Source organism: Musca autumnalis, unplaced genomic scaffold (assembly GCF_047663935.1).
Source record: "Musca autumnalis isolate F117 unplaced genomic scaffold, ASM4766393v1 scaffold_1, whole genome shotgun sequence".
NCBI classification, from domain to species: domain Eukaryota; kingdom Metazoa; phylum Arthropoda; class Insecta; order Diptera; family Muscidae; genus Musca; species Musca autumnalis.
Window position 1 is genome coordinate 191140232 of NW_027411644.1, and position 72089 is coordinate 191212320.

At 36.1% G+C, this 72089-nt stretch overlaps 2 protein-coding genes and 1 long non-coding RNA gene across 3 annotated transcripts; 1 reads left to right on the forward strand and 2 right to left on the reverse strand.

Moving 5' to 3' along the window:
• Positions 1 to 16930: 16930 nt before the first annotated feature.
• On the reverse strand, positions 16931 to 27942 carry LOC141388853 (uncharacterized). The gene is made up of 5 exons (XR_012408950.1): positions 27606 to 27942; positions 27134 to 27536; positions 26860 to 27060; positions 25427 to 25604; positions 16931 to 17404 (listed from the first exon to the last, which is right to left on the reverse strand). It is a non-coding gene; the product is annotated as an uncharacterized lncRNA (long non-coding RNA).
• Positions 27943 to 35219: 7277 nt separating this feature from the next.
• Positions 35220 to 43996, forward strand: Gp93 (heat shock protein 90 Gp93). Its single transcript, XM_073959329.1, has 8 exons — positions 35220 to 35406; positions 36211 to 36291; positions 36348 to 36467; positions 36639 to 36962; positions 37096 to 37191; positions 37474 to 37556; positions 39489 to 40768; positions 42706 to 43996. The coding sequence occupies exons 4-8, from the start codon at positions 36923 to 36925 to the stop codon at positions 43610 to 43612; spliced, it is 2406 nt and encodes an 801-aa protein (XP_073815430.1). The 5' UTR covers positions 35220 to 35406; positions 36211 to 36291; positions 36348 to 36467; positions 36639 to 36922; the 3' UTR covers positions 43613 to 43996.
• A 3375-nt stretch (positions 43997 to 47371) lies between these two features.
• Positions 47372 to 51448, reverse strand: LOC141388854 (uncharacterized). Its single transcript, XM_073959328.1, has 6 exons — positions 51352 to 51448; positions 51235 to 51293; positions 50770 to 51165; positions 48329 to 50286; positions 47969 to 48185; positions 47372 to 47896 (listed from the first exon to the last, which is right to left on the reverse strand). Exons 2-6 carry the CDS (start codon positions 51271 to 51273, stop codon positions 47729 to 47731), a joined length of 2778 nt encoding a protein of 925 aa, XP_073815429.1. The 5' UTR covers positions 51274 to 51293; positions 51352 to 51448; the 3' UTR covers positions 47372 to 47728.
• Between the last annotated feature and the right edge of the window lie 20641 nt (positions 51449 to 72089).

Genomic DNA, 72089 nt, shown 5'->3' on the forward strand with positions numbered 1-72089 from the left:
TTTGTGTCTTCGTTTACTTACAATTTGTACAAATTGTTACTGGATGTTGTTCGTTTACTCTACAGTACCATGCAAAAGACCTTAGTCGATTAAAAGAAGTTAGTGGACTTGTACAAATTTGTACAAATTATTTAATAAACGAACAGACCTATTAGAGCGAAACCAATAGCTCTGCGTGTTGCGTGTGCGTTCAAAAATACAAAAACAAAATACATGTATTTGTTGTTGTTTTCAATTTGAAATACGTGTTTTTTTTGTACTTTTGAAGGTTTCGCCCTTATAGCCCTGTTCCTTTACGTTCAAGAATCTTCAAGTTTTACAACTTTTTACTCGAAAAGCGTTCCTTTACTTCAGACACAATACAATTCATATGGGAGCAGTTTTCAACTTTTACTACTTTTGCCGGTTTTACCATTTTCAGAAGTAAAGGAACAGACCATATGTGTGTTCTCGTACTTTTTTTAATGGTAACCCTGCGTTTACAAATGCCAGGGGCTAGATTCTTGTTCTATGAAAATTTGAAATGAAAAATATTTCCTTTATAATTTTTTTCATTTGACAGTTTTCTCCTTTATAAAAGTTTTCATTTCACATTTTCATAGAAACAGAATTGAGCCCCAGGACAGTTGAGTTCATGTAATGATTGTCAAAATCCCAAAACTTGACTGTGTGACGTAGGCGTCCCGACAACTGCAAAACCAGTTGTAAAATTATGAATGAAAATAGTCGATTTCTTTTTGTTTTCCGTTCACATATTTTGTTTTTGTACTTATTCTTTTGTTTTCAACACATTTAAATTATCAACTCACTTATTTTTCACAAAAATGTCAAAAATTTGTTAACCCTGCTGTCTTTGAAAAAAATTATGGACAGCTCGGAGACAGCCGACAAATGTATTGGCCTGTTCCCGTACTTTATAAAGTGGTAAAAGTCGTAAAAGTTGTAAAAGTCGTAAACGATTTTCATACAAATTTTGTGTACGGGAACGAAAAATGTGTAAAAGTGGTAAAAATTGTAAAAACTTTTTAGTTCTGGAACAGAGCTTATGTATGTGTTAGTAAATCTGAGTTGTATTTGAAGACAAAGTCCGTGTTTAGACACACGGGAAAGTAAATTCAGTTTTTAGGCAATAGGGGGTAGGAAAGAGTATTGAGGAGCTCTTTCCTCTCCGCTCTCTCCCAAAAACTCAATTTACTTTCCCGAGAAATTTGTGTGTCTAAACACAGACAAACTGTCTGGTGTACACGACTAGTAAAAGTGGTAAAAGAGCGAATTGTGAAAAATGAGTTCCACCAACAACTTTGTTTAAAAAATACAGGAAAGGAAAAATTGAGGAAACACAAAAAAACTGGAAGAAATATCAAAGTCGACATACCAGCCAATTATATAAAGGAACAGAGCTATTCTCCAGCAAAATTTTGCATGCGTGGATGCAGTTTAATCAGTACAAGTACCGTTGGAGTACATCTTTACTTATGAATTTTACAAGAAAGAGCGCAGCTAGGATGCACTCCATTTTGCTTTCACAGCACACAGCTAGGTTGCACTTCATTTTCTATCCAAATCACGGCTTTTGATGCAGTACTTTGAATTGAATTCAGATTGCATTTTTAATCAGTCTAATGATTGGTTTATAATTACGAAATCCACTAGATTTCAACAGTCAATGCGTATACGTCAAATGAAAACTCATCCGAAATCCATTGGATTTCATTTGACGTTTAAGCAATGGAATTAACAGTTGAAATCGAGTGGATTTCGTAAATGTAAACCAAGCACAAAAATGCAATAAAAATGCATGCCATTACGAAATATCCCAGAATAAATAAATTTCATTTATTATTTGTGTAAAACAGGAATACAAAGAACTTTATTATATAAACGCAAATTAAAGTTTTCATTAAATTCAATCCATGGTGGAATAAGAAGTAACACTTTCTTTCATGTGAAACGTCAAATTTGCTCACAATAATGCATTACTGTGAATTGCTTGTTTACATTTTGTATGTGATTTTATTCACAATAACGCATTTTGACAACTGGTATGAAGATCAGCTGTTTTTGGCGTTACACCTTTTTATTCCACCATGATTTTATCACATTTGAGCTTACTTCCACCGTTCTTCATTCAATCCAAACGCATCTGATTTTGCTTCATCGCCCTAAAGCGCTCGGCACATACGGTGCGTTGTGCGTTGCGTTACAACAACCACATGAAAAAAGTGTAAGTGATGCCAAGTTTTTTGAAAAACAACAATATGGCTGACGCTTAAAGCCCTCGGCACATACGGCGCGTTGATCGTTACGCTACAACAACCACATGAAAAATTAGATAACAAACTTGGCATCACTTACACATTTTTCATGTGGTTGCTGTTTTCAACGCGCAACGTGTCACAAAACGGACCGTATGTGCCGGGGCCATAAGCGCTCGGCACATACGGTCCGTTTAGTGACACGTTGGGACACGCGTTGTCCCAAAACAGTTAAATTATATTTAACTTTAAAGCGCTCGGCACATACGGTCCGTTTAGTGACACGTTGGGACATGCGTTGTCCCAAAAAAGTTAAATGATGTTTAACTTTAATGCGTCCGCCATGTTGTTGTTTTTCAAAAAACTTGGCATCACTTACACATTTTTCATGTGGTTGTTGTAGCGCGACGCTCCACGCACCGTATGTGCCGAGCGCTTAATGCGCCAGCTATGTTGTCATGGTACAAATACACAGGTAGTCGCATCGGCAATTGTTGGTAACATAAGATGTCAAAATTTGACATCAATTCAATGCAATTGACACATTATGTTACCATCAGCTGGCTTGATAATGCTACCTGTATTATTGTACCATGGTTGTTGTTTTTCAAAAAACTTGGCATCACTTACACATTTTTCATGTGGTTGTTGCAGCGCGACGCTCAACGCACCGTATGTGCCGAGCGCTTTAAAGGGCCGAATACATACGGTCCGTTGTGCGACGCGTTGCGCGTTGAAAACAACAACCACGTGAAAAATGAGTAAGTAATGCCAAGTTTGTTCTTGAAGTTTTCATGTGGTTGTTGTTTTCAAATAACGGCTTTTGATGCAGTACTTTGAATTGAATTTAAAGACATTCTTTGGATTTCATTTTTATTCAGTCTAATGCTTGGTTTACATTTACGAAATCCACTCGATTTCAACTGTCAATTCCTTTTACGTCATATGAAAACTCATCCGAAACCCATTGGATTTCATTTGACGTTTAACACTATGTTTACATTTACGAAATCCACTTGATTTCAACTGTCAATTCCATTGCTCAAACGTCAAATGAAATCCAATCGGTTTCAGATGAGTTTTCATTTGACGTATACACAATGGAATTGACAGATGAAATCGAGTGGATTTCGTAAATGTAAACATAGTATAAGTCCCGGGCCACACAACAGTAATTTCACTGAACTTTTGATATGAAATTATGCGTCTCTAGATCATACCGACCAAGAAGAGCGAGCGCTTAAACTGTTTATGTGTGGGTAAAATTACACTGACAGAACAGAACAGGGTGATGATTTTCATATTGAGTATGAAATGAAAAACACAGGAAAAAAGTTGTCACGGCGTGTTAGCGTTCAGAGCCAAACATAGTGGTGGGTGTGTGGGTTCGAATCGTCGGTTTTCCTTTTTCATTTGCATTATAGATCATAAAAAAACTCGATTAATAAATGAAAAAAAAAAAATAATACTAAAGCGGAGTACACACCGACAGTCAAAACTGTCAGTCAACGTATTTTAAGGACAATTTTATGGCAATTAAAATCATTTGTTTACCTAAAAACATTTGAAATACAATATGTCATGTATTATTTAACGAATAGGAAAGTTATTATTCACCTTGACTTTGTTATTACCGAAAAAGACCTCGTTGACTGTCAGTTTTGTTGGTCAGTGTGTACTATGCTTTAAAATGATCTTCGCCTAAAAAGGCAAAATTTTCAAAAAGAAAAAATATAAGAATAATATACAGTGAATCCCTGTCAAAAGTATCCACTTCAGTTTCTTTTATTAAAACTGCGATTGCTAAGAGTTAATTAATGATAGCGATTTCGTTCTTTTTTATATTTTTACATTAGGTTCTTAACTTAAATATAATAAAATTAACGAAATTCGGGTAAATTTAGATAAAAAAATTAAAATTGTTAAACAACATCGATTTCTACCTCACAGTTGTTGCATTGCAGACGAGGCATTCTGCGTCATTAAAAATATTAATACAAAACAAAAAATCATTTTCAAATTCTTCCCTCCACATATTTGCTGTACAACTGCAAAATCTTTTCAGTGTACCCAAAAAAACAAATAAAGCGGCATCAACCCGCTTGCATGACATTCAGTACAAGACTGAAGTAAAAAAAATCAAAACATTTGCTCTCTTACTTTGCGTTCGGGTCGCGTGTGGGTGATTTGCCGAAAAACTTCGTAACCATATCAATACCACCGAACGGGTTTGCTCTAGATCACAGCCGACCAAGAAGAGGGCACAAAAAATTCTCAATATTTGCAACTTTTGACAGTGTGTTAGTAACGTTGTATGCACGCATGCTGCAAAACAAAAACAAATCAAAACATTTGTGTGTTCTTTCGTTGCGTTCGGGTCGTGTGTATGTAAATTGCCGAAAAACTTCGTAACTTAAACAATATCAAAGCACGACATTGCTCTAGATCACAGCCGACCAAGAAGAGGGCACACAAAATTCTCAATATATGTATGTGTTCGTTTACTCTACAGTACAATGCAAAAGACTTTAGTCGATTACAAGAAGTTACTGGACTTGTACAAATTTGTACAAATTGTTGAGTAAACGAACACACCTAATATTTGCAACTTTTGACAGTGTGTTAGTAACGTTGTATGCACGCATGCTGCAAAACAAAAACAAATCAAAACATTTGTGTGCTCTTTCGTTGCGTTCGGATCGTGTGTGTGTGAATTGCCGAAAAACTTCGTAACTTAAACAATATCAGAGCACGACATTGCTCTAGATCGACGTCCATAGCAGAGTAAAATCATAAAATTGCTGTAGTGGAGAATTCGATTTAAGAACACCTAATTTCATGAAATCTTTTAATGAAATTCAAGCTAGTGTGGACCGGGACCAACGGAATTGACAGTTGAAATCGAGTCGATTTCGTAAATGTAAACCAAACACAAAAATGCAAGCCATTACGAAATATCCCAGAATAAATAAATACAAAGAAGTTTTTTATATAAAAACAAATTAAAGAAGTTTTCATTAAATTCAATCACATTTGAGCTTACTTCCACCATTCTCCATTCAATCCAAGCGCATCTGATTTTGCTTCATCACCCTAAAGGTTTTTTATGTTGCCTTCCCATCACTAGTTCAGCCTTCGACAGGGACTCCAACACCACTCCATTAAAAATTTCCGTCTCGTGAATTATCGCAAAAATGTTCGCAACTTAATTTTTTTTCTTTATTTTATAACAAGTTAACAGAAATGTATACACTCTTTTTTATTTTTGGAGGAAATAAAGGCCTGGGTACATAAGCTGCCTCGCCTGCTTACCTTGCTTGCTTCTGATCAGGGTGCAATAAGAAGGTGTTACATAAAATCATAAGAAACGTCAAATTTGCTCAAAATAATAACAATTCTAAAATCAAAATTGAAAAAATTGTTGAAAAAACAAACATTTTTAGAAAGAAGGAAAAAGATGAATGGAAATTAATGAACTAAACATTTTATATAGATGCAGAAGGAAGATGGCTATGTTTCCTTCCTTCCTTCTTCTTCCACACACATTTCTTGTCTATTAGTTCAAAATCGCGTAAAAAATCAGAAACAAGAAGGAAACAAATAACAGAAAGTCTGTATACACAAACATTGTTTTGACATGTCTCTCTTTCTCTTTAATTTTGAAAATAGAAACATATAAAAATATATTGAAAATACAAAATTATTCAGAATTTATGGATGAAATGAATGAAATGTGTATAGTTAAATATAGAAGACACTTATTGTCCAACATATTTGAAAATATAATAATAATGAACAAGTTCGGCTTTTTGAGCAATTTTATGCATAGTTCTTGTTAAGTTTTAAGGTGTCGTTTAATCGGAATTTTAGGCTAACGGTGTTACTGAGTTCAGAACAATACGTATATTAGTGTTTATTGAACGTTTGTTTGCGATATTTCGTTTTTAAATTTTTTTTATAAGAGCAATTCAACAATAAAATGTAAAACTGTTACTTAATCTTTGTGGTTTTAAGTATTTGTATATTTTCTCTAACACGTTGTTATAATGAACTATTTTGAAATTCATAACAATTACTAATTCTTTATTATGTTTGAAATTTGCAATAAAAATACTATTTTTTTTATATTATTTCTGTCCCACCGCAGTGTCCTAAATGTCTATTCGACAAAAGGATTTTTATGCCGAATTTTCATGTTTTGTTTGACCTTTCGAATGTTAATAAAATCAAGATTATTGAGCTTGAGGTCATTGTTTATATTTTACTAGCAGAGCCCGGTGCGGTTCGCTACCCTGAATAAGGTAAAATATATTTTGACAAATTTATTTGTAGGCCAATTTTTCGTCACTCATTGCAACTTTCATTAAAATCGGGTATATAAAGCGTGTTTGTTGCATCAAATACATGAAATCGGAGGAAAAAATATATGGGAGCTATATCCAAATCTTAACCGATTTCAATATAATTTGAAAAATTTATTTCTAGACCCAATTCCGTCACACATTCCAAATTTCATTGAAAGTGGACCTACATAGCGTGTTTAATGCATAAAATACATGAAATCGGCCGAAAATATACACTCCACGTCAGTAGAATAGAACACCTAAATTTTTGTTAATGTTAGCTTATTTATCCCAAAACGAATGCATCTGCGTTTTTAATCTTGTGGGGATTTAAAGACTATGATGTTCCGTATCAAACACAGAAAAAATTATGTTTCTAGCTCTTCGCGAAATGATTTTCTGATCAATTTTCCGATAGTACTATGAAAAATAGACATTTATTTTTGGTCATCAGGATAGAACATTCACTTTATTTTCGCGAATTTTTTGAGATATTAACGCCGAATTTTCATTCAGTCGATAAAACGGGGCTTTCTAATCATTTTTCACCAATAAAACCATATAAATAATTCCGCGGACGCCGAAATAACAGCGTAAACGGGTTTAAATTGACAGATAATTGAAACATCTCGGAATATCAATTAGAGTCGCGCAGTTATGTCATAGTTCTTCACAATAAGATAGATTATGACACAGACAACCTCGACGGATACGTTCGAGTGCTTCGGATGCTGATAACATAGACTATTTTCAAAATAATTATGAAAAACGTAAAAATTTCTTATAAAAACCTTGATGTTTTGTTCAATAAAATGATTTTTCCGCGAACAAGTCTGCCGTTTAAAGGTTTGGAAATATGCTCCACATTTAGAGGAAGATCATCTGATATGAAAACAACCGCTATTTTAATACACTGAGCGAAATTTTAGTACTTTTTAAAAGCAACTTACGCAACCTAAAACCTCAATTTTCATGAACACAGTCATTCCCGCGAAAACGGGGCTTTTACAAGCGACTTCAGTTAAAAAAACGACTACTTCGTAAAATCTGGTATGGAGTGTATAACCTGGTCCATTATTAATGGAACATAACACTATTGAGAACAGTCGCGGACGCCGAAATAAGAACACATATAAAATGCAAAATCCCAAGGGTGTGTTCAATTTGAAAAATGTGCTAAAATTTCGCTCAGTGTATTAAAATAGCGGTTGTTTTCATATCAGATGATCTTCCTCTAAATGTGGAGCATATTTCCAAAACTTTAAACGGCAGACTTGTTCGCGGAAAAATAATTTTATTAAACAAAACATCAAGGTTTTTATAAGAAATTTTGACGTTTTTCATAATTATTTTGAAAATAGTCTATGTTATCAGCATCCGAAGCACTCGAACGTATCCGTCGAGGTTGTCTGTGTCATAATCTATCTTATTGTGAAGAACTATGACATAACTGCGCGACTCTTATTGATATTCCGAGATGTTTCAATTATCTGTCAATTTAAACCCGTTTACGCTGTTATTTCGGCGTCCGCGGAATTATTTATATGGTTTTATTGGTGAAAAATGATTAGAAAGCCCCGTTTTATCGACTGAAAGAAAATTCGGCTTTAATATCTCAAAAATTCGCGAAAATAAAGTGAATGTTCTATCCTGATGACCAAAAATAAATGTCTATTTTTCATAGTACTATCGGAAAATTGATCAGAAAATCATTTCGCGAAGAGCTAGAAACATAATTTTTTCTGTGTTTGATACGGAACATCATAGTCTTTAAATCCCCACAAGATTAAAAACGCAGATGCATTCGTTTTGGGATAAATAAGCTAACATTAACAAAAATTTAGGTGTTCTATTCTACTGACGTGGAGTGTATATAGGCGCTATATCCAAATCTGAGCCGATTTGAATTCTAGACCATTTTAGACCGATTTATTTCTAGACCAAATTCCTGCACACATCCAAAATTGGGAGACATTATCTGTTACCATTCTATAGATACTTGCATAAAAATCTAAATTTTTTGGAGGTACCTCCGATTCTGATGATATATCTCCGGATCAACGCGGAATTTCAGAAATTTTTATAGCCTCTGTTACCTTCAGGCCATGTAGTGATATACTCTGAAAATTTCAGGAAAATCGGTTTAGCGGTTTTTAGTCCAAAATTACAAAGAATTTCATCTTCAGAGATTTTTCTGTGGATTACTATTTGAATAAAACCAGAAGAAAACGTCATAGAAACCCACAGCAATTGTATTTTTGGGAAGTACTTTCAATGGATGCACATTTCTAAAAATGTTAATTTTTCCTGCTTCGGTAAAGGACCTTGTGACGACAAACGAAATCTAAAAACTGATCGGAAACAGGTTCTTCTTCGTCAAAATCTCAACAAGTACCACTCGACTTTGCAGACAGGAATATACCCTGAGTCTGTGTGAGTTGAAACTTTCATCTATAGACAGATCGAATAGCGGCTACACAGCCAAAATCCTTAAACCCACAAACTATGCATTGGGAGATTTTCAGAAATTTGAAGCCATTTTCGGACGTATGAACTTGCAAACAAAATATGGATTTGTATCATTGATCACAACTGTTGCGGAGAATGTATGGAGAAATGGACCGGACCGACATAGTTCATTTTTGGAGTAGATCTTATTTTGGGAGTCATTCTTTTAAAAGATATTGCGCCCACCAGTCATTTCAGTTCGCCACAGTATTTCACCTTTTGACTCTTATGTCAGGAAATATGGACTTGCCCACGATAAACATGATACCGCTCTAAACTGCACTTAAACAACTATTTTGAATGTTTGTGAGGGAGGTACCCCAGTATTGCTCATTTTCGAGCAAAAACTAAGTTTGGAAAAAATATTACTAAATCCAAAGTTTGGACCAAATCTGTTGCTTCGTTCAAGAAAACTCGCGCATACCACTTTAGCTAAAATTCTTGAAATTTGGGGGGAAAATACCAGAAGAATTAGACCGAAAAGCACCATCGAATTTTGTATACATATATAAGGCTCGCTGAAATATTGTGATAAACAAAGTTTGGACCAACGCAGTATCCGGTTCGAAAGTTGTCGTGTGCACTAGCCACTACACATTTTCTCTGGAAGTATAGACTTGCCTCTGAAAAACCTGTACGGTAGTAATAGGAGCCCCGAGAACATTTGTTGCAAAAAAGCAATGCGTTTCCAGAGAGTTTTTTTTTTATTTATTAATTTATTTATTTTATATTTTTACTTATAACTAATTATTAGCATAAAGGGAGTAAAGCCATGACCATTGGGGTCTTAAGCTTACACAGCTTATCCAGAGAGGTCTTAATCGGCACTTAGCTGAAAATTTTTGAAATACTCTGCGGAAGTTTGCCGAAAAAGTAGATAGATCAAAATATCACGAAGGCCAAATTTTGGACCGAATCGGTTGATCTGTTTGAGAATTTTCGTGCTCATCAGGCGACTACCCAGAAGAACGGACATAACTAAGTCGACTCCAAGTTTTCTGAAACAGATTTCTTCCAAACACACTTTTGCCCTAAAGCCATTATTTCGATGAGGCACATTTTAAACGAAGTTAAGACTGGATTCCAGAGATTCTTTTGTTCCTGGTAAATTTATGAGAAGATAAAGAATTTCTATAAGTGAAGTCCGACGATTGGGCGCCAAAATTATTCTTACATAACCTCGATTAGGTGCTAGAATTTCTTGATGGATAGACTAACTATTGCTCAGCATTAGTTCTCAGCCTTCAGAAATTCTTTGCGAAATGTAGACATCGGATTTTTGCATATTTTTGAAAATTATAATGTTAAGATATTTGAAAATTAAATGTTATGATATTTCTAGGGTTTTCCATTGTATTCGCTTTCTTTTGGCCTTACCGAAGTGATATCACTGAATTTCATAACATTCGCTGTAGTTTTGAATTATTTGATAAATGATACGCCCAAAAATATATGGCATTATAAATATATTCATTGTTTTGACCATATATTAACTGTGACATATTGTCAAAAAAGTTCTAAAAACAAGATAAAATTGGCCAAGAAGTCTTGCGCCATATGAACTAAAAAATAGTATTATTTCTTTAGTAGAATAAGTCTAAAATAAGGTTTGCATCTTTGCTAAACATGAACTTTCAAAATTTTGGTCAGTTTAATCACTACAAGTGTACAGTACATTTGCCGTTGGAGTACATCTTTTCCTATGAATTCACTTATGAATTTTACAAGGGAGCGCGCAGCAAGGATGCACTCTATTTTGCTTCCACAGCACACAGCTAGGATGCACTCCGTTTTCGATCCAAATCAAAGCTTTCGATATAGTCGTTTGGATTGAATTAAAAGGCACTCTTCGGATTGTGTTTTTGATCAATCTAAAGATGCAATGAAAATGCAAGCCATTGCGAAATATCCCAGAATAAATAAAATGCATTTATTATTTGTGTAAAACAAAAATACAAAAAACTTTATTATATAAACACTAATTGAAAAAGTTTGCATTAAATTCAATCACTTTTGAATTTACTTTCTCCGTTTTCCATTTAATCTACGCGCATCTGATTTTGCTTGATTATCCTAAAGTGGGGTACACACGATCAGTTTTGACTGTCAGTTTTGCTCAAATAATCGGTTGCTTGCCAGTATGGCCATTCATTTTTGTCAGTCATCAGGCAACCACAAAATATTTTGTGGTTGCTGGACGGTTTGACATTTATCTATATTTTTGAAAAATCGACAGCCAAAACTGATCGTGTGTACCCCGCTTTAAGATTTTTTATGTTGCCTTCCCATCACATTTGCAACATAAGCTTTTTTCTTTATTTTATTACAAATTCTTAGAAATGTATACACTCTCTCTTATTTTTAGAATAAATGATTTCGCAGAGGTGGGTAGGGATCAACCAACTGTGTTTGGTTTTTTTCTTTTTTTTTGTAGGGATCTCTAAAGCAACTGCTTATAAATTATATCCAACGGAGTGCATTATTCATAACTCCGTGTGGACTGCATCGAACGATGTTGTGAAATCATAACTCCAATTGCACAACTTCCAAATTTTTTTGCTGGGAATCATTAGAAGGTAGGTCTTGTGCCAGACTAAGAAAATTTTTGAGCTTATGGGTAAGAAGGGAGAAAATATTAAAATATTTTCATGTGTTATTTTCAGTGCCTGGCACAAGAGTAGGGCATAGCAACACGTGATTACAATTGGTCTGTTCCTTTACTTTTGAACATGGTAAAACTGGCAAAAGTAGCAAAAGTTGTAACCTACTTCCATATGAATTGTATAGTGTCTGAAGTAAAGGAACGCTTTTCGAGTAAAAAGTTGTAAAACATGAAGATTCTTGCACGTAAAGGAACAGAGCTAATATGTTTCTATTGGTTTGTTTAAGGTGCTATCAGATCATCTGCTTTTTTACCTATGTTATGTAGCTTGAAGCTGAGTCTGTTAAGAAAACTTGGCCTCCCATTCATTTTTCGCTTTTTTAGTTAATGATCCAAAATATCAAATAAACAGTACAAGCTGTTACATATTCAGTTATGGTAATTCTTACAGAATAAGCAATTACACCTTGGTTTTCACAATTTGTTTGAACCTGGGGCCTAATTATAGGTGTGTTCATTTACTCAACAATTTGTACAGATTTGTACAAGTCCAGCAACTTCTTGCAATCGACTAATGCTAAGTTTACATTTACGAAATCCACTCGATTTCATCTGTCAATTCCATAGCTCAAACGTCAAATGAAATCTCATCTGAAATCCATTGGATTTCATTTGACGTTTAACCTATGATTTGACAGATGAAATCGAGTGGATTTCGTAAACGTATACATAGCATAACATCTTTTGCATTGTACTGTAGAGTAAACGAACAACATCCAGTAACAATTTGTAAAAATTTTGAGTAAACGAACACACATTAGCATTGTTCCTTTACTTTTTTAATGGTAAGGGTGGTAAAAGAGAAAAGTGTCAAAATTACTCTCTCATGAACATTTTTACCAGAAAAGTGATGGTAGAACAAGAAAAGGTAGCAGCAATACCCAGCTGACTGAACTGGGTTGTAGTGTTAGTGTCAAATTCCATTCGACATTTTATGTATTTATTTCTATGTTCGATGTATATTAGGGATATATATTTTTGAAGAACAAATTTATTCATCAGAAAAAAAACTATTTCCCATAAAGACGGCTTCATATCATTGACATGTAACCTCCTCCAGGTCCGAACGACATGCCGCACACTAAAACACCGCTTATAGAGGCGGTACAATATTTGTTAATATGTGTGGTATTCTCTTAAACTTGAAAAGAATGAAGCCCTAATAAACATGTGCTTTTTTGTTTTCAAAAGCAAATGATTGAAACATCTTCTCTTTTTTCAATGAATTACCAGCGACCCGAAACATTTTTGCAAGTATTCTACTTTCTGCGAGAAATTATGCATTTAGTGGAATGATATGGAAACATTCAAATTGAAAATCTAACGAGTTTTCATTCATGTTTTCCAAAATATTCAATCAAATGTGAAAAATTATTAGTTTTTTAAATTCCAATAATTTATAGACATTTCCTTGTTTTGTTTACAATTACGTTCACACTAAGGTTTACAAACAAAAACAAATTCCTTTGTGGTTGTTGTTCGAGTTGTATTTGTTGTAGTATTAACTTTACCTTGTATTTGTTCTACCATGCAGAAAAGTAAAAGAACGGAAAAATGGTAGATCTGGCAGCAATGTCAAAAAGAAACATACAAAATCAATTTTCGTCTTTTATTTCACAGTTTTTAATTTAGTTTTGTCAGCGTTCGACTTTTTCTTCTGTTTTTCGTCCATTTTCTTTTTCATTGTGAAATAATCGTCAAACAAAAGTCGAAAAATCAGTTCTGCCATTTTTTACCTGCAGAAATTTTGCTGGTAGCCTGTGGTAGAAGAGAAAGCCATTTCAATCCCTCTCTCCACTCTCACTCTCTTAAAAATTGCTTCCAGTTTTGCCACTTTTTGGGATTAAGGAACGCTTTGCAGGTTAAAAATGGTAACAAATGGTAAAAATGGTAACCTCAGGTAAGTAAGGGAACACAGCTATTATGTGATTCGATATGAGCTTTGTTCCAGTACTTTTCTAATGGCAAAAGTAGTAAAAGAGCAAACTGTCAAAATTGCTCCCAGAGCAGATATATTTTCAAAAAGTATGGGAACGGAAAACTTGGAAAATGTTTAAATGGTTCATATAAAAAAATGACGTCTGCCAAAAACATAACAACAAATATAAATTTTTAAGAATTTGTTTTATTTTAATTGTTTAACATGAAAGGACACTTGCAAATTAACTACAGGAACCAACACCGATTTTACGCATTCCTCTGATCACTTATACAGCTGTATGTAGTACGAAATTTTAAGATTAAAATCTCTCCAGGCAAAATATCGAAATTTTGTGTTAAATCATCAATGACCTTAGTAACGACTAATCTGCAGCAAAACCCAATGTTTGCAAACGGCATTCTGCTGGTCAAGCTTTTCCTTTTTTATTTAAAATAAAAAACAATATTTTTATGAAAACCTGCGTTTCTTTGCTAAATGTATGATGATGTTCATCTGATTTATAAAATGCAATTACATTGTGAAACAAAATATAAAGTATTTAAAGAAAATTTAAAATACATTTAAATTGATAATGACACATTTGGCTCTATAGCGAACACCATCTTGCGTTTCCTTGCAAACAGACATTCCAGTCGGTACGTGATGGAACAACGATAGGTTCTTCTACAATTCCTGAATTTGCATCACCATCTTGCACACGTTAAAGATCTTACGAGATTTAAAAACTTCTTACAACATTGCTCTCTAGGAAGTGTCTATTCTACGCCATTAGAAGCGATATTTCTACTGAAAGTTAAGAATAAATCTGGACAACATGGCGGATCTTGCTGTTGCAAAGGCAAATGACAGTGGTATACACATTTTCCTAAAATGTCCAAACCTCGAACGGTTACGGTAATGATTACGTATTTTTGTATTTCACGTAACGGCTTGTGGATGCTGCACTTGTGGAAGATTTCGTATTACAAAGCATTCACCATAAACATGATTGAATTGATTCGTCAAACTTCAAAAAAACTGTTAATTAATGAAAAATTCCTGCGAATTTTAATACGTAACACCGCGGATTGTAGTTATCACTGCATCTGTAATTGCCTTGAAGTGTTATTTCGTTATTAAATATAGAATTTGATTATTTCGTAGTCAAATTATTTTTTAAATTATTATTTTTTCCTTTGAACAAATGTCAAATATATTGTTTGACGAATTTACAACTTTCTACACACCCAAATTTGTGTAGTAGAAAATAGTAGAAGAGAAAGCCATTCCGAGCCATTTTTGTTTAAAGAGAATAAAAAATTTTGCCAATTTTTGTAGTACGGGAACGCATTTTATCAAAAAATTTTAAAAATAGTACTAAATAGTACTATTTTGCAGGTTCTGGAACACAGCTATCGAGTTGATTCGAACCGAGTACTAGAGCTGGCAAACCATCGATATTCCCAACATTAGATATTTTCGATATAATGTTTTAAAATATCGATTGCTATCGATATTATCGATAAGTTGTCATCGCCATTAATTTGTAGATGAAAATGGCGGAAATGTCAATGATTTTTTTGAAATTATGCAAAAGTAGTTCACAGAAATGTAAAGGGGAATAAACAACTGCTTTTATTTTATAAAAAATGTAAAAAGTACATTTTATTTTAACAAAAAATGTGTACGTGAGACTACGGACTTACACACATATAACCGAAAAGCAGCCAAATTTATATATATTTCAATGGATTTCAGGTTATGGGTTTCTATTCCGATAATATCGATAGGCAAAACTATCTATCGATATTGAATTTTTAAATAATAATCGATATTATCGATAGTGCCATCGATTTTTTGCCAGCTCTACCGAGTACTCAAAGCTGGGATGACAATTTTCGTTATCGATTAAAATGATCGAGTTATTGAGCATAAATTTGCGAGAAATTTCTCGTAGCTAAATTGCCTATCGTAAACCAACAAAATGAAAGACCTCTTAATATCTTTTTGTATAAAATGTAAAAAAATTGTTGTTTGTTGCCGGTTTGTAGAAGAAAAATAAAATTAAGAAAAAAATCTCAGCATTTCTACATGGTAGAACAAATATAAGGTAAAGTAAATACTACAACAAATACAACTTAACAACAACCACAAAGGAATTTGTTTTTGTTTGTAACGTTATGCTTGGTTTACATTTACGAAATCCACTCGATTTCAACTGTCAAATCCATAGGTTAAACGTCAAATGAAATCCAGATGAGATTTCATTTGACGTTTGAGCTATGGAATTGACAGTTGAAATCGAGTGGATTTCGTAAATGTAAACTTAGCATTACTGTCACCGGTACATGTGAACAAAACAAGAAAATGTCTATAAATTATTGGAATATATAAAACTAATATTTTTCACATTTGATTGAATATTTTGGAAAACATGAATGAAAATTCGTTACATGTTCAATTTGAATGTTTCCACATCATTCCACTAAATGCATAATTTCTCACAGAAAGTAGAATTCTTGCAAAATTTCATTGAAAAAGGAGAAGGTGGTTCAATATTTTGTTTTTGAGATCAAAGAAGCATATGTTTATTATATGCTGTTTATATTAGAGCTTTTTGGAGGGTTAACCTTCATTATCAGGATTTGTTTGACGTATATGTAATGGAATTGACATTTAAAACCCAGTGGGTTTGTTGAATCCGTTTATATATAAACGTACTATTAAACGCCGTACACACTAGAGCCTTTTTGCCGGGTTAACCTTCTTTGTGAGGATTTATTTGACATATAACCTGTTGCGTGGTCTTTGCAGTTTTTTTAATAAAAAAAGAAACGAAAAACCCGACAAAATTTCTTCGCACGACCGATCAAACGAGACAACGTTTTAAAAATGAGGCGCGGAAACGGCAAGTAGATGCTGGTGAATAAAAAGTGGTGCCAATTGCAGGGCTGTGTTTGAGTAGGGTAATGGAGAATGATAACATATGACGAAATACAACCCTGAAGTATGACAGGTTTAGTAGTACCTGGGGGTAAAAGAAAATAAATAAACTGAAGGAAAATAAAAGAAAATTATTGGAAAGTAGGGGAAAATTGTAGCGTCATTTCCCAGGATATAAAAGGGCCTAGAACCTAAAAAGCGCGTGAGAATCAAGTGCCGTGTCTAACCCCTAAGTTGGGATATTAAACCTTAACGTTCACCCAGAAAACAAAAAAAAATTAAAACAAATAATTATAAATTATTTTTCAAAAAATCAATTCAAATATTTTATTTAAAATTGTGTCTTTTTTTTTTAATGTTGTGGGCAGATTACCAACTAAATTGCACCAACAATTTAAAAGAAGACATCAACTGTCCTCCTCGACGCTCCAAAAGGGAGGAGGGCAGCAATATTTTATTCAACTATTTGAAAATTATCCATAAAAATACATCGGGGAAGCAGAAATAACCTTATTATGATTTTTTGGTTTTTGCTGTGAACCACACATATGATTGCCTGGATCATTGAAGAATTGATGTAAACCGTGCGTTTCTGGTGCTTGCCAAGAAAACCCTTTCTTTGCTGAATTGAGTAAAAGATTGATGTAAGCCTTTGATGCCAGGTAAATTAAATAGTGAAATCCCCCGTTTACACTGCTTACGAAGAACGAATTTATTTAATTGACGGCCATTTCGCGCATGAGCGCCAATTATCAAAAGGAGAAAAAAAAACCTGAAATGAAAATAATGATAAAATTTTGAATTAATTCTTAATATAAAAAAATATCTTGATTCTAATTAAATTGATTTTTAACGTAAACTAGATATATTTTAAAATAAGTTGTGTTGTCCATACTCAATATTTTAATGTTAATTTTTTTTATGTGAGGGTTATTAATGCCGCCATTTAATATTAATCGAGTGTAGGATTACTTCTCAGCAAAATTATCATAAAAGGATTTAAACAAAAAAAAATATTAAGACTACCAATGAACAGTCTACTCACCGCTTAAGAGAGCTCTTTTAGGTAGGGAATTTGTTAGAATTTTATTGTGTGTGGCCGAATTGGCATTGTAATTGGAAAAGAGAGGTAATCTGAGTCAGTGACTCGCCATTTTGTCTCTAATTTCGGTATTAATAATTCATTTTTTTTTATGATTATGAATTTTTGTTAGTAGGTTAAGAGAAAAAATGACTAAGCCATCAATATATTTTTATGCTTGATTGTCAAGAAAAATCATGTGCTAGTTTTGTGTTATAAAGGGGGTAATATGATGTAAATTGCTAGGTAAGTGTGTGTGGAGCACGGGGCCCTTTTAATAATGACTGATGAAACGGACTAAAGGGTCAAGGTTGGGCGGGCTATGTGTGGGCGCAATTTTCCATCAAGCACCTTTGTCACTGGTATATGTAGGGTTGTATTTGTTGTTTGTGTTCTTGTCTTTGTATGTTCAAATTCAATTATTGTTTATCCCCTTGGGCTGATGGTGCCAGGGTTGGGACCGCCTTGAGTACAGCTCCCCTGAACTAGCTGGATACCCCACCACAGTGCCGCATAAGCCGGATTATAACAATATGGCGCCCAAAATAAAAAACGAATCATAAAATGATTTAATTTCAATACACAGTGCAATACCACCAGTGCGCTGTAAAATAGACCTACGATGCAATAAACCAAAAAGACAAATATCGCATTTTCTTATAATGCAAATTTTGCAACCACATTTTCCCTTTTGAAATTGTGTTAAATGTGCAATAATTAGCTATAAGTATGAGAAAATTAGGATATTTGTTTTAAAAATTCCAAAATGGTCAAGTGCAATAGCTCTTGTTCGTCTAATGTAACAAATGATGTATTGTTTATGACCTGTTCTGTTTATGTGTATATGTTTTGTGATAAGTAGTTTCAATAGTCGTTAGAGAAAACATAAGGGGAAATGTGCAATTGCTTCAGTGACGAAGGTATCACAGAGTGCATTGCGCAAAGTACTCGTGTACGTGATCTCTTTTCTTACTAATATAGGAAAACTGCCGTCGTGTTTGATCTAATTATGTGTTTGTTCAGTAACGTTAATTCCTAATTAGCAATATACCGTGACAACCAATAGGGACACATTGATTTAACATGATTAAAGAAAAAAGAAACAAATGTTCATAAAAAAATCCACACACTTTCATAACCAAGCAATTGAAAATACATCTTATGCCCTCTTATATGTATGTTGAAAATTAAAAGTAAAAAAAAAAAACTAACCTTTAATATTTTATGTTATTTGATTTTATGTATTGTTTGTTTAGTTCATTAACGTATTAATAACTAGTTCATCCAGTATTTTTTTTTATTTAGGTAAATCTGCTTTCATTTTTTCATAAATTATTTCTTACCACAACATTTTTTTTGTTTATATCATTGCCAAAACGTAAATTCAAATCACTGTTAAGATCCGAGTTCAACTGTTAATTATCATTATACAATCTAATGAGTGAACAGATAGGTGGGAAAAGACGTAGCAAAAGGAATCGTTTGTCAGCTTTTGATGTTAGTGTATTTTCACCTCAAACTCCTAGACCCAAAACGAAGAAGAAAAGAACAGAAGTAATCATGGCCAACAGAGAAGGTTCAATACAAGATTTATCAGGTACAATTAACAATCCTAATGCTAGTACGAGTGCTGGCGCTCGAGTACCAGAGAACGAAATGGATCATATGATTAGAGGTATGGTACAAGAGAGCGTAAACGACGCTAGAGCTAGTATTAGAAATTTAGTACAAGAAAGTGTCAGCCAGGAAATGGAAAAGTTTCAATCTGCAATTCAAAAATTGAATGAATCTATCGCCAGATTATCGGTAGGTCGTAACCATGATCCAAACCCTAACCCACAACCACCATTACCCCCTAGGCCTCAGGCTCCGCCTGGACCGCACAATAGTTATACAAACGCGAGCCGCCAAAGCTCGGATGTGCCGCCCATATTTAATTCCAATTACGTTCAACCCTTCAAAGTGGAACGGTTTCACTTAAATTTTTCAGGAAGACCGAACACATTATCTGTCGAAGACTTTATTTACAGAATCGAATATTTTCAAAAACATTATAGATTGTCCTGGGAGGAAATTCTAAATGAGTTCCACATCCTTGTGTCAGGACCCGCTTATGATTGGTACTGGCTTCAACAAAGGAACGAAGCCATCACTGATTGGATGTCCCTTAAGTATGGATTAACCGAAAGGTTTAAAACTAGAGAGATCTCATGGAACGAAAACAGCAACCTGGGGAAACCATAGACACATTTTTTCACGATATGAATCTCATGCGTTCTAAGTTGGAAAAACCCGTCTCTGATTATGAGATGATTACATTAATAAAGAAAAATCTTCGAAAGAATCTATCTAGCATTGTCTATGCAATGCCTGTGAGTTCCGTCGAACAACTGAGAGTCGAGTGTTTAGAGATTGAGAGGACGTTTTTTAGGCGTGAAAATGTGGCACCGCCACCACCCACACCCATAAATAGACCGATTCGGGTTAATGCTTTACAAGAAGAAGAAGAAGTCGATAATTTCCGTAGGTTTGAGGAAACAGATGAAGTCCCGGAAATAGCGGCTATAAATACCCAGACTGTCTGCTGGAATTGCCAAAACCCGGGGCATGTCTTCCGTGAATGCACTTCCACTCAAAGAAATTACTTTTGTTTTAAGTGTGGTAAACCCAACACAATAACACCAAAATGTGCGAATTGTGCGTCGGGAAACTCCCGAAAGAACATGGTTGCAGCGGGAAACCATCGTTCAACGGAACCGCACAAGGGAGCAAACCCGCTGACAAACAAGTGAATGAGAACCAATGTAATAATTATCCATCAATACGCCATTACCTACCACTAGAATCAAGGCAACAACACTATGACCTTGTAAAAACAAAAATTTTTGGCAACAGCGATGAAAATAAACCGATAGAAAATTCAGAGAAAAAAACATTTAAGAAACAGGAAAAGAATAAACAAAGGATCCTTAAGCTAAGACAATACCAAAAGGAGAATAGAAAGCGTAGAAAATCTTTATGTGAGACCATAGTACGATGCCAAGACATAAGTGATCCAAGACCATATGTGTTCATTAAAATCAGGGAGAAAGAGATACAAGGCCTATTAGATTCAGGAGCAACTGTAAGCCTTTTAGGTAAACCGTGTCGAGAAATCGTAGAGGAATTGGATTTGGAAATTCAACCTTACACTTCCGATATAAGTACGGCCTCTGGGAAAAGGCACAGAATTTTAGGCAGAATTCAAGTTAATGTTGAGTATGAAGGAAAAACTAGAAAAATGAATTTATATTTGTGTCCCGATCTACAGCAGGATTTGTACCTAGGAGCCGATTTCTGGCGTCTATTCGAAATAGCACCAGAAATATTTCCCTTGAATGAAATTAATTTAGACCTCCAAATAAAAATACATGGCGATTCAAAAAACGAAAATACAAAAATGCATACTTTAACAGAAGATCAAAAGAAAAGGTTAGACGAAGTCATTAAAAAGTTTCCAACATTTGAGGAGAAGGGTTTAGGATGTACAAGGATAGAAAAACACGCCATCAAGTTAGTGGAAGGAGCACAGCCTGTCTAGGATAAACACTATCCCTTATCCCCAGCTGTTCAAGACATTGTTTACAAGGAGATAGACAACATGCTCGCTCTGAATGTAATTGAGGAGAGTGATTCTCCTTGGAGTAATAGAACGACTGTTGTAAGAAAACCCGGGAAGAATAGATTTTGTCTGGATGCCCGGAAACTAAATGCGCTTACCGTAAAAGACGCATACCCTCTACAAAACATAGATGGAATACTTAGCAGAATTGATCAAACGCATTTTATAAGCAGCGTCGACCTGAAGTATGCGTTTTGGCAGATTGAGCTGGAAGATGAAGCCAAGCCATATACTGCCTTTACGGTACCAGGTCGACCGCTTTATCAGTTCCGCGTAATGCCGTTTGGACTTTGTAATGCGGCGCAGCGACTCTGTCGCTTAATGGATAAAGTTATCCCTGGCCGTCTCAAGTCCAACGTCTTCATCTACCTAGACGACCTTCTTATTATCTCAGAGGATTTCGATAACCATATAAAATTGCTTAACGAAGTGGCTGAATGCTTACTAAAAGCAAATCTCACAATTGGTCTAAAAAAATCGTTATTTTGTTTTACCGAATTGAAATACCTCGGTTTTATAATCGGGAACGGATGCCTTAAAACCGACCCAGAGAAGATACATGCTATTAAAGAAATACCAGTACCGAAAAATCCGAGAGAGGTTAGAAGTTTTTTGGGAACCGCAGGATGGTACCGGCGGTTCATCAAAAATTTCGCCTCCATATCTGCTGCCCTTACCGATACCCTCAAAAAAGGCCAAAAATTCTCTATTAGTTCAAAGGCAATGGAATCATTCAATACGCTGAAAAGGGCCCTGACCTCAGCCCCAGTCCTTCGTCACCCAGATTTCTCACGCGAATTCTTCATTCAATGTGACGCATCAGACTATGGAATTGGGGCTGTGTTGTTTCAGAAGGACGATAACGGAGGAGAAAATCCAATCGCCTTCTATTCCCAAAAATTAAATGCTCGCCAACGGAATTATTCAGTAACTGAAAAGGAATGTTTGGCAGCGGTACTAGCGGTAAAAAGATTTCGGCCTTATGTCGAATTAATGAAATTCACCATAATTACAGACCATGCTAGCCTTAAATGGCTGATGTCCTTAAAGGACTTAAGCGGCAGACTTGCGCGCTGGTCTTTGCAGCTCCAAGCATATGACTTCTCTATAGAACACCGGAAAGGCTCCGAAAATGTAGTGGCGGATACCTTATCTAGGATGCCCACCGACTCTGGGGTTATAATCGAAGAAATCCAGAATGAGGATATGTTGGGTTTTGAGACGACGGCGTTTGAGAGTGAAGAGTATTGTGAACTCAATGACACAATAATTTCGAATCAAGTAAATCTACCCGACCTTAAGGTAGAAGACGGAAAAGTGTACATAAGGGCCAAACATTTTGATGCAGACACCAATGAATTCGAATGGAAACTGTGGATACCCCAAGACATCACCTACGCGTTGATTGAAAAAGCCCATACATATACCGAAGTAGTGCATGAAGGCATAACCAAAACATTAAACAGACTAAAGACGTTTTATTATTGGCCGAAGATGGTATCTCAGGTCAGACAATACATAAAAGCCTGTCAAATGTGTAAAGAAACGAAGCCCTCCAATCAGAACATGAGACCACCTATGGGAGAAGAAGTTGTAACCGAAAGGCCATTCCAGAAGTTGTATATTGACTTCTTGGGAAAATATCCTCGTTCCAAAAAAGGAAATGCTTACATCTTTATTGTAGTGGATCATTTCACGAAATTTACTTTTCTACATGCCATGAAAGAGGCTACTGCCCAAAATGTCATACGGTTCTTGGAACACCATGTATTTCACGTATTCGGTGTGCCGGAAACAATACACAGCGACAACGGGAAGCAGTTTTTGTCGAAATCTTTCGAGGAAATGATAAACAACTATAAAATCAACCATATAACAACGGCCTATTACTCTCCTCAATCGAATGCATCAGAGCGAGTAAATCAGTCGGTACTAGCGGCGATAAGGTCATATGTTGAGAAAGATCACCGTGACTGGGATCTATACCTATCCGAAATTGAACAGGCTCTGAGGACTTCCGTGCACTCCGCAACCGGCGTCAATCCATTTTTTTCCTTATTCGGGTACAATCGGTTTTCAAGCGGAGCAGATTATAAATTAGCTAAGCGCCTCAGATCATTAACAGATCACCAAATCGTTCATTTTAACAGAAATGAGAAATTAGAATTGATGAGAGAGAAGATGAGGGATAGCATGCATCAGGCATACGAAAGCAGCTCAAAGCGTTACAATCAACGAGCAAGAATTGTCAAATTCTTGCCCGGGCAAGAAGTGTATAGAAGGAATCATGTGTTGTCTGATTTTAAGAACAATATAAATTCCAAATTCTGTAAGAAATTCCTTAAGTGTAGAGTAGTAAGACCAATTGGAAATAACATGTACGAATTGGAGACACTTCAGGGAAAACCCCTCGGGAATTATCATGCCAAAGACATTAGAATATAGAAAAAGTGCAATAAAGCTGTGATATAGTAATAATAGTGCAATATAGGTTAATAAATGTGTGTCGTGTGTGTCCACTTTTATCAATCTATTTGGCTTTTATTTAACTATATCAATAGATTATTGTGATATGATAATAATAGTGCAATATAGGTTATAAATTTGTGTCGTGAACGTCCAATTTTATCTACCTATTTTGGTTTTTTTTTTTTTTTAAATTATATCATAATATTCTTGCCTCTTTTTCTATAGTAGTCATTAGCATGATAGTACATAACTTAAATTGCCCGGCCAATAGATCTCAGGGTGTGGGAGTTCCCCACGTTGGGTCTGGAGACAAGTAAGCTCCAAATAAACTAGTACAAAAAGTCTAACCACCTTAATATAGCATGTCAACTATAAACGAGTAAACCATAAAAAAAACAGGGAATTGTTGTATGCCTTATAAATCTCTAAAAATCACAAATCAAACCAAAATCCCTTAATTCAAATTAAGAAGCTAACATTTTTACACCCACAGTGAATGCAATCTACCTGGAAAGGCTATTTGTTCTCAAAGACATATTGATTAAACCCAAACCCCATTGAAATAATAGGACATATTTTCTTTTCAAACTGAAAATCACAACCCAATAGGATAATTTTATTAATAATGTTTAGTACACTCGGGGTTCCCTATGAAAAGGAATTTTAAATATAGGAAAACAAACGATCTAATATATCATAAAATGTTTATACATCACAAAAAATAATAATAAGGAAGGTATACTAAAATATAAATATTATACAAATACGTCAAGTCCAATTCAATGGCGGCAAAAAAAGGTGTAATTTCTTTATTTGTTTTTCGTTTCACGTAGTCAACAATAATAAAACATATTCACGGGAGGTGATCATAGCCACTCCTTCCACAGGTAGTCGATGGTCAGACTAGCACGGTTTCAACATGGCGACGTCAAGTTTATAGGCGAGGGGTATGAAGTAGTGAAACCCATGTACATGGTTTTCTGTGTTTGTTGTGTTGCCTCTTCTCGTTCTTCGTTGCAAGATTATTTCTTCGATTTTCTTTCATTTTTATTTTCTCAAGCAAACGTTAACAACAAAACAAACATAAAAACATTTAATTAATGAAATAGTGAAAATTTAACTATTAATAATAATTTAATTATTAATGTTAATTATTTTATGTTGTTTTTTTGGTTTATTTATGTCTTTTTTTGTTTTTATTGGTATGAGAAACACAACAAATGCGAATGGTAAAATAAAGAGGACACGCAAAAATCTTAAATTTCACGTTAACGTGTGTGGACACTAACGAAACTTGAAAAGAAACTTTACCGAAATTGGTTTCAAGAAACCTTGCTAGTCTGACCATCGACGTAGAGACCAATTATCAAATAATTGCAAACAACATTCAAAGTAATAAATTGATATCACAAATTCAATTGTAATAAATTAAAAAATTCCGCAGACAATAGATATTTTGCACCATTAACATTTCATATTAATAATCACATTCATCACCTTTGGCTAATATTAATGCCACCAAGGCCTTGTCTCACTGTCAGTCAGCTGTCCCAGTATAATAGAAATAGAAATGCCAAACTCACCTAAAAACAATCAGCAGCAAACATTTAGCATTTGTGTAAACACGGGAGTTCTCGCCATTCATAATGATTAAATGAGCCTACTTGTCCATTGATGCAAAAAAAATTGATGTTGGGCAAAACACACACTGGTGGTTGAAAGGTACACAATTTCTGGTAACATTCCTTACACGAACAAGAACTGAAAATACACAACAACAACAAAAAACCAGAATTAATCAACGAAAGTAACATTTCTCTGTTTATAGTTATTCAACTGAACAAATGAATATGATTTGAATGCATTAAAATTATTTGTTCTTTCTTAAAATTTTTCTTCTTATTCTTATTATTATTTCTTCACATTGTTTGTTTTTTTTTTTTTGTTTACACACATTTAATTGCACGTTTTCATTTGGTTAATCATTTACTTGTAGCCACAAAAACACACACACGCACACAAACATATGTCATGAGGGCAATCAGCCTGTTTATTGTTTCTCTACTGCCATGGTACAATTAACAGGTAGATGCATCAGCAAACAACTACAACAAAAACGAGTTCAGTACTGTGAAATGTCAAAAATGTTTTCCAAAAATAAAGCGATTCACACAATTTTTTCAACAAAATTTTGTTAGGTAGTTATTAATAAACACATTATTACAAAAATCCGACAAAAACTCACAATTTTTCTTTTAAAATTTTGTTTTTTAATTTTGTGTTTTCAATTACAACAACTTTTTTGACAGCTCACAGTACATCAGCTGGGCTGATGCGGGTACCTGTATGATTGTGCCATGTCTACTGCATAACAAAAAAAGAAAACACTTTATTGTGAAGACCACATCATCACCATCATCCACCACCATTGTTCTTATATCAACATAACACAACAATAATTTTTCTTAGGAATTCTGGAACGTATGAGAACATTTTTGGCCTTGCCTCCTATTCAGTAAATCACATTTTTATTAGGAACTAAATCGCTCTTGGAATGTCATTCAAAGACCATCACTTTTCATAACAAATCCTTTTTATTCCTTCAAATTCACTTGTGGTCTTGTATGGGATCACTAATTTTAACCATGAATTCACTAAATATATTAAAAAAACACATTCATATCAATCCAGCAGCATTTTCATTATATCCACCTATTTCATTTTTTCTCACATATTTAACACACTGTTTTTAGGATTATAAAATACACCATTTCTGGCGAACATTGCTGGTTGATGATCATATTCATACATGTTTTTGTCATTACGCGATGAACACTTTTGGGATGAGTATGCACTGTAGGTCAGGTAGCAATTAACAGGAATCTGGAGCAAAACAATTTAGCTGATGAGGTAGTTTTTACACGAGATTTTTTTTGTGTGATTCTTAATGAAACCAAATTCTTTATGAGCACTTTAACACTAATGTCCATACACCATGCTTTGAGATAGAACTCACCTAACGATGACCGGCAGGCAACAGCAAATGTGGCTCAGACAATGTTGAATTTTCATGCAGTAAACTTTTCCATGAGTTGTTGTTATGAAACAACGCAAACGGCTATTCACAAAACGTAACAAGAGACATAGGTAAAGGAAATTGTTGATGTTGCTAGGTAAATCTTGTACACCCAAAGTATTAACAGCCACTAAGGTTTATCTGTAAGGAAAGGAAATAAAGTCATAATTAATATAAAATAGAAATGAACATTTGCAACAAAGAAATAAATTACCTGTGGAAATGTACGTTCAGCACAAAGTCCCGCGTTAACCGAACTCCATTGAACTTATCATGACGCAGTTACAAAAGGCAGCGACGCCAGCGTAATAGTAAAGGGCTGCTGTTGCGTCGTACAGTCATGATGGTGGAGACTTGATAACATGTACATACAAACATGTGTGTGACTGGCGTGGGTCGAACAATTGTGACTGTGTTGGCTCCATTAAAAAAGTCCATACTGTATGTGTGACTAGCGTACGTGACATGTACGCGAAATGCAAGTTTTTTTCGCATAGCGGCACCCTCCATGCACATACATATAAACATATTGTCAATGATGGATAGGAATAATTGTGTGTAAAGCAAGCGTATGTTAATACACGTAAAGACAATTATTTCAATGAATACACATTTTTCTGGAAATATAAGAAAAAAAAATGTTATTTCTATTTGAAATGCATGATAAATTATTATTCTGATCTTACCTGGGAGTTCTGTGTAGGAACATTCACACATGAAGAAAAAATGCACCATAACCTCGTGGTCATGAAAATTTCCATAGTTTTTGCTTGCGTTTTACTTTTTTTCATACTTATCCAATTTTGCGAAACAAAGACTACACGCACATCCCCATTCTTATTGCAAGGCACTAGAATGGTGAAGTTTTGTTGCGTGGTCTTTGCAGTTTTTTTTAATAAAAAAAGAAACGAAAAACCCGACAAAATTTCTTCGCACGACCGATCAAACGAGACAACGTTTTAAAAATGAGGCGCGGAAACGGCAAGTAGATGCTGGTGAATAAAAAGTGGTGCCAATTGCAGGGCTGTGTTTGAGTAGGGTAATGGAGAATGATAACATATGACGAAATACAACCCTGAAGTATGACAGGTTTAGTAGTACCTGGGGGTAAAAGTATAGCTCTGTTCCAGAACTAAAAAGTTTTTACAATTTTTACCACTTTTACACATTTTGCGTTCCCGTACACAAAATTTATATGAAAATCGTTTACGACTTTTACAACTTTTACGACTTTTACCACTTTATAAAGTACGGGAACAGGCCAAAAATAAATAAACTGAAGGAAAATAAAAGAAAATTATTGGAAAGTAGGGGAAAATTGTAGCGTCATTTCCCAGGATATAAAAGGGCCTAGAACCTAAAAAGCGCGTGAGAATCAAGTGCCGTGTCTAACCCCTAAGTTGGGATATTAAACCTTAACGTTCACCCAGAAAACAAAAAAAAAATTAAAACAAATAATTATAAATTATTTTTCAAAAAATCAATTCAAATATTTTATTTAAAATTGTGTCTTTTTTTTTTTAATGTTGTGGGCAGATTACCAACTAAATTGCACCAACAATTTAAAAGAAGACATCAACTGTCCTCCTCGACGCTCCAAAAGGGAGGAGGGCAGCAATATTTTATTCAACTATTTGAAAATTATCCATAAAAATACATCGGGGAAGCAGAAATAACCTTATTATGATTTTTTGGTTTTTGCTGTGAACCACACATATGATTGCCTGGATCATTGAAGAATTGATGTAAACCGTGCGTTTCTGGTGCTTGCCAAGAAAACCCTTTCTTTGCTGAATTGAGTAAAAGATTGATGTAAGCCTTTGATGCCAGGTAAATTAAATAGTGAAATCCCCCGTTTACACTGCTTACGAAGAACGAATTTATTTAATTGACGGCCATTTCGCGCATGAGCGCCAATTATCAAAAGGAGAAAAAAAAAACCTGAAATGAAAATAATGATAAAATTTTGAATTAATTCTTAATATAAAAAAAATATCTTGATTCTAATTAAATTGATTTTTAACGTAAACTAGATATATTTTAAAATAAGTTGTGTTGTCCATACTCAATATTTTAATGTTAATTTTTTTTATGTGAGGGTTATTAATATTAATCGAGTGTAGGATTACTTCTCAGCAAAATTATCATAAAAGGATTTAAACAAAAAAAAATATTAAGACTACCAATGAACAGTCTACTCACCGCTTAAGAGAGCTCTTTTAGGTAGGGAATTTGTTAGAATTTTATTGTGTGTGGCCGAATTGGCATTGTAATTGGAAAAGAGAGGTAATCTGAGTCAGTGACTCGCCATTTTGTCTCTAATTTCGGTATTAATAATTCATTTTTTTTTTATGATTATGAATTTTTGTTAGTAGGTTAAGAGAAAAAATGACTAAGCCATCAATATATTTTTATGCTTGATTGTCAAGAAAAATCATGTGCTAGTTTTGTGTTATAAAGGGGGTAATATGATGTAAATTGCTAGGTAAGTGTGTGTGGAGCACGGGGCCCTTTTAATAATGACTGATGAAACGGACTAAAGGGTCAAGGTTGGGCGGGCTATGTGTGGGTGCAATTTTCCATCAAGCACCTTTGTCACTGGTATATGTAGGGTTGTATTTGTTGTTTGTGTTCTTGTCTTTGTATGTTCAAATTCAATTATTGTTTATCCCCTTGGGCTGATGGTGCCAGGGTTGGGACCGCCTTGAGTACAGCTCCCCTGAACTAGCTGGATACCCCACCACAGTGCCGCATAAGCCGGATTATAACAAACCAATGGAATTGACATTTAAAACATAGTGGGTTTGTTAAATCCGGTTATATATAAACGTACTATTAGGCCCTAATTTTTTATTTAAATTTAACAAAATACCTCACATATTAGGGGTAGTTTACACTATATGTAAATGTCATATGACACGAAATAAAAATATTCCATATCTACCCACGGAGGCAATGTGGAGATGTAGTTTTTTTTTACATTTTTGCTGGTGTGGACGCACAGAGTAAATGGCGTAAGGAAAATCTCCAATATTGCACATATTAGCGAATATATAACTATGGGAAATTTCATGTCATATGACATTTACATATAGTGTAAACTACCCCTTAACAAACGTTGTACCGCCTCTATAAGCGGTGTTTTATTGTGCAGCTCGTCGTTTGGACTTTTTTATTTAATATATATATATTGTTAAGCGCTCGGCACATACGGTGCGTTGAGCGTCGCGCTACAACAACCACATGAAAAATGTGTAAGTGATGCCAAGTTTTTTTAAAAACAACAACATGGCTGACGCATTAAAGTTAAACATAATTTAACTGTTTTGGGACAACGCGTGTCCCAACGTGTCACTAAACGGACCGTATGTGCCGAACGCTTTACGAATGTAACTGATAGGTTTAAGTTAGTTTAGTTTAATTTCCGTTAATTTAAAAATTTGAATTGTAACGTAAAGTTTTTATTACGCAGTTACTTTATTTAAGCAACAACAACTACCATGTAGAACTCTCTTCATTATTCTGGATGTTACTTTACCTTTTATTAATGCGATTTTATTTGTCTTTCCATAATCGTGTAATTATCGTTTAGTTTCTACTTCTTGTATTTCGTGTTGTTGTAATTCGTCATTACTGTGCTGGTCTACTTGTATGTATGTGAGTATGGTTGTTCGCTTAGTGCGAATGTGCGTCTGTGTGTTCGCTGCACAGATTCGAGATGTTGCCAGATTACTGGATAATTCTAGACCAAGGAGATTTTGGGTATAAATAGCGTTAGGAACGGCAACATTGAGTAGTGGTGTTTTAAGCGTTGAACTGAACAGATCGGTTAAATAAGAGCTGCGTGCTAACTAGAGACTTGCTGTGTGCTTTGTAATTAAAGTCGGTTCTGAATAAGTGTAATAAAGTAAATAAAGCATTGTAGAAACGTAATCGAAAACGAACCCTGTTTTATTTGGTACAAATCGTATCGGGGAATAAAACAACGTCTACACGGAGATTAGTTAAATCTAATTCCGTAACAATATATATATATATATATATATATATATGGTAACATGGGGCGCCTTCGCCACGTTTTTTTCAAAATGTTCTCATACCGACACCGTTAAAGTTTTTTCAAATATTATTCTTGGTACAAATATTAGCGTACCTTGACTATAAGTTTTGATATATAAGTGGCTATAATTTTGTTTTTAAAATATTATTTTTGCGAATTTACAAAATGTCTAAAAAGTGGCGAAGCCTCCCCACCCATGGGGCAGCTTCGCCATCGAAATTAAACATTTTCCAACGGACTCTAAAACTGTAATTTACCATACTTTTTCCTTAAATATCAATATTATGCGAAAAAGGAACATGTTTTCTATAGAATAATCAAAAATGATTCTAAAATTCACAAATAGTAACCGATTCTAGCGGTTAATTGAAATAGGTTCCTTGAATTTAGATACAAAAATCATAATATAACCAAAACAAGATACGTTTATGATACTATTTGATTTTAACTTCACATTATAGTGTGGTATATCTATGGCATAAAGAATTGAAGTTAAACATGACAAAATTCTGACATTAACCCACCATACCCCTATCATGGCGTAGGCGCCCCACCCCCAACATATCTCATAATATGAATATATTGACATTTGTTATTGTTTTTTTCATGCAAATTATTGGGATTTCTATTCTTCTGTAGTTGTCTTCTAACGGTATAAAATATGTTTTTGATATCACAAAAGGTAAAGAAGATATCACAAAAAACATCTACCATAATTATTTTTCCCAATATCCTCAAAACACAAAACCGCGTGCTTCCGCTATCATACTTATGACACAACTGCCAACTTTTGGGAGATGATAGATCTTCATTAAACTCACAATTTTGCGTTTAACGGATTTTTTCTAGCACTTGTATTTTGCGAGAAAATCGGCGATGGCGTACCCGCCCCAGTGGCGAAGGCGCCCCATGTTACCATATATATATATATATATATACAGTCAGGGACAAAAGTTTACATACACCCCCTAAATCTCGGGTATTAGGGTTAGTAGTGATTTTTATAAAATTCCAAGTATGCAGTTTTGTTTCGTCTCACTAATAAACAATATTTAATAGAACAAAAGTATATTCCATAATACAAATAACGGTAAATTTAACAAAAACCTAAAAATGATGGGGACAAAAGTTTACATACACCCCAAGGAAATATGTGTATTACCGTCAAATTTATGGAATTAATAGCAAAATTTCTACATTTTATTGTTTTGGCGAATGTCTCTGGCTGTCTGAGATATATTTTAGAGAAAAGAAAATAATTTTTGGGGGTCAAATGCCGTTATTTAAGGTCAAACTTCTAGTATAGCTTGTTTAAGCTTACCCTTGCTCAATTCTTTGCGTTTTTAGGTATTGCACTTTAAAAATTAGAACAAAATTAGTGTCAGATTGCAAGTCTTGAGGCCCGAGAAAGCTTTAAAGTTGTTCTTGTGCACAATATACCTTCCTGAACGTCGATTAATACACTTTTTTTCCTCAGATTTCTCAGGAAGTGAATAGATTCCACGGAATTCTTGGCGCAAATTACAAACAGAAGGCCTTGAATTGCCTTCTAATATAGTCCGATACATTCCTTGGACCTCAATTGAATCAGAAATGTGAAATATTCTGTTACAAACCTGTTCCCGAAGCTTCTAAAGCATCAAAATGTAAGCACTACCAAAAAAGCATGAAATTTGTACTGTGAACAACGTCGTTTTCGTATTATGATCATTACCGTCACTATAGGGGCGACAAGTTTCGTATAATTGTACATTTCTGAGTTAATTGATGCCAGAGGATTGTATCAGACCATATTACAAGGCAATTCAAGGCCTTCTATATGTAATTTGCACCAAGAATTCCGCGGAATCTATTAACTTCCTGAGAAATCTGATGAAAAGCGGGCATTTATCGAAGTCCAAGAAGCAATATTTTGCACAAGAACAACTCCAAAGCTTTCTAGGTTCTCAAAATTTGTAATCTGACACTAATTTTGTGGTTTTTTTAAAGTGCATTACCTAAAAACGCAAAGAATTAAGCAAGGTTCAGCTTTAACAAGCTTACAAGAAGTTTGACCTTAAATAACGGAATTTGACCCACAAAAATTATTTTCTTCTCTCTAAAATATATCTCAGACACCCAGAGGCATTCGCCAAAACAATAAAATGTATACATTTTGCTGTTAATTCCATAAATTGCACGGCAATACGCATATGTCCTTGGGGTGTATGTAAACTTTTGTCCCCATCATTTTTAGGTTTTTGTAAAATGTACCGTTATTTGTATTATGGAATATACTTTTGTTCTATTAAATATTGTTTATTAGTGAGACGAAATAAAACTGCATACTTGGAATTTCATAAAAATCACTATTAACCCTAATACCCGGGATTTAGGGGGTGTATGTAAACTTTTGTCCCTGACTGTATATCCCTAATATACATCGAACATAGAAATAAATATATAAAATGTCGTATGGAATTTGACACTAACATTACAGCCCAGTTCAGTCAGCTGGGTATTGCTGTAACCTTTTTTTTTTTGTTCTACCACGCATGGGTGTTACCATGGTACAAAAAAGTAGAGGTAGGCCAGGTATGAAAATCACTGAGAAATGCCAACCTGCAGCCAAGGCTTAAAACTTCAAATGGCATGGTACAATAATAAAGGTAGATGTACCTGCATAGCTATCCCGTATTACAAAAACATATGGAAATTAGAGCTTCACTTTTTATATGTTAAAACATTTCTTTAGCTAGGCTCCAGAATATTCTTGTTGGAAAAGTGTTCCAAAAATAGCAAAAGTTCTTCCCAAACTTATGACAATGAAAAAATGTCATTCACTTATTTTCTACTTGACAAGTTTGCAGATAAATGTCAGCAGAATTTTTACAAAAATTGTAATTTTTACATTCCCGTACTTTTGGAACAAATTTAAATTAATATCAATATTTAATAAATTGTTCATTCGTATGTTTTGCTAAACAAATCAACTATTTTATTTTGCCACACGAATACACATTAGCTTTGTTCCTTTACTTTTTTAATGGTAAGAGTGGTAAAAGAGAAAAGTGTCAAAATTGTTCAAAATTGCTCTCTCATGAACATTTTTACCAGAAAAGTAAAGGAACGGATAAATGGTAGATCCGGCAGCAATGTCAGAAAAAAACATAAAAAATCAATTTTCGTCTTTTATTTCAATGTTTTTAATTTAGTGTTGTCAGTGTTCGACTTTTTCGTCCATTTTGTGAAATAATCGTCAAACAAAAGTCGAAAAATCAGTTCTGCCATTTTGTACCTGCAGAAATTTTGCTGGTAGCCTGTGGTAGAAGAGAAAGCCATTTTCGCTCTCTCTCCCCCCTCACTCTCTTAAAAATTGCTTCCAGTTTTGCCACTTTTCGGGGTTAAGGAACGCTTTGCAGGTTAAAAATGGTAACAAATGGTTAAAATGGTAACCTCAGGTAAGTAAAGGAACACAGCTATTATTTGTCATTGTTTTCATTTTAAGATATAGTGTTACAGCAGAAGTTTTTTGTTTTAACAATTCAGCGATACATCTACCTTTATGATTGCATAATGTCAAAAACAGTACAAAATGTCAACCATGGTACAATAATTCATAGGTAGGTCAGGTATGAGAATCGCCAAAATATACAACCCTGTCGCTATGGCGTAAAACGTCAAAATTGTTTTGATGAATGATAACGGATGAGTAGACAAAGAAGAAGAAGAAGAACGAAATGTTGAAATGAAAACAAAACAGAGTTTAATTTTTTGATCAATAATAAATATCAACTCTGCATGTCAACACGGTTTTGACCAAGATCTATTTATAAGGTCACGTAAGTAGCACAACAACAACTCTATTTTGGCCAAGAATTCTTCAATATGTCAAAATGTTTGTTTACGTTTTCATACAAATTATTCACAATAACAAAAAATTGACAGATTGAAACCAATCAGCTGGTCGTTTTACGCCACCTTATAATTTCATCATGGTTTTGACAGATTAAGCCATAACAAAAAAAATTGTAATCAGCTGTTAGCTGTGGCCTACCTAAGAATTATTGTACCATGATGTCAACCCTGCTCTTGACAGATTAGGCCATAAAAAGAAAAAAATTGTAATCAGCTGTTAGCTGTGGCCTACCTTTACTTTATTCTACCATGGGTGTTACCAAACGTGTTATGTGTGTTATCAAAGCCCAACGTAAATCGACGACGACGGAAGACACGAAACTTTGAAACAAAAGTTGGATGTGTTTAGGGCTTGAGACGTGTACGAATACTGTATGTAAAAGATACATTGATTGAACTACATTTTTGAATGCAAACTTATTGCAGAGTTGTCTGTTTAAAATTTTTTCTTCGAAGACTATCTTCTTTTAAATTCCCCATATCGATTATCTGTTGCGGATTATTATTTTGATGTTTGCAAACATAAAAAAGTATTTAATTAATTCTCTTTCGAGTTGAGATACATTGAAAAATTAGGAGTCTACCGAAGTCCCACGCATCCAACCATTACACTACGTTTCACGGGTGGTAAAGCCGATCTTCAGGTGTATTAGGATGTTGTTGTTGTGGCAGACGAAGGCAAAGCTTGGAAACTAGTATATATATCGCACTTCATTAGATAAATGTATATGCGAAATTATGTCAGTTAATTGAAACTCCAAACTTTTCCTATAGTCCTGCTTGGTAATCCCATTTTTCAATGTTCACAAATACTATGGTAAGTTTTATTCCTACATCATTAGTAATTCGCCTTAATAAGGCAAAAATAAAAAAATAATTTCAGCATGAGCCAGGCTGGGATTCGAACCTGGGTCTCCGACAACTAAGTGTCAAGGTTGCCGGCGTCTTAGCGTTCTAAGCCACCATCAACTTGTCAAAACTTTAGTAGACAATAATTGATGATCAAATCAAAAATAAAATCTTCTGATATAGAAGAGGAATTACTAATGATGTAGGAATAAAACTTACCGTAGTATTTGTGAACATTGAAAAATGGGATTACCAAGCAAGACTATAGGAAAAGTTTGGAGTTTCAATTAACTGACATAATTTCGCATATACATTTATCTAATGAAGTGCGATATATATACTAGTTTCCAAGCTTTGCCTTCGTCTGCCACAACAACAACATCCTAATACACCTGAAGATCGGCTTTACCACCCGTGAAACGTAGTGTAATGGTTGGATGCGTGGGACTTCGGTAGACGCCTAATTTTTCAATGTATCTCTAAAGGCCTTACAGCTCAACTCGAAAGAGAATTATTTAAAAATATCACTATAAATGGCCTTCGCCTTAATAAGGCAAAAATAAAAAGTATGAATTTTAATCACTGTGCATATCAACATAATTTACAATGAATTCGTTTCTAGAACACCCTAATATCTCATATAAAATGGCATTGAAGAGAGATTGAGAGTAATGACTGAGTTGGACCAATCAGAATCGTTTGCGTGTGTGAATCCAAACAAAACACATCGTTGCATTACACGGTATACCAAAACAAAGAAATTTATTGCAACAATTTTGGAAATAAAGAACAAATATTATTAAATAATAAAAATACTTTGTTAAATATTTGTTCTATTATTAGCATTATATACAATTTCATATAATATTTCTAAGAAAATCTCATAAGTAATCCTTTGTTGTTGATTATTTAGTTACTACCATTTAAAGCAACTCTGAGTACTAAGCCGTCAACAAAGAGAGCTGTCGAGTAAAGTTGAATGTCAACTCTCCATCATTAGTGGTTTGAACATTGGAGAGTAAACAGTAAAAGCGGAATTTGTGCAAAAATTTCTTTTGCTTTAGAAAAAAGGGTGGAAATACCAACCTGCATTTTCCAAGCAGACGTGGCCAAAATAGATAGACTATTTTTCGTGATAAATTAATTAAATAAAAGTGAACAATTTGTTGCAAATAGTTGGAATAGTGTTAAACAATAATGAAGTACTTACTTTTAGTTGGGTTGTTATTGATTGTGGGTAAGTGCATTAAAAGAAAAGTGAATAATTTTATGCCGGTCTCCCTTTTCGTTAATGGCAATATTGCATTTGTGTTTTTTCTTTGTCAATTTTGAACTGGTTTTTTTAATTGTATGTTTTTTGTCAATTCTAGGTTTTTCCCAAACAAAAGCCGACGATGGTAAAGAAGAAATTGCCACCGAAACTGTAGACTTGAACTTGGGATCATTCAAAGAAGGTTCTAGAACCGGTACGTAGTACTTTCCCCCCTTCCCTCCTCTGCTTTGATGTCTGCTACTTGTCAATGAATGCCAACAACAACTTTATTATCAAAGTGTTTTTTTAACACTTAATGGCATTGACTTTCTTTGGCTGGTGTTGAATGACCGGGTAATACCAACAATTACCACGTCAGTCTAATCACCAGTGCTTTGTAATCGATGGTTTTTGATCTTTGAGATAAAGTTGAAAAAAATGTTAAATTCGATTGCTTTATTTCTTATAACTAACTTTGATTTTTTATTATTTCCAGATACCGATGCCGTTCAACGTGAAGAGGAAGCCATTAAATTGGATGGTCTTAATGTTGCCCAATTGAAGGAAATACGCGAAAAGGTATGTGTTTGCTAAACATTGTTGGTGTTATTATACGCCCCCATTTGTCATGCATCTTTCACTTTTTTTTTTGCCTCCAGAGAAAAGTGAATGCCAAGCCAGCTTTTTTTAAATTTTTGTTAGCGTTGAAAATTAGGTCATGCTCTCATTATGAGTTCATGATATTGTGTTGTCGTAGTTCATGATCTTTTGAAGTTATAAGTTTATGGTGGTAGAAAGCGAGCATTTATGAAACTGTGCGATAAGTTTTGGTGAACTAAATTTTGTTTCTGCAAATTTTATTACATATGTATCTACATTACAAACGCTATCAAGGATTGATTACCTGTGGTGAAGCGATCTATGATCAGAACTTTAATTGAAAAAAACTCCTTAAAGTTTGACTAGTTTTGAGGATGTGCAGTGATTAGAGAATCACTCTATTCCGATACTTTTAGTCCCATTGTTCTTTATGCTGAGGCTCGGGGAATAATAGTATCTGAAAGGTAAAAGACAATTGATTCATTATTAAAGTTGTAGATAATAAGGATTAGCTGTAGAATAAGTTGTGAAACTGGGTAAAGAGTGTATGTATACGCCCATAATTCTTTGTCTTCGGCGAGTAAGCATAATACGTATAATACGTGTTCTATCCAGTCCGGGCCGCCCCAATGAGTTGTCGAAGTAGTGGCTACAACTGTCAGCTTCCAAGACAAAAGCGAATAGTTTTACCCAACTTAAAATCAAGACCGAGACTGCTGCTTTAATCCGTCGTATTAGGACGTATTGTCAATGTTTTATTCATTCTCCGAAATGCTGTCAATGGAAGAAGAAAAGTTCAAATTTGCATTCATGCAAAATAGGTTGGCTTAGGTGGTCCAAAAACCAGAGATTTCGCAATATTCGGTAATTCACCAAATTATTGTTTGTAATTGCGATACAGCCCGTAACGATATGTTGGTAATTATGTGGGGTCCCAGAGAGGAAGAAGCCTATTGAGTTAGGTGATGGTCGGATAATATTCAGGGGTCGGAATGGCAAAAAAACTAATGTGGAGAAAAAATTAAATTTTTGTTCTTATGCGAATATCTTCGCTTCTAGTAGGGGTATTCAAAAAAAAAAAAAAAATGATTGAAGAAGAAAATATCACTTTTGCAATGCTGTAAGGTAAGGTTGACGTATGTTATTGTAATAGTCGTTAATACATCCCATTTTCCATTTTCTGATTTGAATTGTAATGTCGAATATCCCAGCTTTGAACCGACGTAGCCAGGGGGCGGCCTTAGCTTTTTTATTATTTTGGTTCAGTTAGCCCTAAATCATTTGGTATAAAAGTGACAGGTAACTTTTGTATTGCCTTAAAAACGTTTACCAGTGTAAAGTTTATGCACAGGGTAGTGGTGTAGGGTATCTCATAGTCGGCCCGTCCGTAGCCCTAGCTCACTTGTTAGGATATGTATTAGTTACCAAATTCGTGGTTCACTCAGTTATATGAACATTACCAATTGTTCAGATGAAACAGCTGTAATAGAAAATCAGTTTGAATCTATTAAAAATGTCACTATTTCCAAATTACCTTTCCATTTAAGATGAAATTCCTCTGACTCTTTAATTTTACGTTTTTCATATGAAATCTTAGAAGATTTGGAAAGCATTCTTCATCTTTGTGTTTATTTTCTATTTCTCTTTGCATTTCTATGTTTGTGGTTATATTATATATGCTTGGCGCCACATAGTCATATCATGTTACATGAAATTGCCTGCTTTCTTCTTTTTGCACATATCAGTTACTTTATTTAAATGTTTAAAATGTACCCAAGAGAATGTCATTGTTCCGGTGTAATAAATACCGACTTTATGCAGCCAACAATTATCACTTACCATGTCTCCAAGAAACCTTTTAAAATAAACACACACACTTATCCTTCTTTCTTTGTCTTCTTCTCATTTCAGGCTGAGAAGTTTAACTTCCAGACCGAGGTTAATCGCATGATGAAGCTCATTATCAACTCCCTGTATCGCAACAAAGAAATTTTCTTGCGTGAATTAATTTCGAATGCCTCAGATGCCATTGATAAGATACGTCTCTTGGCCCTTACCAACAAGGAAGAATTGGAAACAAATCCTGAATTGAGTATACACATTAAGGCCGATAAGGAAAACAAGATCTTACACATTATGGATACCGGTATTGGTATGACTCATCAGGATTTGATCAATAATTTGGGTACAATTGCCAAATCTGGTACCGCGGATTTCTTGTCTAAGATGCAAGATCCCTCAAAGGCTGATGGTCAAGATATGAACGATATGATTGGTCAATTTGGTGTTGGTTTCTATTCGGCCTTTTTGGTTGCTGATCGTGTTGTTGTTACCACCAAACATAACAATGATAAACAATACATTTGGGAATCTGATGCCAATAGCTTTAGCATTACTGAAGATCCTCGTGGTGATACTTTGAAACGTGGTTCAGTTATCTCCTTGTATTTGAAGGATGAAGCTCAAGATTTCTTGGAACAAGACACTTTGCAAAATTTGATTCGTAAATATTCCCAATTCATTAACTTCCCCATTCGTTTGTGGACCAGCAAGACTGTAGAAGAAGAAGTTCCTGTAGAAGATGAGAAGCCAGTTAAGGAAGAGGAAGAAGAGAAGAAAGAAGATGCCACTACTGAAGATGATGTTCAAATCGAAGAAGACACCAATGAAGATGATGGCGATAAACCCAAGACCAAGAAAGTTTCGAAAACAGTTCACGACTGGACTTTGATCAATGATAGTAAACCAATTTGGACCCGCAAACCTAGCGATGTCACCGATGAAGAATACAATGAATTCTACAAAAGTTTGACCAAGGATACCAGTGAACCATTGACCTACACTCACTTCATTGCCGAAGGTGAAGTAACCTTTAAGAGTTTATTGTATATTCCCAAAATCCAACCATCGGAATCATTCAATCGTTATGGCACCAAATCGGATAACATTAAGCTGTTTGTACGCCGTGTCTTTATCACCGATGAATTCAACGATATGATGCCCAACTATTTGAACTTCATTCGTGGTATTGTCGATTCCGATGATTTGCCCTTGAATGTGTCACGTGAAACCTTGCAACAGCATAAATTGATTAAGGTCATTAAGAAGAAATTGGTACGCAAGGTCTTGGACATGATCAAGAAGATCAACAAGGAGGAATATGAGAAATTCTGGAAGGAATATTCAACCAAGTAAGTAATCATTTTTTATAGAGATTTTTATGGGATTTGAGGGGTTAGTGCTAGGAAAGTTAAGTGGTTGGGAAGCAGTAGACATTCCTGACTGGTCTTAACTCATTTGGTTGCATTTACATATCGCTCATTTACTCGAAGAGTGACACATTTCAAAAAATCGAGTTTCGTTTTAAGTTGGCGATTGAAATTTGAAACTTAAAAAGATTATTACGCAAAACACAAAATAACTACATGGACCATATTTTGCAAACACCTAGCCAGATATCAGTGTTAAATTTCTGTGCAAGATCAAGCATGATTTGATGTGATTTATTGCTTCATAAACTCCAAAAATTTTTGTGTTGAATTATGCGAAACTCGTAAAAAATCAGCTGTAACTCGTCGATTTTTACAGATATCAGCATGAAAATTTGACACAAGATAATGTTGAAGTCGTAGAAAAAATAGAAATTGCCAACTCAGAAAACGCATTTTTTGAGTTATGCCACTCTTTGAGTAAATGAGCGATATAATGATGCCTGGATAGTCGGAGACCCTATAAAGTAACGCTAAGTCGAAATAATTGATTATGTATATGTCCACGGTTTGATATAGTCAGTCCGCAAAGAACAGTACCACCCAATTTTATGTATTTTGGAAGTTTTAGTCTCATTATCTCACCGAAATGGCTGAAATTTGGAGTTTCTAAACTATCAATCAGAAATTGGTCAGTATAGGCACACATTTTAATTTAGGACGCATAGAACGCTACCTACCAATTTTTGGTGTTTTGAAGATTTCGTATTTGGTCTTCTTTGGGGCTATAAAACATTCCCACAGAAATTTGTCAGAATAGGTCCATGTTTTGATATAGCCCCCATAGAACGGTACCTCTCGATATTTTACATTTTGAGGGTTTTAACGACATTATTTACAGAAATGTCTGAAATATGACATTTTGTCATCTTTGAGGGGTTCCAAACTATCCCCCAGAAATTTGTCAGTGAGGTCCATGTTTTTGATAGTTCCTCCCGATTTTTAACATTTTTAGCCACTTTCACCAATCGAAATGGCTAAAAATGGCTAAATCAGCTGTAACTTGTCGATTTTTACAGATATCAGCATGAAAATTTGACACAAGATAATGTGGAAGTCGTAGAAAAAATAGAAATTGCCAACTCAGAAAACGCATTTTTTGAGTTATGCCACTCTTTGAGTAAATGAGCGATATAATGATGCCTGGATATTCGGAGACCCTACCGCTAAGTCGAAATAATTGATTATGTATATGTCCACGGTTTGATATAGTCAGTCCGCAAAGAACAGTACCACCCAATTTTATGTATTTTGGAAGTTTTAGTCTCATTATCTCACCGAAATGGCTGAAATTTGGAGTTTCTAAACTATCAATCAGAAATTGGTCAGTATAGGCACACATTTTAATTTAGGACGCATAGAACGCTACCTACCAATTTTTGGTGTTTTGAAGATTTCGTATTTGGTCTTCTTTGGGGCTATAAAACATTCCCACAGAAATTTGTCAGAATAGTTCCATGTTTTGATATAGCCCCCATAGAACGGTACCTCTCGATATTTTACATTTTGAGGGTTTTAACGACATTATTTACAGAAATGTCTGAAATATGACATTTTGTCATCTTTGAGGGGTTCCAAACTATCCCCCAGAAATTTGTCAGTGAGGTCCATGTTTTGATAGTTCCTCCCGATTTTTAACATTTTTAGCCACTTTCACCAATCGAAATGGCTAAAATGCGGTATTTTGTCTCCGTTGGAGCTATACAAAATTCCTGCACAGAATTGTCGGCATAGGTCCACGTTTTGACATAGCCCCTATCTATAGAAAGGTTTCGCCCGATTTTCGTAATTTCTTAATCCTTTACAACCTTACTTTCTCTGCAAATTCTAATCATTTTCCCCTTTAATTTTCCTTTCAGCATCAAACTTGGCATCATGGAAGATCCCAGCAATCGTTCCCGCCTTGCTAAACTCTTACGCTTCCAATCATCTCATGGTCAAGGTGTTACCTCGCTGGCCGAGTATGTTGAGCGAATGAAACCCAAGCAACAAAACATCTACTTCATTGCCGGTGCCAACCGTGCTGAAGTTGAAAAATCACCCTTCGTTGAACGTCTCTTGGCCAAGGGTTATGAAGTTTTGTTCCTTGTCGAAGCTGTTGATGAATATTGCATCTCGGCTTTGCCCGAATTCGATGGCAAGAAATTCCAAAATGTTGCCAAGGAAGGTTTCAAACTAAACGAATCGGAAAAGAGCAAAACTAAATTTGAAGAATTGAAGAACACTTTTGCCCCATTGGTTAAATGGTTGAATGAAGTTGCCCTCAAGGGACAAATCTTAAAGGCTGAGGTTTCTGAACGTTTGAGCAATTCACCATGTGCTTTGGTTGCTGGTATGTTCGGCTGGACCGGTAATATGGAACGTTTGGCCATGTCTAATGCCCATCAAAAGTCCGATGACCCACAACGTACCTACTATTTGAATCAAAAGAAAACTCTGGAAATCAATCCCAGACATCCTTTGATCCGTGAACTTTTGCGACGTGTAGAAGCCGATGAGGCTGATGATACCGCCAAGGATATGGCTGTTATGATGTTCCGCACCGCCACTTTACGTTCTGGTTTTATGTTGCAAGAAACTGCCGATTTTGCCGATTCCATTGAGAGAATGATGCGTCAAACATTGGGTGTATCACTCGATGAACAAATTGATCTTGATGATGATGAGGATGATGTTGAAGAAACTGAAGAAGCTAGTGATGAAAATGCCTCCAACACTGGCAATGACAATGAAGATGATGAGGATAACCACCATGACGAACTTTAAAGAAAGTTAGCTGGCTGACTTTGCTCAGTGTGCGAGTGAAAGCATTTCATTAACTATTAGTTTTTAGACTGAATTTATAGCTCAGAAGACATTAGAAACATTATCACCACATTATCATGGAAAGAAGGCCAAAGTCAAGCTCGGCCATTTTTTCCTTCATCTATTAAACTCAACATTCATTGTTTTGTTTCGTATTTATAACCTAAGTTACACACATATCTTGTATATTTTTTATAATTTATTTCAAAGAAATGTCGAGTAAATTCTTTAATTTTTTGTTTTAAAGAATAACTCGGCGGCTGCAAACATTCAATATTATTAAATAAAACGAAAAAAAGTAAACAAAAATATTTTCTATGATAAATATATATTTTTAAAACAAAATACTTTTGTATTTTATTGCAGTTGTTGTATAGAAGCCAAGTCCAGTAGTGGAATTCTGTAACTCATTTTTCGAGTTACCGACAAATATCGGTAAAATTAAAATGCTTATAATTTCGGTAATTAACTAAATTTTTTGGTAAGTTAACAACCAAAATAAAGCTGTTGCTAAATTCTACCGATAGCAATAGCGCAGTCAACTTTTATTGATACTTTTCATTCATAATTGTGCGTATTAATGATACCGATTTTTGTCGGTAACTCAAAAAATGAGATACAGAATTCCACTACAGGGCACAATTAAATTCCAAAATATTAGTAGATCTCAGCACGCTTACATCAACCGCAAGTCTGTACAAAGAGTCTTAGAAAAGAGGTGGTTCGGAATAGGGCGTACTCTTCTTTTTAAATACCATAGCGAATCTTATGGGCCGATTCCGTACAGCGAGGCGAGTCATGTCGCGTCGTCTATCGTCTCTGCGACAAAATTTAAAAAATGCACTACGTACAGCGATAGAAAATAATCGTCGATAACAAGTTATTTTTATTTTTTTTTTATTTTATTTTTATTCGTTAGTAAAAATGAACGGCGACAGCTAATTTGTTGTCGCCGGAAAATGAACATTACGGCGACAAAATTTGACGTCGTCGTGCGACTTTTGCCATACGTAATGGAAAAATTGCAACTGGCAACGCGACACGACTCGCCTCGCTGTACGGAATCGGCCCATTAGTCCCAAGAAATTCGCAAAAAGTAGGAGTAAACGGGGCGATTAGAATGCTTGAGGCGTGAAGTGAGAGGTAAAGTGTGTCTAAGAACATACCCGATCAATTCGCGCATAGTGGAGAGTTCCGTGAGGAAAACTATCAACAGAGGTACATCTCTGGGTGTAGTTTTCTCACCTCTACTCTAGCTTTTGGTGATAAATGAAATTCTCGTTTTTTTTTCGATCAGCTAAAATCTAGGCTGGTGGTTCATGCTTATGATGTATCAGTGCTAATAAGTGACAAATTTATATCAACCTTGTCTTACCTTATGCAAGATGCCAACTGTCAAGCTGGGCCCATGACGGAGAAGATGGAAATCGTACTACTAACCAAAAAATAAAAACTTTCCAGCCAACAGTTTGGAAACGTTGGTTCTGTCCTTCTTATCCTAAGGAGGGCATGACCGGTAGCATGAGATAGGGATATAAGGCACTACATTCAAGGGGCTGCGTCAATTCTGATAACCTGAGCTATGAAAAGCACCCCTCAGTCTGCCTTGAACTTAATCCTGGATCTTCAACCTAGCCACAAAGCTTTTCGAGTTAGTTGAGTAGGTTTGACAGGGCAGTGGAAAAGGTGTAGTGTGTCGTGCGGGTATGTGTTGCATGCTGGGCAGATGTTTTGCACGGTGTCATCGATCCTTGCCCTATAGGAGTTTAGACCATGCCGAGCGTAGTTGAGCCACAAACACTCTGGTACTCTACATCCCTCGGTGGAGGAATTCTACTCACCATATGGTGATTAAGATGGCTCTCACGGGAACACCCGAGCACGTTCTGCAAGGAAAGCATGCCATTGTGTAGCTGTACTGGAAGAATCTTTGTCTCCTCCTATAGATGGTCCACTAAAGACATGAGGAGGGAATCGCACTACTGAGGACCTTAATCCTACATCTCAGCTTGTCGCAGACGTGAACATGCTGTCGAATGTAACCCCTAGAATCTTAGGGTAGTTGGTGGTCGGAATTCCGCTACCATTTGGTACATTTCTCGCGTGGAAAAATGTGGTAAGATCAGCCTTTCACAAAAAAGATCAGAAATCTTTTGGTCCGTACCGAGATAAAGACCCGACGCCAAGATCGTACAATCATCCACATTCGTTACGATCTCGATGCCGTCTGGAGGGGGCGTTCCTGAGATATCACCCCACCTTGGGGAACTCCCTGTTTCACTCTACGGGGTTTGGACTTCTTGTTCAAACCTTTTTCTCAAACTGCGTGGAGTGACTGACAGTATCAAAGATTTTTTATAAGTCAAACGCAACCATCACTGTTCTATCACACGTCTTATCTAGAGTTGGGCAATCTCGTTCAATTGAAAACTCCGGATCACTGTCTCGTTCAAAGGACACCGGTAATTTCTTTAACAAAACTGCGTATACTTAATTTGACACGTTGGTTTTTATGATGTTACTCATTCGTTTTTGAACGAGGACAGTGATTCGGATCGTTCAATTGAACGAGATTGCCCAACTCTAGTCTTATCCTGTTTGAGTCATCGTCAAATGTGTTGAGGTGGCATGCAGCGCTGTTGCCGTGTGCTGCGTTGCTTACGGAATTCATGCTGATGATCGGCAACTTAATAGCTATTTCTGACGCTGGGGGGACTAAGGCCTCAAGGGTCTTTGCTACAGGTGACAAAAGCGAAATAGGCCTGTACAATTCACTTTTGCTGGAATCTTTGCCTGGCTTCAGTAGCGGGACCACCCTGGTCATTATTATTTTTTTGCAATTGAACCCAGTTTATAATATTATGACCAATTCAAAGATAATTAATAAATTACCTGTTTTTTTAGATTTCGGGAACGATGTGGTTTGCTAGTGACATGTTAGTTAGATACTCGACTACCGGCTCATACAGTTGTTTCAGCATTACCATGGAGATTTCATCAGGGTCCAACGCTTTGGATGATTTAGGGTTCCTGATGTCATTCGCAACATCATCCATTGTACATTGTGGAGGTTCATCCTCGGCAGGAAGAGAACTATTGCAACGTAGTACGCCGTCTACGCCCTGTCACTCTTCGGATCAGACAGCACACCGTCGCCAAACGTGACTGACATATATAGCCCATCTTCAAACTTGCTATAAGTTCAGACCAAAAACACATGTGTACAAAATTTCAGCCGTGTAGCTCAACACATTCGGAAGATTGCGTGATTACAACAGACGGACGGACAGTGCTAAATCGACTTAGAATTTAACGCTGATAAAGAATATATACTTTATAGGGTCGCAAATGTTTATTTCAATGAGTTACAAACGGAATGACAAACTTAATATACCCTCCATATTAAGGTAGAGGGTATCAAAATCGTCATTACATAAAACACAAAAGTTTTAGTCGGAAGGCAGATGTTGTTTTGGTCTTGTCTATTTAACTGCTAATTTCATTAATTGCAAGTTGTCAGTTAGTGGAATATAGATGTGTTATTAGTCATGGCCTATCGTGGATATTAATCTACATATATCCCTATTTTTTTTTTTTTTTTTGATAATAAGAAAATTGTATGCTATATGTTGTTTATTGTAGATTGTAATTTCTTATATGTGGTCTTCGGACTTTGAAATTACCAAGTATAATTAAATAAATAAAAATAAATAAAATCTCTTTGATAATTACAATTTGGTTTACATTTATTTTTTGAAATTGATAATTTTTCAGCCTTTAAATTTTACGTTTCATACATTTCGTTTTCTTTCGAAATTAATAATACACAAAGAAGTTGTAGAAAAATACAAAATTTGTGGAGAAAAAACAAAAAAAAAAGTTGTAATTACATATGTGTTGTGTGGTACTTCACAAAATAACCTAGGTTAAAAAAGTATAATATGTATATAAAAAGAAAGCACAGCTTTTACACTAAAATAATGAAACATTATAAAAAGTAACAAAATGAAGAAGACAACTTTGTTGGTATGATTTAAGCCACTTGAACATACGATCAAAAATACTCCCTAAACAATATCATAGATCATCTAAAAATGAACATTCATTTTCGGCATCAGTATATGATTTGTAGGCTTCCTGATCGACAATATGTTGTATGGCATCTGATCGATTTAAATTGTAGCGATTCATAAATACTCTCAAGATCCATTCCGGCAATAGGGCATTGGCATATAAGGTGGCTTGCTAAAATATTGAAATATGTTTTCTTGTTATTTGAAAAGTTATTTATAGATGTCTTATTGTTGTTTCTCTTACCGATGTACTATTATTACTGTTATATTTTTCCGATAATTTCTCCATCATTTTCAGTTGTATTTTATGATCTATAAGACCAATAACCAGACAATGATTGACCCCATCATGGCTTTTAACATAGTCTTTTTTGCGATATTTTTCATAGATTTCATCCATGTCGGATTTGTATGAAGAAAATGTTTCCATTAAGTCTTTGAGTGTCATATCCTTGAGTGAACTAGAAATATAGAGGGGATAAACCTACTGTCAAAACAAACCATTCGCTCAAATACATTCAATTTCAATCCAGTGAATGAACTTCTTATCACAACGTTTCTTTAATTTATATTTTGTTTATAATAAATTAATACAAATACTTACAGCTGTTCAACTTTTTTTGGCGCCACATTAACTTTTTCCAAGACGGCTTTAAGTTTTTCATTATCGGCCGATTGTTGTTTTGCCTTATTTCGTATCATTTCCATTTCCTGTTCCGAAGGCATTACAATTTCCATTGGTTTAGGGGATGGCGATTTCGGCCGTTTCCTTTTGTCTTCCTTTGATGCTGATTTAATCTTTTTGGATGATTTCAGCGATGTTTTGGGGGATTCGTCATCTTCGGAGTTTTTATTTTGTGGTTTCTTGCCGAGCCATTTACTCATACCGACCTTCTCTTGTTCACAATCATCACGTTTACGTTTCTTTTTCGCAGACGACGATGAAGATGATGATTGCAATAAAATAGATTTGATTTTCTTATTCGGTTTCGGAGTTTCATAGGCTGATGAAATTTTTGAGCTGGCATTATTGTTGTTATCGTTGGAGGAGCATAATTCGTTTTCATCATCATCATCGGTGCCAAAGAGTTCTTTATTTTTGGGTGAAGACTTTTGTTTCTTCTTGGGAGACGACAACATTTCTTCATGTTCTTCAATGAAACGTTTTGGTTTTGAGGGTGAACGTTCAGAACGCCTTAGTGGTGATTTGGAAGGTAAAGTTTTATCCTTCGATTTATGTCGTTTAGTTTCATCACTGTTTTCCTTTTCTTCGTTTGATTTGTTTAACTTATCGTTGGACGATGATTTTTCTTTTCGTTTGTCCTTTTTCTTTAGCTTTTTATCGGCAACTTCGCCAGTTGGCTCTTCTTCCAATGAAGTATTTTTATCTTTCTTTTTTTGCTTGCGTTTGGTTGAATTGTTTTCAAACTCATCTTCTGAGTTTAACTTTTCCCGGCTGGGTATAGTCTCCGTTTCTTTCGAAGATTGTTTGCCCTTTCTGTCTTTGGACGTGTCATTCTCCTCATTGTCAATATGTTTTTTAGCTGTTCGACTATCCTTTTTCTTTTCCTTTTGATTTGAAGCACTTTCTTCATTCTCTTCTTCGACCGATGACAAAGTTGTTGGCTTTGAATCAGTTTTGATTCCTTTTGTTGAACTATCCCTTGATTCTGATCTCTTTCTCATTGTCCTAGAGTGAGGCACTTGTTTGCTGTCACTATTCTTCTTATCCTTTTGTGAATTGTCTTTGTTATCATTCATTGCCTTATGTTTCTTGATAATTTCTTCAAAATCATCTTCGCTTGTCGAATTTGATTTAGTTGCCTTGGTATCTTCAGTTGCCTTAGACTTTGATTTTATATTATTATCCTTACTGAGTTCATCTTCACTGGATGACAACCCTTCAGCTGATTCCTTTTCTTGTGATATTTTCTTGGATGTTCCAAAATCTTCCTTACTTTTTTTGGATTCATCCTCACCTTTATGTGTCTTAACCTTTTCATCTTTTGACGATTTTCCTTTTTCCTTCTTAGTATCCTTTTTAGATTGGGCTTTTGATTCATTTGTGTCATCACTTTTATCAAGTGTTTCTTGCTTAACACAATCATTACTTTTTCCAATGGGTGTTGGTTTGTAGGCAGGTACATTAACAGGTTTCTCTTGAGTGTGGGGTACATACTTCTCCCTGACTCGAATAGATCTATGGGTCTTCGTTGGTACAAAATCACCATCATCATCCGACTCCAAAATAACTTCCTTAATATCTTCTGCAGGGCTCTTGTCAGTTATTGGAGCTGGTTTATAGACGGGAATCGCCACCTTACTTGCAGCTAAATGCCTTTCAATATTGGGTGAGTAAGTATCCTCGGAACTATCAAAAGCCAAAAAATCCAAACCTGGCGTTTTGATTTTATCGGCTGCACTGAATTTGCGGGTTTTCTTGGTTGGTGTGTATGGTGTATATGACACTGGACTAATGGACTCTTCATTTTTAGAAGGTGCATATGGATCATATTCAAGGGGATCATATTCTTCGGTGGGTATTGTTGGTGTGGGAGGAACCTGAAAGAAATAACATGTAAGTGTCAATACGTTTATATATAACTGGATTTAATAAACCCACGTTTTAAATGTCAATTCTATAGCCTGGCAAAAAGCTAGCCCTGCAATCCCACGGGAGCGGATTCTATCGTACCGGATTGACCCGAACCCCTAATGTTTTGGTCAGCCGCTGCCAACCCAGCATCAAACCTATGCTTCTACGTAGGTTTGTATGTTGCTACAACAACAAAAGCTATAATATAAACAGGCTATTAGCCAATATGATAAGATATTGGGAGAAAAGGTGAGAGGAGAAACGTTTCGTTTTAAAGTTCGATCCGATTTTATTTGGGGTTTATGGTGGTCGTTATGCTACACCTCAATTGAAATTAGGTCTTGGCACCGGACATATCACTAAAAATTTTGTTGCTTGTTAAGTTGGTGGGGTGGTGTATTCATTGCATCTAATCTAAAGGGTCCACCTTATACCCCTTCCACACTTACCTTGTTGTATTTATCATCGTGTTTATATTCGAGTAAACAATCTAAAACAGGCAAGCATGTATCTTTGTCCGCTACAACGTCATCATCATTATCATCCGACGCAGACAATTTTCCAATGCATTTAATAAAATACTTTGTAGATATCTTGGAACGTTTGACCCGAACTTCTATGTTTGGTTCTACGGTAAATTTATACAGATCTTCGACCAAATCAATATTTGACCAATCAGTTTTTGTATTCAACCATGATTGTAGTCCTTCGTCGAAATCATGCCACTGTTCGGCTGTTAAACATCTACAGGTGTTCTTTGTTGTTTCATTAGTTTTGTCTGATGATGACTTGTCACCTCCAGGCGATACCACATTCACACGGCATAGAATAGTGTTAGCATTATGCTGAATTGGAAGAAATGTACAATATGTTTAGTGTGAGGAGTTTTTAATCTGAATCGTTTTTCAACTTACTTGATACACGTTCAATGTAGTTTCACATTTTAAAAACATCTTTCAAAATGGATTACGTCCTATGTTAATGAATATTGAACAAATTATCCTTTTATGCGGAGATGGCGATATTTTTACCTTAAATACACATTACATGGAATTTGGAGTAGGTTTTGTTTGTTTGGACGACAAAAAACCAACACGTACCGCCGCTCCAAAACAGCTGTTTTAATGAGATTCTTCTTCTTATTTACTTGGCATTCACACCACATGGTAACATTGTGCAATAATTAAGTGGCCTTGTAATATTTCAACCACAATAATACAAACTCAAAACCAAGACCCCGTCCACACTAGAGCGATTTCAATGAAAAAAATTCATGAAATTATGAGTTCTTACAGCCATACCTAATTCTCAGCTCGACGTACAAACATTATTCACCAACCTACCACAACAACGCTCTCTGAGCGTCCGTATTACCCAAAAACGTTCAGTCCAAAATTACATTTGAAACACAAAATTCGCGACCGAAACTTACTTAAATGTTTTCATTCGTAAAACAAATAATTTTCCTTTGCAATGAATTGTATTTCATGTTTTGTTGGGCTTTTGTTTTTAAAATACAAAGCATACACATACAAACAATAACTTTCTGTCAAAGTTAAATTTTTTCAACTTACAAAAAGTATACGCTCAATGTATTTCGGTAGTTCTCATAAGAATCACATGTATTCTTATGAGAACTACTCTACTTTTTTCACCACACACGCCCTGGGTATACGGACGTATATAGGTATGGGCCTTAGATGGAGTTCCATTCAAAAAAAAAAAAAAAAAATACATTCGACAGGTGAGGCATACGGTAACACTTTCCTCTCAACTTCCTTTCTCACCAACAAACTGACAATTGCGGCAAGGAAAATTGGTGCATGTTTCAATCAAGGCACATTTATATAAGGTAGAAGTGACAATCAGCTGCATTTTTATTTTTTTGTAAATTTTGTTTTCAAAATGTAATAGGGTCTACTCAAGAAATTTGAAACTTTGAAATTTGCTACCATAAAATACTTCGTTTCATTTCAAACGTGTAATAAAATAGACCCACTAAAGTTGTGAATGCTTTAAATTTACATTTTGATTAAAATTTTTTCTATTTCAGAGGATTTTCAAAACGTATTTATGTTTTTCCTGAGAAAATTTTTAGAACGACACCATTATTCAATGTTTTCTTTGACATTACATTTTCAATAACAATGTTGTTTTTACAGTGTTTTTTTTATTACAGTGTTTTATTTAACTTGCTTTGGTTCGTTTAGTTCAAATCTGGTAACTCATTTTTAACACAGTTGCAGTTGACCAAGGTTAGGTTAGGTTAGGGGATGTGCAGCCACTAACTTGTGACTGCGTCACTCGGAGACCTTCCGGTCCATTGTGATCATCCAGTAAAAAAAGAGGAAAAAAGCTGCAAAGAAAAGAGGAGATGGAAAAGAGAGGATAGGGGGAAGAAATGAAAAGAGGAAGTTTTTAGAAAAGTAAAGAACGAATAAATTACAAGAAAGTTTAAGAGGGGAGGAATAGTTTTAGAGAAGGAAAGAAGATTTATTTTTATTTATTATGACCGTGTTGTTATTATTCTTGCTTTGATGTGTATATTTGTATACCGGGCTGTTTCGGTCAGATGTACATGAGATAAATAAAACTAATTTATTTCATTTTTACTCTACGTTTCGTTGGTTCGATTCCAACTTCATCAGGAGTCTTTATTGAAAATCCTAAGACAAAACATTCATTTTAGTTCCAAATCATATTTCGAATTTCTTAGTTTAAAGTTTTACTTACAATTAGTTTCTCTTACATAGTCGTGGTATTATTTTTAATTATAAAAAACTGGACTTCACAACACAAATTTTTGTATAAATAAAAATAATAATCACAAACTTCAATAAAAAATAAAAATATTGCAGCAAAACCTTAAACTAAATCACAGAACGTCCTCTTCAAAATATTGCAACCGAGTATTGATATTTAGTATTATCCTTGTCTTCTTTTGTATTCATACATTCACACATTCTCTCTTGGATTCTTAGACTCTCAAGAGTATATCTCTTATTTTCGTTTTTCTCTCTATCAAGTATTTTTACATTTTTAAAATCTGCTACATGGCCCCACTGTTTAGTATGTTGGGATAAAGCTGTATTTTCTTTGCATTTCTTTATGTCGTTCTCATGTTCACTAAGTCTAACACTCAGCCTTCTCTTCGTCGTACCGACGTACACCTTATTGCACTTCTCCCCTTCTCTGCCAATGCATGGTATTTCATATACGACATTGCATTGTTGTAATTTGTCTGTTTTCGTTTTTCGGGAGAATACAGTGTGGAGTGGGTGATTTGACTTATAGGCTACTGATGTGTTGTTGTCGTTTATCATGGTTGCTAATATGTTTTTGTCTGTCAATCTGGGAATATATGGAACACTGATAAAATTTCGTTCATCGTCCAGATGATTTTCTTCTGGTTTATTTTCTGGATTTGCAGTTCTCTGTTTTATTAGTTTGTTGATAATGTTTATTGGATAGTTGTTTTTTAATAGGATTTCTCTTATTTTGTTTGTGTTTTTAGTCATGTATTTTTCATCGCTTATATAAAAAACTTTCTTGATTAAGTTATTGGCTGTGTTTATTTTCATGTTCTTTGGTTGTGTAGAGTAATAATTTATCATTCGTCCGGATGCTGTGGGTTTTGTGTACCAATCAGTTATTATCTTCGTATCATCTCTTATTATTTTCATGTCCAAATACGGTATTTGGTTATTCTCTTCCATTTCTACCGTGAATTTTATTTTATTGTGGTATGAGTTTAATAGTCTCAAAGTTGTATCTAAATGCTTTTTGTCCAGGATGGCAAATATGTCATCAACATACTTGCAGATAAATTTGAATTCAATCCCCTTTTCTTTGAGTTCCGTGCTAATGTTATTTAGCAATGTGTCCAATACAATGTCGGCTATTGTTGGCGATAGGGGGTTGCCCATTGGCATACCATAAGTTTGATGGTAAATTTTTTCGTCATACTTGAAATAGTTATTATCTATTAAGCAGAATTGCAAAAGTCCAAGAAATCTTCGCTTCGGAATCGTCGTGTGTTGTTGTAATGTTTCCCATTTGTCCAGAATGTTCTTAATGGCTAAATGAATAGGTATATTGGTGAACAATGATACCACGTCAAATGAAACGAGAATGTCATCTTCATCCAAACTTATATCATTTAACTTTTCTTTCAATTGCATTGAGTTCTTTACATTTAAATGTGGCGAGATTATGTGTCTTAAAATTTTTCCAATGTATCTGGAGAGGTTATAGCATGGTACTTGTGTGGAGGATGAAATCGGCCTGAGTGGTAAATCTTTCTTGTGAATCTTCGGCAAACCATATAATTCAGGAGCTTCAGCGGCATTGCACATTAGTCTAAACTATTAAACTCATACCACAATAAAATAAAATTCACGGTAGAAATGGAAGAGAATAACCAAATACCGTATTTGGACATGAAAATAATAAGAGATGATACGAAGATAATAACTGATTGGTACACAAAACCCACAGCATCCGGACGAATGATAAATTATTACTCTACACAACCAAAGAACATGAAAATAAACACAGCCAATAACTTAATCAAGAAAGTTTTTTATATAAGCGATGAAAAATACATGACTAAAAACACAAACAAAATAAGAGAAATCCTATTAAAAAACAACTATCCAATAAACATTATCAACAAACTAATAAAACAGAGAACTGCAAATCCAGAAAATAAACCAGAAGAAAATCATCTGGACGATGAACGAAATTTTATCAGTGTTCCATATATTCCCAGATTGACAGACAAAAACATATTAGCAACCATGATAAACGACAACAACACATCAGTAGCCTATAAGTCAAATCACCCACTCCACACTGTATTCTCCCGAAAAACGAAAACAGACAAATTACAACAATGCAATGTCGTATATGAAATACCATGCATTGGCAGAGAAGGGGAGAAGTGCAATAAGGTGTACGTCGGTACGACGAAGAGAAGGCTGAGTGTTAGACTTAGTGAACATGAGAACGACATAAAGAAATGCAAAGAAAATACAGCTTTATCCCAACATACTAAACAGTGGGGCCATGTAGCAGATTTTAAAAATGTAAAAATACTTGATAGAGAGAAAAACGAAAATAAGAGATATACTCTTGAGAGTCTAAGAATCCAAGAGAGAATGTGTGAATGTATGAATACAAAAGAAGACAAGGATAATACTAAATATCAATACTCGGTTGCAATATTTTGAAGAGGACGTTCTGTGATTTAGTTTAAGGTTTTGCTGCAATATTTTTATTTTTTATTTAAGTTTGTGATTATTATTTTTATTTATACAAAAATTTGTGTTGTGAAGTCCAGTTTTTTATAATTAAGAATAATACCACGACTATGTAAGAGAAACTAATTGTAAGTAAAACTTTAAACTAAGAAATTCGAAATATGATTTGGAACTAAAATGAATGTTTTGTCTTAGGATTTTCAATAAAGACTCCTGATGAAGTTGGAATCGAACCAACGAAACGTAGAGTAAAAATGAAATAAATTAGTTTTATTTATCTCATGTACATCTGACCGAAACAGCCCGGTATACAAATATACATATGGATCTTGCCACAGTGCACCTAGGTTCATTATGCCACAATTCACTGGCTCTTTCGTCAGAGAACGTTTTAAAATTTTGAAAGAAATGACAAATGGGTGGTTTCATAGAGTCAGCGATAGCTAGGTCTGTGGACTGCGATCCTCGCCTAGCTAATTCGTCTGCTCTTTCATTACCCAGATAGTCGCGGTGTCCTGGTACCCAGCATAGCCGGAAGCCGTTAGTTAGCGCTCCAAAGGCTGATCTACACTTAAGGACGACATCGGATTTGATGTTGCAGGATTTGATGGCTTTAAGAGCCGCTTGAATATCCACAAAGATAGTCACCGGTTCAAAGATTTCTGCATCCAAACTTTTTATCAATTCCGCTGCCTTCCAAATCGCGAAGATTTCAGCCTGGAAGACACTACAGTTGCTGTCTAGCCTGTAGGTGTACTCAAGAGATAGCCTTTCACAGTAGACGCCAGCCCCGGTACCTTCCACCATCTTGGAGCCGTCTGTATAGAAAGCCAGACCGTCCAGAGGGGGCTTACTGCGGTTCCAGTCATCTCTACTAGGTATAACGACGTCTATATCGTCAAATCTCAGGACTGGTGATATATAGTCGCTCAGTTTTCCGTGTTGGTTCACATTTATGCCTGATTCATTCAGGATACAACCATGCCCATAGGCACAACTGCGCCAGAGATCCTGTTCATGCAGCCGTAGGGCACTGCGAGTTGCCTGACACTTAATGCTGAGACTCAACGGTTTTAAGTTCAGCATTGCGTTCAGAGCAGCCTGTGGTGTGCTTCTGGTGGCTCCAGTTATGAGAATCGAGGTAGCTCTTTGTACCTTGTCAAGCCTACCGGATGTCGATTTTTGGCGCAGTGAGTGCCGCCAAACAAGAGAACCATGGGATAAGATGGGTCTAACCACGGTGTTATACAACCAGTGTATAATCGATGGGTTTAGACCCCAACTTTTCCCAATAGAATTCTTACATGAATAAAGTGCAATCAATCCTCTCTTCGCCCTTTCCTCAGCATTCCTGTTCCATCGTAATTGACAGTCCAGGATTGTGCCAAGGTACTTTGCCTCGGGCGAGAGCTGAAGCTGCACTCCACCCATGTTGGTGGTACAAATACGCCGAGCTTACGCTTTCTTGTGAACATTACCAGTTCTGTCTCGGTTGGGTTTACTCCAAGGCCATTGGCCTTAGCCTTGATAATGCTCCTTGCATAAGCTCCGAAATGGTTGATGGAAACTTACCGGAAATCAGTAGTACAAAGTCGTCCGTATATGCAACAACTTTTATACCTTGATTGTCCAGATCAGTCAAAATATTGTTTATAACAAGTAGCCACAGTAACGGTGAGAGCACCCCTCCTTGGGTGGTGCCTCTAGTTACTGTTTTCCTAATTTTTGTCTCCCCAATGCTGGAGTTTATAATTCTGCTTTCTAGCATATTATTTATCCAGCAAGTTAGAGGTTCAGGTCTGTTAACTTTCTTAAGTGAGAGTTTTATGGACTCAAGTTCTACTTTGTTAATGGCTCCTTCTATGTCCAGAAAGGCAGCCAAGGTAAAGTTTGAGTTTTCCATATTCCTCTCAATGAAGCCAACCACCTCATGCAAGGCAGACTCCACAGATTTGCCTTTAATATAGGCGTGTTGTGAGTTGCTTATAGAGGCGGTGTCTACATGGCTCCTTATCTCCAGATCGATCAGTCTTTCGAGCAGTGTTCGAAAAGAAACAGTACACTAAAATAACGTACCGCTCCAGGTACGGTATCACTAAAAAATATTTTAGTGTACCGTACCGGACCACAACGAAAATCGTAGTGAACCGCAGTCGGTACACTAAAAAATCGTAGCGTACCGCAATCGGTACACTAAAATATCGTAGTGTACCACTGGTCGGTTCACTAAAAAAATAACGCACCGGTAATGTACCACACATGTGTTTTTTATTTATGAGGAAATATGAATTGCTATACGCAAGTATAATAAATAATTCATTATTATATAAATTAATAACATTTTAATCGTTTATAAATATTGAGAAAATGCAAAAAAGATTTTTCAAAAAAATGTAATATTTGCTATACAATCCACATTAATATTACCTGTACCAACAAATAATACCCATATATTTTGTTTGTAGTGAACAGTATCCCCTTTTTATACGCTCCACCATAATATGGATGGTATAATTAAATTTGTCATTCCGTTTGTAACACATCGAAATATTCATCGAAGACCCCACAAGTTATATATATTCTTGATCAGGGTAAAATTCTAAGTCGACATAACCATTTTCGTCTGTCCATCCGTCTGTTGAAATCAAGACACAGCTCGCAATTTTTAAGATAGAGCGTTGTAATTTTGTATAGAAGTTTCTATTACTCCTAGGATGTTTAGTGTTGCAAATTTGCTATGTCGGTCCACGTTTTGATATAGCCCCATAGAACGGTACCACCCGATTTTCGGTATTTTGAAGGTTTTAGCCACATTATCACACTGAAATGGCTGAAATTTTATATTTAGTCTTCGTTGGGGGTAAAAAACTTTCGCCCAGAAATTTGTGGGTATAGGTCCACGCCTTCATATAGCCCCCATAGAACGGTACCTCCGATTTTCAGTATTTTTAAGGTGGTGGCCACAGCAACCCACGGAAATGGCTGAAATTTGGTATTTAGTCTTTGTTGGAGGAAACGGTCTTTCTGACTGAAATTCGTCGGTATAGGTCCGATATAGGTCCATAGAACGGTTCCTCCCCATTTTCGTAATTCTGAAGGTTGTGACGTCATTATTCCACCGAAAGAGTGAAATTCGTTATTTAGTCTTCCGTGGGGTTATTTAATATTCCTGAAAAGAATATTTTGAAGGTTTTACCGGATTATTGGAAATTTGGTATTTAGTCTACTTTGAATCTAAAAACTTTCCGCCTGGAATTTAGATCGACTTTTTGATATAGGCCCAAAGAACGGTATCTCCCGAATTTCGGTATTTTCAAGGTTAGCCACGTTATTTTACCGAACTTGCTGAAATTTTGTATTTAGTCTTCTTCATAAACGAAAGGAAACTAATTGTTCCATTTTGCTTCAATACAACTCGTGGTGGAGAGCACAACAAGTTCGGCCTGGCCGAACTTAACGACGTTCTAACTTGTTACTTGTAAAAATTGTCTAATTATTTAACTAAGGAACAAACAATATTTTAAAAACAAGTAAGAGAGGGCTATAGTCGGATGGGGCCGAACATGCTATACCCTACACTACTTGCACTGGGCATTAGTTTTCCACGATTTTTTTTTATATTATTGCGACACGTTATATGTTATTTTAGAATGTGTATTAAGAAAAAATGTGATTTTTACCGAATTGACCAAAGAACAAGTAAGAAAGCACCAGATCGATGTGCCTCTGACCAAAAAATAAAAGAAGCAAACCCCATAATTATATATATTGATTTTGTATCACAAGTTTGCTTCAAAATTAGTGGAATAATGTGGGACTATACTAAATCACTGGCATATGCCAAAAATTTTAATCAGCAAACATCTGCTTCAAACTTCTGTTGAAAAAAATTCAAAACGATCCGAGAGGAGCTCTTAAACTTCACTTTTTCCAAATTAAGTGTAGAAGGTACGCGAAAGAGTGGATCGATAAAGTCCATATTCGAACCCGATGTATGTATATGTAGAAGGAATAACATAATGTACTGATTTTGGACCAAATAGGGTGCTCCCTTCGAAAGTTATCGTTCACACCATTTCTTGGAAATTTTTTGAACTTTTGTGGGGAAGGAGTGACCCGATATGGCACATCTTTGAACTTTAACGAAGTTTAGGAAAAATATTACGAAGTTCAACATTTTGTTCGAAGGCAGACGGACAGGGCTAAATCGAGTCCATATTTTCTAAACGAATCCCCTCCAAACATACTTGGTCTAAAACCGTCATTTCTATTAGGCACATATTTGGTCGAGATAAAATAAGACTAAACAATATATCGAGGTGTTGCATCGCTTTTTACTAAAAGTTATACACAAACTTCAGACCCCGTAGAGCATTGCAATTTGCATCAATTAAACAAGTAAGAAAAGCGTTAAGTTCGGTCGGGCCGAACTTTCCACCACCACAAATTTCAGCCATTTCGGTGGATTAATGTGGCCACAACCTTCAAAATACCGAAATTCGGAAGGTACCGTTCTATGGGGCTATATGATGGCGTGGACTTATACCTACAAATTTCTGGGGAAAAGTTTTATACGCCTAAAGAAGACTAAATACCAAATTTCAGCCATCTCGGTGTGATAATGAGGCTAAAACGTTCAAAATATCGAAAATCGGGAGATATTGTATTATGGGGGCTATATCAACACGTGGACCTATATAAACATTTTATGGTAGAAATGTTTCTTAGCCTCTGGAAACACAAAATACAAAGTTACAACCGATTCTTTGGTCAAATGGGTCTAATACATTCAAAATATATTAAAATGACGCGTACTTTATAAGGGGCCTTATGTGGGGCCTATACCAAAACGTGGACCTATATAACCCAACTTCGGTAGGAATGTTTTCTGGCCTCTGAAGATACAAAATACCAAATTACAACCAATTCTGTGGTCAAGTGGGTATAATACATTTAAAATATATTAAAATGACGCGTACTTTATATGGGGCCTTATATGGGGGCTATACCAAAACGTAGACCTATATAACCCAACTTTGGTAGGAATATTTTTTGGCCTCTGGAGACACAAAGTACCAAATTACAACCAATTCGGTGGTAAAATGGGCCAAATATCTTAAAAATTCCTTAAAACGACGACGCGTCACGCGTCATTTTGTATGGGGGCTATACGAAAGCGTGGAGCTACATAGCCAGCTTTCAATACCAAAAGTCCTACGTAAATATAACATATTTTCCCAAAATTTCATCAACCTACGTCAATCCGTTCGGACGCTAGAGTGATTTTCACAGACGGACGGACATGGCTATATCGATGTAGAATTGCACGCTGATCAAGAATATATATAGTTTGTGGGGTCTACAATGATTATTTCGAGTAGTTACAAACGTAGTGACAAACTTAATATACCCCCATCCTATGGTGGAGGGTATAAAAATATAAATTTCTATATCATGGTTTAAAAACATTTCTATAATGATTGCGACATTTTCTAGCATGAGGTAAATGTAGTTATTTGCAAACAAACCTTAACGACAAGGAACCCACTTATATGTTTTACAGTAGTTCTGTTATTCAACCACTATATTGCTATAATTTACATGGAGGAGAGGTCAAGAGTTACTTTTCAAGTTTCGCGTTCCTATTTTGTCAGAATATGTCCCCCAGGCAGAACTCAAAATATGGAACAAAAACTAAATGTGAATATTTTCACAAAGAAATTATGGCCGATTTCACCCGCTAAATACTATCCTGTTATTATCCAAAATGATTGTTTTTTTTTTTTTTTTTTACCAAAACCCTAACCTCGTGAAATATTTTTCCAGTATTGAACTATAACTACGACATCTAGGTTGATTATGATTACACTGCATAATTGAAATTGCGGGATCTATGTATAAACTATGATGTAACTCTGTTATCTGACCACGTACTTCAACATAATTAGTATAAAGAGTTCCTCTTTCAAATATAACTTACGAGGAAGGAACATGTCTTCCAGCAATAAAGATATATTCATTAAATTAAAAATTGTAGCAAATTTCACACAGAAGTTTTGGTTCATTTTACCCGCTTAATATTATCTGATCATCACGTAAAATCGCAAGCTACTTCTCTGTCGTATACCCAATGCCATTGCGACCTACAGAGCCGCTACACATATGGATACAAATTTTGTTTTTGGTCCATTTCACCCCATAAATATTTCACGATCATCGCCAACTATTGGGGTCTATTCTGGTCTGAGCCCGAACTCCATACAAGATTGGTTCATAATTGCGGCCTGTAGATTGATTACAATTTTTAGTGGACGGACGGACACAAGTCTCAAAATCGCTTTATCTCGCCGAGTTATGAATTTTGGTATACCACATATTTCGCTTTGTTACATAAATATTTCGAAAAACAAATTTATAATACCCTTTCCACATTGTTGTGTAGGGTATGATAATGTTTTGATATGTACATTGACTTCAAGGATCCTAATGAGCCCATAATAAAAATTTCTCAAAGGAGTAAATAGAAATACATACATTAATAATGTGAATTTCAACCCGTATGCCATAATAGGAAGTGGTTCACTTAAAACTTCTTATAGAATTAATTAAAAATATCTTCATATTTCACACTAATTTTCGCAAAATTCGTAACCGACCGAATTTACCACATTCGTGCTTTTAATTTATATAATCTTGAGTTTTATTTACTATTCTTAAGCTAGGGTCACATTAGGCAAATATTTGCTCCAGCGACCGGCAGTGTGCGCTTACTGAGAGCAAATGAGCGTAAATAATGCATTGAAATATATGCTCACTTGCTCTCAGTAAACACACACTCCCTGTCGCTGGAGCAAATATTTGCCTAGTGTGACCCTAGCTTTACTCTTATTATCAAAACATCAAACATACAATTTTTCATCCCAATTCACAAACCACACATGTACGGTACATTACCGGTACGTTACGTTTTAGTGAACCGACCAGCGGTACATTACGATCATCGTAGTGTACCGCAGTCGGTTCACTAAAAAATCGTAGCGTACCGCAGTCGGTACACTAAAAATCGTAGTGTACCGCAGTCGGTACAGTAAGATTTTCGTTGTGCTCCGGTACAGTATCCCTAAAATATTTTTTAGTGTTTGTGTACCGGTACGGTACATTATCGTAGTGTACCTATCCACCTTGGTACGGTACAGAACGGTACGGTACGATACCATAGTGTTTATTTTCGAACACTGCTTTCGAGAGTCTTAAGGAGAAAGGATGATAAACTGATGGGTCTGTAGTCCTTTGGTGCAGAGTGACTAGGTTTTCCCGCTTTGGGAATGTAAGTAACTTTTACCTCTTTCCACAGACCCGGTACATATGAGAGAGTCAAACACGCCCTATAGATCTCCTCCAGGATTTGATATAAACGTGGCGCTGCAAATTGAAGCATCGCCGGCGTTATACAATCCGGTCCAGGTGACTTATATGGTTTGAAAGTGTTGACAGCCCATTTAATCTTATTTCTGTTAACCACATTATCAATGAGATCCGAATCCATAGACTCTTGAATTTGGATGTCGTCACATTCATTATTGACGGTGTCCGCATCCTCACAGCCTGGGAAGTGGGTCTCTGCCAAGAGGTTAAGAGTCTCGGTAGCAGAGTCTGTCCACGCACCATCTTGCTTCTTGATACTTCCGATGGATTTAGGGTCCTTGGAAAGTAACCTTCGAAACCTAGCTACATCGTTGACTCCTTCTACTGACTCACAGAAATTAACCCAAGATTTTTTCTTAGCTCGCTTGATCTCACTCTTGTATTTATTGAAACTCACCTTGTAGGAGTCCCAATCAATGTCGAGTTTAGTCTCATGCGCCCTGTTATACAGTCGCCTGGTGGTTTTTCTAAGCTCGCCAAGTTCCTTGTTCCACCACACAGGCTGAGATTTCTTCCCAGGATAGGTTAGTGGACAGGATTCCTTATGGCAACGGAGAAGAACGCCTGTAAGATTTTTTACGGTCCCATTAAGATCCTCAATTGTTTCTACATTAATATTAAGAGCCAGTTGAGAACTCGTTAGTTCCGTGTACTTATCCCAGTTTGTTCTTCGTGGGTTCCTATAAGGAATTTGGCAACCTCCGCCCAAAAAGACATCAAAGGATATCTTCATATGATCCGAGAAGGAACATTCTTTAGATACCCTCCAATTCCTTAGGACGGAGTCATCTAGATTAGAGAGGGTTAGGTCGATGACCTCCTCCCTATCCCTAATTTTAAAGGTTGGATCATTACCCCTGTTACATATTCGTAAATTATATGATAACATAAAATCGAATATAGACTCACCCCTTTTGTTGGTTGTTTGAGTCGCATCCCAGGATCACGTTGCAGGTACCCATCATATCACCGAGCAACCATCGGACATCCAGGTTTGGTGGGTCAGGGGCCTCAAAAGGCATGTATACTTAGGTATATATTATCATGTACAATTTATATATCCCGCGAAGCGATCAGCTTGTCTGCAGGGTATGATAATGTTTTGATATGTACATTGACGGATGAAAGCAGCGTGGCCATCCCCGTACCATGCTGAAGCCTAACCGTGCACTTGTCGCCGTTGCTGTAATTAGATAGAAAGATTAGATTTAAGCTCTTTTTACCTACTATAAAAGTCCTCACCTTGTCCCCCTCGGACGCGGCGAGGCTCCTGGACTAAGACAATGTCCACTTCAGTGGTCGTGAGGGACAAGAGTAGTTCAGCGGCGGCGGCTTTGCAATGATGCAGATTAATCTGCAAGATGCGCAGCCTTTGCCGCTTCCCTACCCTTACTGAGTTTCGTGGGGTGGACTCAGTCGAAACCGAACCCATCCTGAACCGAAATTCAGTTTTCCCTCACGTTCTCTAAGATATAACTCCCCAGGCGGGTCAACCGCCACTCTTGCAACCAAATCACCATCCTCTTTACAGGGAGCTAGACTTATTACAGTCCAGCCCGACGTAGTGAGGTTGGGATTTTGCAATCTCAGCATTTTCAGCAGTAGCTCCTTATCCACAGTAGGTTGGGGAATCCACGCTGAAAGAACCTTCCTGGACGGAATATCGGATAGGGAGACCGCCGCAAGATCAGCTCCTTCCCACAGAGCGCCAAAACCCTCAACTGTCCGAACAAGAAAATCTCGTGACTTCTTGTTCAGACAGTTAATAACCTTGACACCCTTTCGTAAGAAGGCGCTGCCAAATTGTCGGTCTTCCTGATCTTCCAGCCCAGAATCTATGGCAGACCGAAGACCAGTTTCAAAAAGCAACCAGTGACTGCCGCTGATTCTACCATTTGGTTGGATGATTGCCAAATGAAGGTCTTTATCATCTGCCACTGTAACCGGTCTACTGTATGGCTTCTTGCGTCCTTGACCGTGCGCCTTGGGATTAACTTTTCCCTTGGTTGTACGCTCAACAGCCGCCGCATACGAGGTTGATGGTTAAACCAGCTGAGAAGTCATCGTCTTCTTTGGTGAAGGCTGTGGACCATCGGAGGAACGAACGCGTTTCACAGATTTATGCTGCGGGGCATTGTTCGTTCCTCCAGATGACAATGTTTCCTTAGCTGGCCTAACCATCTTCCTATTGAGACCAGCATTTCCAGCCGCTTCACCCTTGCCTTTCGGAGGAGAATCGGGCTTTGAGGCAGAGTCCTTTTCCGGTCGGTCATCACTAGGTGTGCCCGTAGGTTTGGGGGTGCACTCATTAGCCTTTTCCTTTACCTGTCGGTTCGGGTTAATCTTCTGAATAGGTTTCGGCACAGCACATTTGCCAGAGGCAGTAGGCTTAGCCGGCTCCACTACTTTATCCGGGAGGAAGATCCTTTCCACCTGGAGCTCGCGATGAAATTCACGCGGGTAAGTTCTCTCGAACTTCCTTATGAATTTCAGCTTACCCCTAATGAGGTGGACCTCCCTCACCGAATGCAAGTTCGCATCTCTCCCTACGAACTTGCGGAGATAGGATACAGCACGTTTGTAGTGCTTCGCATCCGATGCTTCTCGTGCAGATGCAACTTTCGAGTCGCTGCCCGTTGTCAGGGTCTCGTTAGATTCCCCGTCGTGGAACATCGTTTCAGTTGCAGTCTGCTTTTGAAGCATATTGTCGGCAAGTGCCGACACAGGACCTGTCGGAATCAGACTTGCATCCGGTTGGGTATCAGGGCTCGCACTCCCTTTGTTAGAGTCACAGCAATCTTCCTGTGTAGACTTGGCCGGGATCACCGTGGTGTCCAGCTCATCGTCAGTCAGGGTCAGATTGTGTAACAATTCCTCCGACAGTGTGTCCTCACAATGCTCATCCGGTACAAGCCTATCCAGCTGGTCGAGGAGTTCCCTACTTTGCCTCTCTAAACTGTCATGAATAGTTCTGAGGGTCCCGTGAAGGTCGTCCCCACCCACAACTGCGGTCCTGTCTGCCGTAGACTGGCTTTCACCAGCCCTGGCTAAATCGTGTTCCGTTTGAATTGCCGGGTCGTCATCTATTTTGGGGGTTGGAATTGATGCACTTGTAGCAGGTACAGCTGTAGGTGCCAAGGCCTCCACACCTAAAACAGCCGGATCACAATCGCTTGATTTCGACGACACATGGCTTGTGGTCACACCAACGCTTGCCGCTGGTACTGGGTTATTAACTCCCTGCACCGTAACTTTATTTCTCCTGTTCTTTCTACTCATTTTAGTTAATTTATTTAAGGGAACTACCCCCGATCCAATTTTTGGTCCCCCAGGGTCTCCACGATGTGCGGGGTCGGGTCCGGCTTTGGTTGTCCAAGGACGGCTCCGACTCCACACATTGCAGTGACCCCCTTCCCATCCGCCACCCGGGAAGACGCGCCTGGTAGGAGAATGGCAAACTCCCCCAGGTGCAGTTGACCAATCGAACTGAAACTTTGCACACTTTTCAGATTTAGATGACAATAGGTCTGTACGATAACCCAAAAGTTTGTACAAATTTGCACAAACTTTTACAAAATGCTGTTCGATAACAAACTTGTAAAGTAAAAGAGAGCGAATTTGGAGACAATAGTGAGAGAATTTTGGAGAGCTTTGGAGAGTTTTGTTTACAAGGAAAATTTTTCTTCTAAGAACTTGCAAGTTTGGTGAGCTGATTTAAATACGAATGTTTTGTGGCGGACTTCTTGGCAAAAACAAAAATAAACAAACGTTTGGTTATTAAAATAAATAGAAAGTCAGGTGATTTGAAGAAGAATAAGTTGGCCGAAAAGATTAAATAAATAAATAATAAAATAAAAAAGTAGTCACCACAAACTACACACGGTGCGCCTTAACTAATTTAAAATGGAAGGTGCTTACACCTGGGAAGATTTTGCAGATTCTGAAACTACAATGTTCATAGATGAGAAATATCAAGAAACAAAAAAATCGTCGGAGGGATTTTCAAATAAATCGCGATTTAAGTTCACATTTTTAGGGGTTCTTTAGGTTTTCACGATTTTGCTTGGAAACCGCGAGTCCTATGTAAATGGGCTCAAAGAAAATGTTGTAGCTGTGAAAATTCTCCACAAGATTGACCTTCATGGTATTTTCGTAGGTTTTACCTTTTTTGAGATATAGAAGTTCAAATTGCGACAACGCACTGACTGTATCGCCTCCTTATAAAACAATATCATGCTCAGTGCGCCTTAACTAACTTTTGATGAAAAGCGCTTACACATGGAAAGATTTCGCGGATTCTGAAACAGCAATGTTCATAGATAAGAATAATAAAAGAAACAGAAAAACTCGCCGGAGGGATTTTAAATAAATCGCGATCAAAATTCACAATTTTAGGACTTTTTTAGGTTTTCATGATTTTGCTTGGAAACCGTAAGTCGTATCGAAATGAGTCTAAAGAAAATGTTGTAGCTGTGAAAATTTTCTACAAGACTGACTTTTATGTTTTTTCGTAGGTTTTACCAGTTTTGAGATATTGAGGTTCAGTTCAAATTTTTAGGTTTTTATCTTAAGTCTTCAAGATTTTGCATAGAAACCGCAAAATGGGACTAAAGAAAATGTTGAAAGTTATCGTACAGACCTAATACATGAATATGGAATCAAAACCAATAGTGGTCCATTTCACAGTGTTTTTACGGTGTTTTATTTAAATTGCATTTCAAATCTGGTAACTCAATTTTGACACAGTTGCAGTTGACCATTCGGACTAAAACTTTGCACACTTTTCACATTTGGATGACAATACATGAATATGAAACTAAAACAAAGATTGGTCCATTTTACAGTATTTAACGGTGTTTTATTTAAATTGCATTTCAAATCTGGTGACTCAATTTTGACACAGTTGCAGTACCAATCAGACTAAAACTTTGCAGACTTTCTAGATTTAACAATACATGAATATGAAATCAAAACCAATATTGATCCATTTTTACAGTGTTTTTACGGTGTTTTATTTAAATTGCATTTCAAATCTGGTAACTCAATTTTGAGACAGTTGCAGTTGACCAATCGGACTAAAACTTTGCACAGTTTTCAGATTTGGATACAATACATACAGAACATCAAAAATTTTTAGCGGTGGCAAATCCCCTCAGGGTTATGTTGACATACATTTCCTGAGTATTTCACCAATGACAAACTTCCCTACACGTGGTGTCATAAGGTCCCAAACCTTTGAGCCAGTATGAGTCGGCGTGCACTCATGGATATGAGAGAAGTCTCACTTGTCCTTCGGGGATGTTATGGGAACATAAATACGAGTATATAGTATACCCGTTCCGGCCCGGTTTAATTCAGAACCCGTAGAAGGAGCTGGTGATGACGGAGTGGGATTTAAGAAAGGTAGAGGTTGGTTCAGTCCTCTTCGGATATGTGGAATCCATGTTGATGTTGGGCAACTGGAAAACAGTTTCTCATCGTTGTTGTTGTTGTTGTTGTAACAGTGTTTTATTATGTTTGTATGTTCGTTCTCCTGTTCAATCTGGCTCTGGGTCTATCTTCAGTTCCAGGAAGGTCGCTACTTCGATGGGATGTAACCACAGATCCACTGGAGTCAGATGAGTAGGCTTGGCGGGGCAGTTGAATAGGTGCTTAGTATCGTGCGGGTCCATCTCGCATACTGGGCAGATGTCTTGCGCGGTGCGATTGATTCCCGCCCAATAGGAATATCCCGAGCGTATGTATCAAAGTATCAAGGGCTTTGATAAGTCAAGCGCCACCAGAACTTTAGTGAGATACTCCACTCCCGGCTCATTCAGCTGTTTCAACCCCAGCAAAATTTGAAGGAAGGGGTTGCATGCGATGACGTGATTTCATGGCATCTTTTGCATTGGTTCAAACGTAGTCGTGAAAGATCCGATCTTTTCATTAGCATTTGCACCAACGAAAAGGACGTCGTGAAAGATCCGATACTTTCATCAGCATTTGAACCCATGCAAAAGAAGTCGTGAAAGATCCGATCTTTTCATCAGCATCTGAACCCATTCCATCGATCCAATCGAGATGAATTTTGTATTTTTATTTATTTTTCTAAATATATAAGATTAATTATTTACAATAGGCTTGATGTTGTCGGAGATTCGAAATCGCAACCAACGTTGTTAAAACTCTCGTCGTAATGATAATGTCATGCCAAAGCACTGGTGAAAATGATATGCCAAAGCATTGGTGGAAATGACATGCCAAAGCATCGATGAAGATGCTAAAAAGATGACATGCCAGATCACTTGCACCTATGATTGAATGGCATCTTTGGCATCGAACATTCTGCTGGGACATTACCATGGAAATTCCGTCAGGGCCCAACGCATTGAATGATTTAGCGTTCCTGATGGCATTCGCAACATCATCCATTGTAAACTGAGGTGGTTCATCCTCGGCAGGAAGAGATCTAATGCGACGTAACACTCTTCTCTTCGCCCTGTCACTCTCGACTCTCGGCTTCTCATCGTGGGGAGCAGTAGTGCCTCTAGAATCAGAAGGGGAAATAAGCATGTACGATTCACCTCTACTTGCATCTTTTACAGGCTACTGTAGCAAGACCATCAACTTGCCAACTTTCCGAGCATTTTAACGCAAGTCAGTGAATAAGGTGATGAAGTGTCTGAATTGTCAAAAGCTGTGATAAATTGCGTTCAAAAGCTCGGTAGCAAACTTCAATGGGAAATTTATGAGCGGCAATCCGCCGTCTATATATGTGATGGCTCTTTCTTTCCATATTTGCATTTTCTTCTTTATTTTTCTAGTCAGTCGAATCATACTAATAAAGTTGGCACAATTTGAAATTTTAGCCTGAGTCAGACGCTTTGAGGCAATTTAGAATATGTATACAAAAATAACTTTTTTTTAGCAAAAATTACCACAATAAACCAATGTTGCATATACGGAACTCAACATTTTCAACATTATTGCAGGTACACTAAATAATAGGCCTGTTCGATAACTGCGCAAGTAAAAAGTATTTGCAAGTTCTTGCAACCACTTCTCATTTCTATTTCAATGAACATGTTTGTTATCGAACAGCATTTTGTAAAAGTTTGTACAAACTTTTGGGTTATCGAACAGACCTAATATTTTCATGTCAGATTTTTATACCCTCAGCATTTATGCTAACGAGGGTACATACATATTCATACGGGCAAAATGTGCCCCATCGAAATAATGGTTTTAGACCCCAAGTATGTTTGGACGAAATGTGTTTCAGACAATTTGGTGTCGATTGAGCAATGTCCGTCCGTCTGTCTGTCTGGCTGGAACGCACGATAACTCTCGAACGGATGAACCGATTCGGTTTAAATTTTGGCCTTCGTAATATTTTGCCCAAACTTAGTTTAAGTTCGAAGATGGGCTATATCGGTCTACTCCTTCCGGTACCTCCCCCACAAAAGTTCGAAAATGTTCGGAAAATTTGTGCGCACGATAACTCTTGAAGGGAGTGACCGATTTGCCCATCGTAAAATGTGAACCAGACTTAAATAAGGTTTTAATATGGACTCAATCGGTCTACTCCTTCGGGTACCTCCCACACAAAATTTCAGAAAAGTTCAGTTTAGGACCATGTCGCGAATCGCTTTGATTTTTGTTTTAGCAACTTTTATTCGCTGCCCCCCATTCGACGGTACAAGTTTCATCATGGGCAAGTCCATACTTCTTGAGAAAATAGCCTGAAATTTGCAAAAACCCCCTATGACACCGTGTGAGGTGGTTGGAGCGCAAGATAACTCTCGAACGGATGTGCCGATTCGGTCCAAAATTTGGCCCTAGTAATATTTTGTCCAAACATAGTTTAAGTTCGAAGATAAGTCATATCGGTCCACTCTTTCAGGTACCTCCCCCACAAAAGTTCAAAAATTTTCGGAAAATTTGTTCGTACGGTAACTCTTGACGGCAGTTGCCGAATTGGTCCATACTTTACACATCCTAATATATTTACCAGATATAGATCAGGTTCAAATATGGACTATATTTGTCCACTCCATCCGATACCTCCCAAACAAAATTTCGGATAAGTTCACTTTAAGACCTGCTATCGAATGACTTTGATTTTTGTTGAAGCAACTTGCATTCGCTGCCTCAATTACGATGGTAAAACTTTTTTCAGGGGCAAGTCTATACTTCTTGAGCAAACAGCTCGAAGAATGGAAAACATCCACATCCACTTCCATAATCGTCAATGTAGATCCATCCATTCCTTTTAGTATCTCCCCTGCAAAACTTTTGATCTTTAATCCTAATCAACATTTTGGTCGGTTCAAACGCCCAAAATTTTTAAAAACCCCTAAATACGAGGGCAGTTCGGAAACTTCTTAGCCTAGCACAAAAAGCGCGGTATAAACAGAAAAAAGTTAAGTGTTTTGGAAACCTCCATCTCTGTTATGAACACATGTTAAATTTTGTTTCGATCTGGCAATTCCTTCATATAGAAACAGGTGTTCAAAAAAGACGAATCCGCAATTTTTTACAATGGAAAAATTAGAAATGCGTGCTGTCATTAAATATTTACATAAAAAAGGTTTATCGGGACAAAAAATTCATAATGATATGGTGAATATGTTAGGTGAAAGTGTTAGGTGAAAGTGGATCAATTAAATGTACAAATTCGAGAAAAACGTCCTGGCTTACAACACAAAAACAAATTTTTTTCATCAAGACAACGCACCAGCGCACAGGAGTGTTTTAACAATGGCTAAAATCCACGAATTAAAGTACGAGTTGCTTGACCACCCACCTTATTCTCCTGATTTAGCTCTCAGTGACTTTTACTTGTTCCCAAATCTAAAAAAATTCCTTGGTGGCAAGCGTTTTACCTCAAATGAAGATACAATTACAGTTGTAAACCACTATTATGAAGACCTTGAGGAAAACTATTTTAATCAAGGGATAGAATTGCTAGAAAAGCGTTGGACTAAGTGTATTGAAGTTTCAGAAGATTATATTGAAAAATAAAAATATTTTTGAAAAACTAACTATTCTCTTTCATTGATAGGCTAAGAAGTTTCCGAACCGCCCTCGTATATACATTA

Coding starts and splice junctions, on each gene's coding strand:
- Gp93 (XM_073959329.1), top strand. CDS start 36,923: ATGAAGTACTTACTTTTAGTTGGGTTGTTATTGATTGTGG. Junction 36,963..37,095: donor TGGGTTGTTATTGATTGTGG/GTAAGTGCATTA, acceptor TGTCAATTCTAG/GTTTTTCCCAAACAAAAGCC. Junction 40,769..42,705: donor TGGAAGGAATATTCAACCAA/GTAAGTAATCAT, acceptor TTTTCCTTTCAG/CATCAAACTTGGCATCATGG.
- LOC141388854 (XM_073959328.1), bottom strand. CDS start 51,273: ATGTTTTTAAAATGTGAAACTACATTGAACGTGTATCAA. Junction 48,186..48,328: donor CCAAAAAAAGTTGAACAGCT/GTAAGTATTTGT, acceptor CTATATTTCTAG/TTCACTCAAGGATATGACAC. Junction 47,897..47,968: donor ACAGTAATAATAGTACATCG/GTAAGAGAAACA, acceptor TCAATATTTTAG/CAAGCCACCTTATATGCCAA.